The following is a 72089-nucleotide window of genomic DNA, read 5'->3' on the forward strand; positions in this document are numbered from 1 at the left end:
GTTCTGATGAGTGGGTGGGTGGGAAGTGGTGCTTTTTTTCTTTTTAACATTAACATTTGTGCTTTAATAACACACAAAGCCACAGCTCAATCATAAACAAACAAAAAAAGGTGTTAAAAGTTATTTAAAGAGGGAGCATAATGTGTGAACACAGATGCAAGAGCAAGAACATTTTGGAAGTTTTTCCAGCACAAGTCATGAGAAATTCTGGATTCAATTTTGGAACAAATATTTAAATGAGAAATCAGAGATACTGTATACCGAAATATATGGCTACATGACAGATGACACCACTGATCAAGTTGGCCAAAGATATTTATGGACAATAAATACAATAATAAATAAACAAATAAAAAAAAACTATAAAAACAATTATTAGGGACCAAGCATGAAATGTCTTTTGTATGTTCCTTCATATTTTCTCACAATTTTATTTCTCCAGATGGTTTCATTCTGGTGATGTGTGTGTGTGTGTGTTTGTCCGTTCAATAATTTCACATGAATGCAGATTGTAGCCGGACAAGCCCCCTGAAAGCAGATTTTGAGTCCCTGTCTGTCTGCCTGCCTGTCTGTCACCTTGTTCATGACCACACTTCTTAATGCTGGCATGGGGCAGGAAGACACACTGGTCAGAGCGGAGTGTGTGTGTGTGTGTGTGTGTGTGTGTGTGTGTGTGTGTGTGTGTGTGTGTGTGTGTGTGTGTGTGTGTGTGTGTGTGTGTGTGTGTGTGTGTGTGTGTGTGTGTGTGTGTTAGTTTTACAGACAGCCGCACCCCAAAATATTTCATATCCACACCACAGATTTAATTTATTCCCTAAAATATTTCTATTTTGAGTTACCCTGCTGATGGGAGGAGTCATCCTGCAGTGGAAAAGTCGGGGCAACAGACCAGAAACTCTTTTATGCTGACCCATGCAATCAGCCCTGCCATATGTTGCCAGATCAGATACCTGGTCACTATATATATACTCCGTGAAGGCTCATTTTGTTAGGTTAGTGTTTTGTGGTAACACCTGTTTGTTCGATATTTGGATTTGTTTTGTTGACCTCACTTTTTGTCTCAGAAAACTTAAGTTTGTACTTTTTGTTTCTTTAGGTAAATAAAACCCCTTTTCCAGAAAAACCTGTTTGCCTCATCTCCTCACTACTTGGTCCCTGACAATGACATTAAGGTTTGGCTGTTCTATGTTGTGCCTGTTTTGAAATATTGAGCTTTGAACTTTTAATTTGGTGCATATTGTAAGTCCTATAACTGATCTCTGAACCTAAATGAGATACAAGCATGAAGTTAAGTCCTGACCCATTGTATAGCATGGGCTGTGATTTGGCATGCTCACCCATAGGGGGCACCTCAAATCATGATAAAAATTAGATTTCTCCTAATTGTCAATGTCAATTTTATATTCTCACCAAGCAGCTGTATTTCTCACCCAGGGAAACCCCTCAGGGCACCCTAACTTTTATATACCACATCCTCATTTATAAAACTCCACAAAACACATGTGAGCTAGTCCATAAAATGGACATTGCAATGTAGTTCATGAAGCGCATATTAGCTTGCTAGCTACTCCACAAACCCCACATTAGCATATTAGCTTCTTTATGTAGCACACAATAGCATGTGAGCTATAGTCCATTATTGCATATTTGCATGTTCTCTCGTCCACGAGCACATATTAACATGTGAGCTTCTTTCTGTAGCACATGATAGCAGGTCAGCTCATAAACAAGGACTTTCATGGTGTTGTGCAGTCCTGGGTGTGAATGATGAAGCAGTGTTCATCCTCTCTCCCGCTGCTGCAGTGGGAGAGAGGATGGATTCTATCCACATATTTTTGGAAACAACTCCTCTGAGTTCAGTTTTTGGGCAAATATTTGGATAAAATTAACATTTCTTGAGAGGAAAATGTGTCGTCTTTCAGTTTGTGTAGATTTGGAAGCAGTCAGATGTAAACGTTAGACCAGGGGAGCCCAACCCTGGTTCTCAAAAGCCCCTGTCCTGCATGTTTTAGTCTCTCCCTGCTTCAGCAAACCTGAATCTAATGATGTCATCACCAAGGTTGTGATAAAGCCCAATAGTGAGCCTCTTATTGCAATCAGGTAGCCCTGTAGAAATAATTGATTGTGTGAATACTGATTTTATTGGTAGCTTATATCAGTTGTTGGAGCGTGAATGTATAGTGATACTATGGATAATAATATGATCATAATAAATAATCAGCCTGTTGAGATGAAAAAAGGAGAACTTGATGCTGATATCCTGCATGAATTCTACCTTCTACAATTCAATGCTATCGTGCCAATTTATGTTAAAGTCATATCAATAAAACCCTCATGATGATGAATACAAACGTTTTCCCAAATAAGACTGGAAGGCTTCAAACTCAGTTTTAAACGCATCTTTTTTCACTTTCAACACTAGGTGGCAGCAAATGTCATTGTAATAGAGAAAGCTGTGCGTGTGTGTGTGTGTGTGTGCGTGTGCGTGTGCGTGTGTGTGTGTGTGTGTGTGTGTGTGTGTGTGTGTGTGTGTGTGTGTGTGTGTGTGTGTGTGTGTGTGTGTGTGTGTGTGACGAGCACGTCTGACTTTGAGGGGACGTCCCAAAGCCTCTGTATTGAAAATCCTTCAGTAACTCTTGATGCGACTACATGTAGGGGGAAATATTACAGATAGACCTGGTTGTTATCGTTGACGTTTTAGTAGTTGTGTGTGAAACAAATATTAGTCCACAAAGTTTAGTCACATTGAATGAAGTGTCAAATCCAATGTGTTAAAAACATGTCCTCCACCCTACCAGGGACAATATATGAGAAGTAGAAAATGACTGTTGCCAACCGATACCCCCTAAATACTGCCACTACTATATGTACTTTGACTTTAAAAGCTCCCAAACTGTTAAAGCGTCATGAAGTGTAATCTATTAATCACAGAATCAAGCTCATCCTCAAAACAATATTTTTTGTAAAGGATTATTTGAAGCGATAATCATGGCATTATGGCATTTTCAGTCAGAAGGAAATTTATTTCCAAAAAGTTGTTAAACAAGAGTCATTCCTCAATTTTGGGGCAAACACAAGACACTCCTGGTCCCAAGACTCCTGGTTTAGAGGCTCCTGGTCCCAAGGCTCCTGGTACCAAAACTTCTGGTCCCAAGACTCCTGGTCCCAAGACTCCTCGTTTAGAGGCTCCTGGTCCCAATACTCCTGGTTTAGAGGCTCCTGGTCCCAAGGCTCCTGGTACCAAAACTTCTGGTCCCAAGACTCCTGGTACCAAGACTCCTGGTCCCAAGACTCCTCGTTTAGAGGCTCCTGGTCCCAATACTCCTGGTTTAGAGGCTCCTGGTCCCAAGGCTCCTGGTACCAAAACTTCTGGTCCCAAGACTCCTGGTCCCAAGACTCCTGGTTTAGAGGCTCCTGGTCCCAATACTCCTGGTTTAGAGGCTCCTGGTCCCAAGGCTCCTGGTACCAAGACTCCTGGTCCCAAGACTCCTCGTTTAGAGGCTCCTGGTCCCAAGACTCCTGGTCCCAAGGCTCCTGGTCCCAAGACTCCTGGTCCCAAGGCTCCTGATTTAGAGGCTCCTGGTCCCACGGCTCCTGCTGTAGAGGCTCCTGGTCCCAAGGCTCCTGGTTTAGAGGGTCCTTGTCTAGGGGCTCCTGGTCCCAAGGCTCCTGGTCTTGGGGCTCTTGGTGTAGGGGCTCCTGGTCTAGGGGCTCCTGATTGACGGGGTTATGGCTGTGCTGGTCCTCGCTGAGGAAGCACCGGGTGAAGAAGGGGTGGGTCAGCGCTTCCTGGGCGGTCAATCTCTCATCTGGGTCCACATCTAGCAGCCCCTTGAGAAGGTCGACCAGCTCTGATCTTTCCTCCCATTCAGTTTCATCCATGACCGGATAGAGCTGCATTGACAAACAAAGTCCGGTTAGCGGGTCGAATGTTGAAAGGGTCACAAAGCCAAATTGCCTGTTTACACGACGGCGCTGCCCGGAGACACTGGAAATGCAACTTTACGAGAACAAACAACGTCTCTGACTCCACTGTCGTGTTGACGGACGAATAAACAAAGTAGTTATCAAGGAACTACTACAACTTTGAAACAAGAGCATCAATGCTTAGTTTAAACTTTTTTCTTTTAGATATTCATAATAGAGAGGAGATCCACTGTTAAACTGTGTTGCTGCAAAACAAAACAAAAAACATTTGAAAAATGTAATGTACAAACATAAGTAGCCCGGTAAATGAACCACCTTAATATTTGCTGAATTCATAAATTACTGCGATTTCCCAAACTATTGAGCGCACCTGAATATAAGCAGCACCCACCGAATTTAAAAAAAATGAGAAGATCAGTTAAAATGCATAAATCAGCTGCGTCATTTGAACAGCTCAGTATTTCTTCCAGACATCAAGTTACGTGAAGGTTGCATGTGTGACATTTAGTGAGCTTTAACCTGAATGAAAAATGTCCAAGTTTTACGAATGAAAGTGTAAAACTCTCCTGAAGATGGTTGAACGTATTTCCTTGTTTTGTGACGCCTTGTTAAATTGCATGTGAGAAAGTGAAGAAGACAGAGGCAGTGAGAGAGTTGATCAGCCGTCAGAGAGAGTACCGACCTCCATCAGTTCATCCAGGCCGCGGGTCAGTTCAAAGCAAGGGTTTTCCTCTCCTGCTGACTCGCCGTTCACCTGAGAGAATTCTTCTGGTGTCTGCAGGAGCACAAATATCACAACTGTTAGAGAAATGTTCCCAGCAAGATTATTAAACCAAGTCCAACCAGAGAAAGTTACTTTACCATGAGCCGCCATCTTGAGCCGTCCACGTCGTCGTCCTCCTCCTCGGTGAAGAAGCGTCTTGTATAAGCCCCCTGTGACAGCACGTGGTCCGGTGGCTGGCCCACGGTCTGGACAATACACCTCATCTGCAGGCAGAATCACAGACACATTAGCAGAGGTTCTTACACCTTCTACTGGAAACATGTAGGAAACAGGCAGACCTACCGTCTGATATTCAGAGGCGATGGGGAAGAGGTAGCCGCAGAGGTAGAGGAAGGCCAGGACGCAGCCCACCCCCCACACATCCACCTCCTCATTGTACTGGAGGCCGAGACTGACCTCCGGCGCTCTGAGGAGGAAAGCCAGGAGAGTTGAACACCTGACCACCATGGAGCCTGGTAGTGTGGATGAAAACCGTGACCTGAACATACCTGAATCCAACTGTCTGGAGCATCATGCCGGGACGGATTTGGCTGGCTGGAACCCCCAGTCCAAAATCCACGAGCTTGGCTTTCATCGGCCACTCCTCCGCACTCACCAGCATTACATTATCTGGCTTGATGTCACCATGAATGAGGTCCAGGCTCTTGAGAGCATCGAGGGCTACCAGGAGCTGCAGGGCAAAGCGTGAGAGGACGGGTCGGTGAGGACGCACTCACAGTTTCCTCTTACCGATCGGACAAAGAGATTATTGAAGCCAATTAGACAAACCTGCTCCGCGGTGTTGCAAATGTCAATGAGACACATGGAGGAGTTTTGCTGTACCATCAGCTCAAATAGGTCAATGTCCAGCTTTTCAAAAACCAGACATGTATAGCCCATGTGCTCAAAGCCCTCCAGGAACTTGACCAAGTTGTTCTGGTCTGCGTCGACCATGCTGACTGCCTCCAACATGGAGAGCTGGAGGGAACAAAGAGGAAGACGTGGTCAGGATCCTTGAACAAACTCTTGACGGTGAAGAATGAACAAGAATATAGAAATATCAGAGGTGCAAATATTGACCTCACGCTCTGCGTCGTCCTTAATTCTCCTCTTCATGATTTTGATGGCCACCTTTTCTTGGCTGTTGACGCTCCAGCACTCGAGAACTTTGCCATAGCTGCCCTCGCCGAGGACCTTCAGTATAGTATATCTGCTGGAGGCTCCGATGAGGATATCTCCAGCCTCAAGGCCTGGAGAAGAGATATTGTTTAGTGTGGGTGTGCGTTTGCGTGTGTGTGTGTGTGTGTGTGTGTGTGTGTGTGTGTGTGTGTGTGTGTGTGTGTGTGTGTGTGTGTGTGTTTGTGTGTGTGTGTGTGTGTTTGTGTGTGCGCATGAACAGGATGGAAGGAAACTTCTGGGTTGATGAACTCTAACTGGAAAAATACTACATATCATGTATATTTGAAATAAATAGTGATAAAACTATTTAAAAAAATGCTGAAAATCAATTCTTAGTGTGTTGTAGAAACTAAAACAGAACAGGCAAAGTTTGAACATCGAATGAATCAAACTAAAGCTGCTGAGTGAACAGAATTTTCTGAAATTATTTGATTTTACATTAAATTAATCCAGCAGTATTTTCCTTCAAATTATCTGTTCAGTCAGAGCTGCTGTGTTCCCAATTTACATTGATTCATCCAGGCTGTTTTCACAACTTCTCTATTTCGTGTGAGGACGTTACTCACCTGAAGCGACCGAAGGTTTTGCGTGACACAACGAAAACATTTTTCTTTCCTTCGTTATGCTCTCGGTTGTCTCTAAAGTGGAATCCTGTTCTCTCGCTCGTGTGCTGAATGTCGTCGCTCGTTGTCCGCAAAAACTCTCCTGACCTCTAAGACCAGAAGTGTGCAGCTTTGGAGACTGTGAGGACTTTATAGATTCAATTCTGGCTTTGATGTCCTTTGATATCCCTTGATCTCCTTTGATATCCTTTGATCTCCTTTAATCACCTTTGCTCCCCTTTAAGGTGTCTCTCCCATCTATTTTGCATAACAGTCATCTCATCAACAATCTCCATGTTTTGATATACGAAAATAAATAAATAAATAAATATAAACACAATTTTGCAAACGATTTATGTACAGTGGATTTTTTGGCGTTTTGTTCCAAAAGCATGAAGCAAATCAAAACATAGACATATCTTTAACCAAAATGCCACTTTCTTTATATTTCTTCATCCTTTTCTCTCCCACTTACGACTGATGATAAAACATTATGTATGCATACTAACATAGCATGCTATATTATACCCTGTTTACGTAATCATGGCCACACACTCAAATGCACTGTGGGACAGGGTGCACAGTTGCTGTGTGTGTGTGTGTGTGTGTGTGTGTGTGTGTGTGTGTGTGTGTGTGTGTGTGTGTGTGTGTGTGTGTGTGTGTGTGTGTGTGTGTGTGTGTGTGTGTGTGTGTGTGTGTGTGTGTAGTCATAATCAGCAGGGGATTGATGGTTACTGTAGCTCTGCAGGAAGGTAAATGTGATAGCTGATCTCTATTAATTTTAAGGGAGGGGAGATGTAATAGAGAGTGCAGCTCTTTTGGAGCCTCATGCTGGCCAATTTTGGCACAGAGGCCTTATGTTTGACACCCCTGGTTTAGAGGTTAGGATCATATTTATACATGTAAGAATTCTCAGTTGTCTCATATGACTGTCACATACTAGTGCGTCCATTGTGACAAGGATCACAATTATCTGCATTGTATGTCATGACTTCTGACAACTTTCAACATTTGCAAACATGCAAAAATCAATTTCTGTACAAACTGTTGCTAATTTGCATATTGCCTCACAATTTTATTTCTCCAGATGGTTTCATTCTGGTGATGTGTGTGTGTGTATGTCCGTTCAATAATTTCACATGAATGCAGATTGTAGCCGGACAAGCCCCCTTAAAGCAGATTTTGAGTCCCTGTCTGTCTGCCTGCCTGTCTGTCACCTTGTTCATGACCACACTTCTTAATGCTGGCATGGGGCAGGAAGACACACTGGTCAGAGCGGAGTGTGTGTGTGTGTGTGTGTGTGTGTGTGTGTGTGTGTGTGTGTGTGTGTGTGTGTGTGTGTGTGTGTGTGTGTGTGTGTGTGTGTGTGTGTGTGTGTGTGTGTGTGTGCAGTTATAAATACTTAATGGTTCACTGTTGTTGCAGCAGAAGTGAGTGTCTATGAGCGCTATGAGAGTCTATGTCTATGAGTCAGTCTATGAGAATCCAAATACAGCAGCTCAATAAGATCCGACATGACGAGTAGATGGAGATGGACGACATGAAACACATCAGGTCACCTCCGCGTCCTCTACATTCACACCAACCATCTCCTCCTTCACTACATGCTTGAACCATCTCTGAAGTCTTTATTGTCTTCTTCAGCTCCATTTTTTGCTGTATAGCAGTGTTTTTCAACCAGTTTTGAGCCAAGGCACACTTTTTTCTTTGTAAAAATCTCGAGGCTCACCACCACCCGAAAATGGTAATATTGTAAACTCTGTAGCCTAATTTAACACTATAAAGTCATTCTCATCAATGCTTTATCAACAGGAATCAAATAATACAGAAAAAAGTATTTCCCAATTTCTTTTTTTTTATTTTTACTGACTCAGTGTGAAACCTGGCCCTGATGGATGAAGAGCTGAGATCCTGGCAGGAATACAAGACAGACAAACACCAACATGTCAAGTTCGGAGTTCAAATCCTCCCTTTTCAAAAACTTCTCCATCACTGTCACTGACACAGTACTTTGATACAAGATGGGAGCAGCCGCAGGTTGTGGAGATTAACCAGACTGTCGTCTTTCAGTTTCGATTTCAACGGCAAAGTTCTGTGCTGCCATCTATTGGCGAAGAGTATTTATACATGATTACTCTTCAACACACTGCTCTCACAGCTGACAGCGGCTGTGAGAGCAAATGTTTTTTTAGAAAAAAATGTGAAATTAGATTATTTCCCACGGCACACCTGACTATATCTCGCGGAACAACAGTGTGCCGCGGCACAGTGGTTGAAAAACACTGGTATAGAGTATATCCACTGTTCCTCCTCCACACATGACAATAGCATCTCAGTGTCATGACCTCCACCTCTGGCTCTGCCTAGTGGCAGCATTTTTTCCCTTCCCCCTCCCTCCTTTCCTTTTTCCCAGGTGGGCGTGTGCTGCATGCTGTGTGAGGTGTGGAGGAGTGCAGTGCTACTTTCCTGAGTGCTCTCACCTGCAGCAGGGTGTGGCTTCACCCAACAATACACCTTTTCCTCTATAAAGCTGGCATCAGATGAAGACTCAGCGTCGGACCGTAGAACTACCAACATACCGGACCCACCCTGCTGCACCAAGCCCCTGCCTGTGACTCCGTTCTTGGCCCACCCCAACGGCTTCAGCACATCGCCACCTCCCGTGTCCTCCAGCGCCAGCCACGCCACTCCGCATTTGCCGCTTCATTTCGGGCAGTGTGCTCCTTAGTCTCCCGCCGGGTCCTTATAGTTTTGTTTGGGTTAAGTACCTGGGTAGTCATTAGTTCTGTCTTGTTAGAGTTTTGCTTTCCTTGGGATTTCGGTTTTGAGTTCTTTGCCTCGTCACTTATTAATAAAGTGTTATGAGAGTACTTCTGATTGCCGTGTTTCTGTCTGCACCTGAGTCTCTGAGAGTGAACCGCGACAGTACGGTCCGACCATGATGAACTCAGCAGACAATGTGACCGGCACTGATCAGGCCTCTCAGGCACCCCTCCTAGAGCAGGCTATGACTAGTCACGGCGCCATGTTGGGTCGCCACAACGTGCTGCTACGCACGTTAGTTGAGAGCAACAGTGCGTTGTTGAATCAAGTTTCTCAGCTAACCAACATGGTTAATTCATTAGCCACAGTTGCGTCTGCATCCTCAGCTGATCCGGTAGCTACCGTCCCCACTCCTAGTTTGGCGCCTCCCGACATGAATCCGTCACAACTCCCCTTTACTCGTGAGCCCTATGTGCCCGTGCCGGAGCGTTATGCTGGAGATTTAGGTTCCTGTCAAGCATTTCTTACTCAGGTCTCCTTGGTGTTTGAGCTGCAGCCTCTGTCTTATGCCTCTGATAGGTCAAAAATAGCTTATTTGGTAGGGTTGTTGAAGGGCCCGGCGAGGGATTGGGGAGCATCTGTTTGGGAGAAGCACGGTGAAATATGCTCCTCATATTCAGCCTTCACCAATGAGATGAAGAAGATATTCGACCACCCTGTTCGGAGCCGGGATGCCGGAAACCGCCTAACCACCTTGCGGCAGGGGGCCAGGAGTGCAGCGGAGTTTGCCGTGGAGTTTCGTACCCTTGCCGTGGAGAGTGGATTCAATGATCCTGCCTTGCAGAATGCCTTCTATCGAGGCCTCAATGAGGAATTGAAGGACCAACTCGCCACTCGAGAGGAGGCAGCCAACCTGGATACCCTCGTCGCATTGACGATTAATCTGGATAATCGTCTACGGGAACGCAGACGAGAACACAGCCAGCAACTCTACCCTACTGCAACCCGCTTCTCGAACCCAGTTCAGGCAAGTCGAGTGAACTCCCAGTCATCTGAAACTGAACCGGAGCCCATGCAGATTGGGGGGGCGCAACTCACACCTCAAGAGAGGAAACGACGCCAAATCACGAACGCTTGTCTGTACTGTGGCAAGACTGGCCATTACATTGCCACCTGCCCCACCCATCTGGAAAGAGGGGGGGCTCACCAGTAACGGGAGGAATCCAGTTGGACCTGTCCAAGGTTCCTCCAGAGTATCACGACCTGGCACCAGTGTTTTGTAAGGAGAGTGCACTCTCTCTTCCCCCACATCGCCCTTATGACTGTGATATTGAGCTCCTTCCGGGTGCCACCCTTCCCAAAAGCCGCCTATATAACTTGTCCAAGCCCGAACAGACCGCCATGGAGGATTACAGCCGTGATTTGCTGGCTGCTGGGATCATCAGACCATCCTTCTCTCCGGTTGGTGCGGGTTTTTTCTTCGTGGACAAGAAGGATGGCACCCTTCATCCCTGCATAGACTTCCGTGGCCTGAATGATATCACTGTAAAGAATCCATATCCCCTACCTCTGATCAACTCGTCATTTTCCTCATTACATGGTGCAAACATCTTCACCAAACTTGACCTGAGAAATGCCTACCACCTCATCCGGGTCCGCCAGGGGGACGAATGGAAGACGGCTTTCAACACTCCTCTGGGACATTTTGAGTACCTAGTGATGCCCTTTGGGCTCACTAATGCCCCACCAGTCTTCCAAAGCCTCATCAATGATGTCCTTCGGGATATGATAAACCGGTTTGTTTTTGTTTACCTAGATGACATCCTTATCTACTCCCAGACCCCGGAGGAGCACACCCTGCATGTCAGACAAGTCCTAGAACGACTCCTCAAGAACCGGTTGTTTGTGAAGGCAGAGAAATGTGAATTTCACACCTCTACTACATCCTTCCTTGGATACATTCTCTCACGGGGGGAGATAAGTATGGATCCTCAGAAGCTGTCCGCAGTAAAGGATTGGTCAGAACCTGAAACCCGGAAACAACTTCAGCGATTCTTAGGGTTTGCCAACTTTTATCGTAGGTTTATAAGGGACTACAGTAAAGTGGCTGCACCCCTTACCGCTCTGACCTCCACCTCTCGAACCTTCTCCTGGACCACTGAAGCAGCCCAAGCCTTCCAGTCATTGAAGGACCGGTTTACTTCTGCGCCAATCTTAATTCAACCCGATCCAACTCTGCAGTTCATTGTCGAAGTGGATGCATCTGATACTGGTGTGGGAGCGGTCCTATCTCAGCGCAGTCCGAGTGATGGGAAGCTGCATCCATGTGCCTTCTTTTCCCGTCGTCTCTCCCCAGCGGAACGGAACTATGATGTTGGAAACCGGGAGTTGCTTGCGGTGAAGATGGGCCTGGAGGAGTGGCGACATTGGCTGGAGGGGGCGGAACAACCATTTGTGGTGTGGACAGACCACAAGAATCTGGAGTATGTCCGCTCCGCCAGGAGGCTCAATTCGAGACAGGCTCGCTGGGCATTATTTTTGGTCGCTTCCAGTTCACCCTCACGTACTGCCCCGGATCCAGGAATGTGAAGCCTGATGCCCTGTCCCGTCTGCACTCCAGGGAGGAGCACTCTGGAGAACCTGAGACCATCCTGCCCAAGACCTGCCTAGTTGCCTCTCTGACATGAGAGATCGAGAACCTAGTACAGAGTGCGCCGGACCAGTCAGACAATCCAGGTGCTGGTCCACCCAGGACCCTATTTGTCCCTAACTCTGTTCGCTCACAGGTTCTCCAATGGGCCCACTCATCTCGGTTGACCTGCCATCCTGGAGCTGCCCGTACCCTTAGTGTCCTGAAGCAGAGGTTTTGGTGGGACACCATGGAGAAGGACACCAAGGAGTTTGTCGCTGCCTGCTCTGTCTGTGCCCATCAAAAGTCCTCGACCAAGCCCAGTTCTGGTCTATTGCAGCCTTTACCTGTCCCACAACGGCCCTGGTCACACATTGCAGTGGACTTCATTACGGGACTTCCTCCTTCCAATGGTAACACTACAATTTTAACTGTGGTTGATCGGTTCTCTAAGGCGGCACATTTTATTGCGCTACCTAAACTCCCCTCTGCTAAAGAGACTGCTGAGACATTGGTGACACAAGTTTTCAGGATCCATGGAATACCGGCGGATATTGTGTCAGACCGTGGACCTCAGTTTACGTCGGAGGTGTGGAGGCTGTTTTGCAAGGCTCTGGGCGCCACAGTTAATCTAACATCTGGGTTTCATCCACAGTCGAATGGTCAGACGGAGCGGGCGAACCAGTCCCTGGAAACCCTGCTGAGATGTGTCACGGCAGAAAACCCCACTGCCTGGAGTTCTCAGCTTCCTTGGGTAGAGTACGCTCACAACTCGCTGCCTAACTCTTCCTCTGGCTTATCGCCCTTCCAGTGCGCCCTCGGGTACCAGCCACCACTGTTCCCATCTCAAGAGGAGGAGATTGCCGTCCCGTCCGTTCAGGTCTTCATCAAGAGATGCGAGAGAACGTGGAAGAAGGCCAGGGCCTCCCTAACCCAGTCAAACCAGAGGATGGAACAACAGGCGAATCGCAGACGCACTCCTGCGCCAGTGTATATGCCGGGCCAAAAGGTTTGGCTCCGGGCCAAAGATCTTCCCCTGAAGGTGGAATCTCGGAAGCTGGCACCACGGTTTGTTGGACCGTTTGAGGTAGACAAGATTGTTAACCCTAGTTCTGTGCGGCTCAAACTTCCTGCCTCCATGAAGATCCATCCGACTTTTCATGTGTCCCAAGTAAAACCTGTCAGAGAGAGCACTCTGGCCCCCTCTGTCCGTCCCCCTCCACCACCCAGGATGGTGGACGACGCACCAGCATATACAGTTAGACGCCTGTTGGATGTGCGCCGACGGGGTCGCGGACTTCAGTTTCTGGTGGATTGGGAGGGGTATGGCCCTGAAGAACGCAGCTGGGTACCCCGTCGCCAAATTCCGCGACCTGAAAAGACGACGGCCAGACCGCTTCACTTGTGCACCTGGAGGTGCACATAGAGGGGGGGGGGGGGGGTACTGTCATGACCTCCACCTCTGGCTCTGCCTAGTGGCAGCATTTTTTCCCTTCCCCCTCCCTCCTTTCCTTTTTCCCAGGTGGGCGTGTGCTGCATGCTGTGGGAGGTGTGGAGGAGTGCAGTGCTAATTTCCTGAGTGCTCTCACCTGCAGCAGGGTGTGGCTTCACCCAACAATACACCTTTTCCTCTATAAAGCTGGCATCAGATGAAGACTCAGCGTCGGACCGTTGAACTACCAACATACCGGACCCACCCTGCTGCACCAAGCCCCTGCCTGTCACGCCGTTCTTGGCCCACTCCAACGGCTTCAGCGCAACACCACCTCCCGTGTCCTCCAGCTCCAGCCACGCCACTCCGCATTTGCCGCTTCATTCTGGGCAGTGTGCTCCTTAGTCTCCCGCCGGGTCCTTATAGTTTTGTTTGGGTTAAGTACCTGGGTAGTCATTAGTTCTGTCTTGTTAGAGTTTTGCTTTCCTTGGGATTTCGGTTTTGAGTTCTTTGCCTCGTCACTTATTAATAAAGTGTTATGAGAGTACTTCTGATTGCCGTGTTTCTGTCCGCACCTGAGTCTCTGAGAGTGAACCGTGACACTCAGTTCTAATGTGATATGTTAATTAAGTGGTTTGATTATGATATATCTCTTAATACATGGATTTTTGATTATTTCTGTGCTAATATGTTCCAATTGCCTTGTAGAGAGAATGAATGAATCAAATGGACACTTATTATATAACTCTCTCATTCTTCCATATCTGAGTTACGGTGTGGAAACATGGCCAAATAGTATGTTGATAATAGTTAGTGAACCAACGGAGTGCAGCTGACGTCAGCTGTCCGTGGACGAGTTGTCCGTTGTGCTACTATGTGTAAACACATGTTTTTAGTCATGGCGACCCAGCTTTTATTTTTCTTTTTTCTTTTCCTGGCCACAGTGCAGCTTTTTAATGTGTCTTTATAAAACATGTGTTTTTAGTTTGACACGCTTATTTTTTCTTCCCCCACTGTGATTTTAAACTAATGTTGAGCCAGTTTTTCATAGGAACTATGTGTCTTTATGTGTAAAAATGAGTGCTTTCAAAATTAACCCGATAATTTAATTAATTGATTTCACATGTTTAACTCCTTAAAAAAAGTGTAACATAATAAACAGTTGTGTTTACTTCTGTTTTTGTTTATTACTCCCTTACAGGAGCACCATGTGTCGCGTCTGCAGCCCTGTGACTACAGAGCAGCACAATACCAAGAGGAATAATATCAAGGCAGATAGTTTCACTTTTAAAAGTTCCATGTCGGCTGGTTGTGAAAAAGTGAAAGTCATTTGCTTTACTTTGTAAAGCTGAATTTAACAATCACAGAAGTGATTCTGCAGCAAAACAGCAGGCTGTCATGTTGGCTGACCAGTTGCTACCAAACTGCTAAAGCTGGAGGAAACACTGGCAAGTAAAACATTATATTATAATTCTCCACGTTCTCTCTTTCCCTGGTTCACCTGTATGGTGTGTGTGTGTGTGTGTGTGTGTGTGTGTGTGTGTGTGTGTGTGTGTGTGTGTGTGTGTGTGTGTGTGTGTGTGTGTGTTTAGTTTTGCAGACAGCCGCACCCCAAAACATTTCATATCCACACCACAGATTTAATTTATTCCCTTAATTTATCATTTATTTTTTCTAGTCTTACACTGTTTAAATGAAGTGCACACATTTTCACATTGAAAGACTATCCTTGCCACATTTCTGTTGTACGAATTATGTTTTTCTATTTTGAGTTACCCTGCTGATGGGAGGAGTCATCCTGCAGTGGAAAAGTCGGGGCAACAGACCAGAAACTCTTTTATGCTGACCCATGCAATCAGCCCTGCCATATCTTGCCAGATCAGATACCTGGTCACTATATATATACTCCCTGATGGCTCATTTTGTTAGGTTAGTGTTTTGTGGTAACACCTGTTTGTTAGATATTTTGATTTGTTTTGTTGACCTCACTTTTTGTCTCAGAAAACTTAAGTTTGTACTTTTTGTTTCTTTAGGTAAATAAAACCCCTTTTCCAGAAAATCCTGTTTGCCTCATCTCCTCACTACTTGGTCCCTGACAATGACATTAAGGTTTGGCTGTTCTATGTTGTGCCTGTTTTGAAACATTGAGCTTTGAACTTTTAATTTGGTGCATATTGTAAGTCCTATAACTGATCTCTGAACCTAAATGAGATACAAGCATGAAGTTAAGTCCTGACCCATTGTATAGCATGGGCTGTGATTTGGCATGCTCACCCACAGGGGGCACCTCAAATCATGATAAAAATTAGATTTCTCCTAATTGTCAATGTCAATTTTATATTCTCACCAAGCAGCTGTATTTCTTACCCAGGAAAACCCCTCAGGGCACCCTAACTTTTATATACCACATCCTCTATCCGGTCATGGACGAAACTGAGTGGGAGGAAAGATCAGAGCTGGTCGACCTTCTCAAGGGGCTGCTAGATGTGGACCCAGATGAGAGATTGACCGCCCAGGAAGCGCTGACCCACCCCTTCTTCACCCGGTGCTTCCTCAGCGAGGACCAGCACAGCCATGACCCCGTCAACCAGGAGCCCCGTCAACCAGGAGCCCCTAGACCAGGAGCCCCAAGACCAGGAGCCTTGGGACCAGGAGCCCCTAAACCAGGAGTCTTGGGACCAGGAGCCTCTAAACGAGGAGTCTTGGGACCAGGAGTCTTGGGACCAGGAGCCTCTAAACCAGGAGTCTTGGGACCAGGAGCCTCTAAACCAGGAGTCTTGGGACCAGGAGTCTTGGGACCAGGAGCCTCTAAACCAGGAGTCTTGGGACCAGGAGTCTTGGGACCAGAAGCCTCTAAACGAGGAGTCTTGGGACCAGGAGTCTTGGTACCAGGAGCCTTGGGACCAGGAGCCTCTAAACCAGGAGTATTGGGACCAGGAGCCTCTAAACGAGGAGTCTTGGGACCAGGAGTCTTGGGACCAGGAGTCTTGGGACCAGAAGTTTTGGTACCAGGAGCCTTGGGACCAGGAGTCTTGGGACCAGAAGTTTTGGTACCAGGAGCCTTGGGACCAGGAGCCTCTAAACCAGGAGTCTTGGGACCAGGAGCGTCTTGTGTTTGCCCCAAAATTGAGGAATGACTCTTGTTTAACAACTTTTTGGAAATAAATTTCCTTCTGACTGAAAATGCTTCTCATGATTATCGCTTCAAATAATCCTTTACGAAAAATATTGTTTTGAGGATGAGCTTGATTCTGTGATTAATATATTACACTTCATGACGCTTTAACAGTTTGGGAGCTTTTAAAGTCAAAGTACATATAGTAGTGGCAGTATTTAGGGGGTATCGGTTGGCAACAGTCATTTTCTACTGCTCATATATTGTCCCTGGTAGGGTGGAGGACATGTTTTTAACACATTGGATTTGACACTTCATTCAATGTGACTAAACTTTGTGGACTAATATTTGTTTCACACACAACTACTAAAACGTCAACGATAACAACCAGGTCTATCTGTAATATTTCCCCCTACATGTAGTCGCATCAAGAGTTACTGAAGGATTTTCATTACAGAGGCTTTGGGACGTCCCCTCAAAGTCAGACGTGCTCGTCCACACACACACACACACACACACACACACACACACACACACACACACACACACACACACACACACACACACACACACACACACACACACACACACACACACACACACACACACACACACACACACACACACACACACACACACACACACACGCACAGCTTTCTCTATTACAATGACATTTGCTGCCACCTAGTGTAGAAAGTGAAAAAAGATGCGTTTAAAACTGAGTTTGAAGCCTTCCAGTCTTATTTGGGAAAACGTTTGTATTCATCATTATAAGGGTTTTATTGATATGACTTTAACATAAATTGGCACGATAACATTGAATTGTAGAAGGTAGAATTCATGCAGGATATCAGCATCAAGTTCTCCTTTTTTCATCTCAACAGGCTGATTATTTATTATGATCATATTATTATCCATAGTATCACTATACATTCACGCTACAACAACTGACATAAGCTACCAATAAAATCAGTATTCACAAAATCAATTATTTCGACAGGGCTGCTGTGCAACTATTAAAACAAAGCTCAATTACTTGATTGATACTAAATTTAATTCACTTTCTAATCGGAGAACTTGCATTTAAAAAAAAATACAATGTACAAATACAATATACTCTTTTAAAACTCCTCAAAATACTTTTTAACCTCATGCAACTGCAGTCAGTTGCAAACGTTTTAGTTAATTCTACCAGTAAACACATTCAAAGCAGATTTCCCAGACGGGAGAAACTACATTTATAAAAATGACAGTATAGCACTTTGTTTCTGTAAATAAATGATCGTGTTTATGAGTGATGAAAATGTAGAAAATGTAGCGAGATTTATTTTGGAAAATTGATTTTAACCACTATTCCATTTGTATACACTCACACATTATGTCCTATACCCAGGTATTTTTATATTTTAATTTTTTAATTTTTTACTTTTATTTCTATTCTATTGTATTTTATAAAAATTCCTAGGTACTAGATTGCTGCAACAAAACAATTTCCCTTCGGGGATGAATAAAGTAATTATCTTATCTTATCTTATCTTATTAAAATCCATACAGACACGCGCGCACACAGAAACACACAATTATCTATTAAAGCAATAATTATTAAAGTACATAGTATCAAATACATTTGATACTTTACGGTTGATTTCCCCCCCACAACGATGTAAATGTATCTTTTACTAAAGAGGCATGTCGGTGGTCGTTGGAGGTCAATTTTGAAAACCGGAAGTGGAGCTTATGTCTTCTTCCGGCCTGGTCCTTAGTATTTCTGTTCTTCTTCCAGTGGAAAGTGCCGCTGCCGAAATCTAGCTGGGGCTTTGGTCTTCTGCCTTGTCAGTCCACTGAAGCAGTTTGTGCGTCGGAGCCGCAGGACCTCCGCCTGGACCCGCCGAGATGACGGAGCTGAGGCACCGCGGAGCCAAAGACGGCGAGCCGCCGCTCCAGCAGCAGCCGTCAGAGGACAAGGTGAGCCCCCCGCTCGCTCCTCCATGGACCGCCAAGGCTAGGCTAGCTCCCCGCCTCCAGACCTCACATCGACGGCTGTCATTCATGACAGAGTTAATTGCAGTGATTCACACTGCATTCCGGTTTTTCTCGGCACAGTGTCGCGCGGATGACCGCGGAAACACGCCTTACAAATCATCCGCCAAACTGCTCACAATTTCGACTTGATTGGCTGATGCTGCTTCACGTCTTCCTGCGTGCGACTCGCTCTCGAAAACAACCCCGAGTCGAGTGGATAAGTTGACATTCTGGCGAAATGAGCGCCAACATTATCATCTAATGTACGCCGATACGTAGAATAGTCGTCACTGTATATAAAACTGGAGTTGAATGTAAATAAAGCTGCATTGTGTGCAAGAGAAAGCGTCGTATTATTTAATAGCAATATTATTAAACTGACGTTTGGTTGGCGGGTCACATTCACGGCAAACATGGAGAAAAACATCTCAAAACAAAGCTCACCGTGTCATCTGCCATCACACACTAATGCAGACCAATTTCCCAGTTTGCCGTGTGTTATATTAGCTGAAACCAGGTGTTTACTGGAGCTTGTTTGCAGCCACGGCGGCTTAGCAGAGATGGGCTAGCAGCGTTAGCTCCGCCGTGCTACAATCACAACAACAACAACAACACGGAGTCGGCTGCGTAAACAGTTATTACATTTAATCTGGCTTGAGGCGGAGGAGACGTAAGTGCATTCTGCGTGATGCCAGTACGGATGTCAGTGTCAGTCCCAGGGTGCAGCCGGAGCCTGGAGAGGGGCGTGGTGACGGTGTGATGGACGTGTGATCCACGGAGGACGAGGTGATTACCGAGAACCGGAAATCATCTAAAAGCAGCCGGTCGACGCGGCCCACACAGAAACACACCACACAGAGCAGCCAGGGAATCCCAGAGAGAGCTGCCACTTTTAAGTCCAGCTCTAATTGTTTGTCTTTTAGTCGTGGTGCCTGTGAGAGCAGCACAGGAGAAAGGCCCTCTGTGGGCCTCAATTCTGGCTTTATGTCGTCAGTCATCGACGTGTAAAGGGTGTTTTAGGTTTATTACAACAGCACATCGTCAGTAGGGTTAAAACTAACCTGTCTCGTCCCGTGTATGAGACAGCCATGTCATTAGATTACTTTAATAACCATAGTCTGAAGCAAACAGCAGCCTCAAACAAGTACAAAGCAAAACACATACTGTAACAAACTAAGATAGAAACATTATGTGCGGAAGTCACTGAAACCCCAAAGGTTTCTGTGATTGATTGGAAATATTCATCCATCTTCGATACTGCGTTATTCTGTTCAGTGTGGCGGGGTGTTGGAGCTAATCCCAGCCGACTATTACACTCAAATTCATGCCGAGGGTCAATTTACGGCCACCAATTAACTTCACATCAGCCACACACTGGAGAACATACAAGGTCCAAACATTGACGCGTCTAAATCACAATATTTTTCCATCCATTTATTTAAAACTCATGGTGGCAGGCTGATGAAGCAGATCCCAGGAAAAGGCAGGTTGCAGGCCATTTGTCCATCACATTGAAAACTCGGGGCAATTCTTTGAATCACTGTTTAACTTCATACATGTTTTGAGGATGTGGCAGGAAATGAGAGTTCATAACTGGCAGTATATAACAAGGTCACATCTGACAGTGTTGAATGTTTGTAGAAGGAGAAGCGTCTGCTTAAAGTTTGCTCTTTTCACACCCAGGTGCTGTGGTTTGCACAGTTTAAAGTGTGACGAACTGAGAAACGCTTGGTTATTGTTTAAACTCAGAGTGATACTCAAGTGGGACACGAAATGGCAGAAAATGGTCCATATGTTGAGGAATAATGATTAGGGAGAAGATTTAGAAAGCACTTTGTGCTGCATTACTTTTTGTATGAAAGGTTCTTTAATAATAAACATTGATTGAATCAGGTTAAGTCGGTGGTCTTCAACTCCTGGGCCCCCTGCTGGGACTGTCATCTAGTTGTCGGTCCAGGTACGTGTTTGACGAGTCCAACTAAGAACGTCATTTATTTCAAATATTGATTCTGTTCAACAATACAAAACTAAAACACGAGAATCCCAAACCTTTTATTAATTGTTAAATTCCCCATCTGAAGCCTTGCAATCACCTGATAAGTAAAGAAATGGGTGATTTCTCCTGGCAGCATTTATGTGCATAATTTCTCTGAGTAGACACTTTAGTTTAAAATAAAACTCCACAAAATGTACTTTCTGTTCAATGCGTTTTGAATATTTTGCACTTCCTGATTCAAAATAACTATAAAATATGAACCTTTTATTGCGTTGAGCTCACGATCCCTTCATATTATGAAATAGTTTGAAGAAATGAACATTAACCTTCATATAGCAGCATCAGAATGAACATTTAATTTAACCGGTGAATGTTTGTGACTATACAGAATGAAACGTATCAGATGAGGCAAGAGGATTCATCCAGTTTACAGAATGTGAGCTACAAGAGGAGGAGTCGTGATGATGGATGATACTTTAATTCCACAACATGTTTTGTGTTATTGGGGAGGAATATCAAGTACGAGTTTGTCTCGGCCTTTAAAGAGTTGTATACGTTGAATATCGAGGGGGAAGCTAATCCAGTATTTTACATCTCTGTTTTCTGATTTGAATACTTTGCATATGAAAATATTAAGAGTGGACCTCAGTCTCTGCAGCAGCTTTATCATGCAAGCACTCATTCAATCTGTGAGTTTGGTCTGTGTGTGATTTTACACACTCAGTGAAATTGAACATGAGATTGACCGACAGTCACACATTAAATACACTTTCCGCTGAAGTCAAAAGAAGTGTGATTGCTCCAATGTGGCATTTCTCAGAATTGGTTAACTTTATAATCACTGTGAAATGAGATTGGAGTGAAGTGACCCATTTTCAATAAGCCACTGTTTGATCAAACTACATGACAAGTAAAAATGCCTTACAGTGGCGTTGTCCTGTAGCTGTGTCACATGACTCACTCGAAATTCTGTGGGTGTGTTTGTTTGTGTGGTCTTTGGCTATTAACGGCATTTAAAGACAGTTGCTCAGAAACAATTGTGTTTGATGAGCTCGCAGCTTAAGATGTGAGTCACAAGCCTCTGGTTTCAGTCTGCGTTCCATTTGTGCTGAAAAAGCCTTGAAATCCTCCTCGGAATGCTCCACATCTCTCATGTAGCCGTTTCTCATGACTCGGACATGAAAAGAAATGAAAATACAGCCACTGGAGCTTCAAGTGTACAAGACAACACGCTAGGGGAGGACTGTTTATGTGGAAGGAGCACCTATTTTTAACTGGAGCATCCTGAATGACGGATATTGTCTCCATGGAAACCAGCAGGCGGAGAATGTGTGTGTGTATGTGTGTGTGTGTGTGTGTGTGTGTGTGTCCGTCCCCTTCAGCACTCAGCTAGTGGGCCTTTCACATCAATATGCCAGACATCATTATTTCATACAAGTATTTTAATTTGTTCAAAAGGAAATGGAATGGAATTCTGCCTAGTTTGAAAGCAGTGGAGTTCAGTTTCTTTGAATCGCTCCTCACAGATGAGAGATCTAAAAACATGGTTTTTGCTTCGAGACAGTTTGGAGGAACGGTGAAATGTTGTTGTTAAACATTGATGCCCAGTATTGAACCGAGCTGAAGACGAGGCGTGTGCACAGTCGATCTACTACACATACTGATGTTGCTAATCAGCACCAGAAACATTAAACACTAACTCAGGAGTGTTTTATTCATGTCCAGTTGACTTCAGCATCATGAGCTTCTTCCTTTATCAGACTCGTCGACTCGTCTTAATCAACTTTTCTCCGTTAACTGAATGGAAACCACTTGAGTTTTTACTAATATTACCACTTATGTCACCATCTGATGGGCCTTACATTTAAATAAACTCTGGAGAAGAACTCTGCAAGCCCACATCAGCGGGAGTAAGTGGCGGTGGGGTGAAAAAAGTCCCTTTTTACCAGGAATGTCTAAAAACAAGCATGCACAAAGTAAGCTCAATCTCAAATACAAACAACAACACAGAGTGTAATTGAATGTCGTTATGCTCTAATGCAGGGGCGTCAAACACATTTCAGTTCACATGCAATTAACCTGAGTGGGCCGCACGGGTACAATGGTGTTGTAATAACCTTCATGTTCAAAGTTTAAAGTTTTTCTCTGCTGGGAGCAGAGTATACATTCTAAAAAAAATACCTGTTGCATTCTGCATGTTTTATAGTCTCACCATGACAACATGGCTGTGAGGCTAGTTTGATAACCGCAAGGGAGTTAACTTTCATGAAAGCATCACCAATATCTGAGCTTTGTCCTCGGTGGTGTGTTGTGTCCGCTACTCTTAAGAATTCTGCTTTAAAAAAAGATAAAGCGATGTTGTTGGTTTGGTGGGCCACACTGGAGCCTCTTGCTGGTCACTCAGTCAACAGTTCGGTGGATGAATCAACCAACCAGGTATTCTATCATTGATGAAGGAAAACCAACAGAACAGCTCTGATGACCTGACCACAAATAACCTTTAAATAGTTTTTATGTATTAGTATTATGTTGAATTCATGTACTACTATAAGATCATACTACTTCCTCGTCATGACACCCAAACAAATAGGAAAAAAAGAACTGAGCAGCTTGCACTTTGAGCTTTTTAAGGAAGGAACATCATGTCCTACAAAACAAGTGATTTTGAGTTTGCTATGGAAAAATAAGCACCAAAAAGAAGACAATATTTTCTAGTTGTGTGACACGCCTGATTAAATGGCTTTCAAGGTGAAAATGAAGGGAGGCGAATCCTTAATACGGTGCAGCTGCAGGACCGTCTTTGTCTGAATGTGTGAGAGGCTGCAGCACGGGGAACCATCTGCTGGCTGAACGCCAGCAAACGGCTCCCGGCCTAATTTGGTCAGCTGCGGGAGAGAGGTCAGCGGGGGGGGGGGGGGGGGGTCGGGATGACAAGGAGAGAAGGATGACGTGACCCGAAAAGAAAACCCCAACCTCTCAGATTTGAGCAGAGAGCCTAAAACTGTCTCTTGTCACCGTATAACGAATCCTTCCGTCTGAGCGTCGTCTCCATGGAGACGGGGGGGGGGGGGGGGGGGCGGTGAGCTTTAAGCGGGCCGCCGTCAGGCAAACACACGCTTCTGATAAATCGACAGTATGGAGATTTGTGCGGATGGCGTTTCCAGCCTCCCACACGGAGAGCCCAGTACTCTAGTCCTGCCGTTTTCACTTAATACGATAGAAAACAGCAATGAACTTGTCGTTTTTACAAGGCAATTTCTCGTTTTCTGACTATTTAAAAAAAAAAAAAAGAACGTCGACGCACGTTCATTGTCCTTTTTGTTTTGGTGACATGTGACCTGAGTGCAACTTGTGAGTGGGTGGGCAAGCAGGAGGAAATCTGACAGTGAAGTCTCCTCGTGTTCTGCTTCAATGTCGACTGAGCTGGTGATGAGAACCTGTTTCCTGCCTGAAGGCAAACTGGCAAGGTTTTGCCTGTCGACCTTGTGCACACTATAGAGGTTCACAGGAAACGTCTTGGTTTGTGATCTTTCTGACGTACATTTCTGGTGTCGGCCTCGTCAGCGGTGCCGATTGAATCAAGGACGTCTTGATGGAATTACTGCCTGTGTTTGAGTTGAAAAGTCCAGTAGAGGTCAAGTGATGCTAAGCTGTGAGGGGCTGATACGTGCGAGTAAAAAGTGGTTATCGGGTAAATACTGTTTGCTGATGGTTTGTGTGTTTGCTTTGCGGCATGTCGTTTCTTCCACGGGCTCCTTGTAAAAGCGTAATGTGCCGCCTGGCGGCACATTACGCTTTTACAAGGAGCCCGTGGAAGAAACGACATGCCGCAAAGCAAACACACAAACCATATTCTAATCTGCCATCGTCTAATATTTAAACTGAGACACACTTGCGTTTTCTATTGCCTCCCTCGTCTTGTCTGCAGGGCTCGGACAGCGAGCCGAAGGTGGAAAAAGACGGGGCGTCGGACAGTGAAGCCAAGGCGGACTCGGGGGTCCCAGAGGTGCCGGTCGCCCCCGACGACACGCCCGTGGTTCTGAACAAGGCCTTGTCTGGACTCTCGTCAAGGTACGCTCATCCTGCGGGGGAAGTAACGCGAGGTGTGCAGCAATAAACGTACTGCGTTTGACTCCCGCTCATTCAGGGAACCTGCGTTCTGTACGTCGCCTCTGGTTCTGTTTAGAGCAACTCGCATGAACGATGGGCTGGTTTTTGCTTCCATCTTCAAACGCGTGGAAGTGGCGTCGTCGTAGAAAAGACTCTCTTCAAAGTTTGGTGGGACTAATTCACGTGAAGCGCTTGAACTCTGAAGGCCATGATGATGTTTGTAGCAGTGTGTGGAAGCAACGCAGACCTACATCCTTTTAGGAACTCCGCCTTTCTGGTTTGTTCAGGAAACACAAGAACTAAAACTCGGTTTGTGTGGAAAGTTTCGGATGTTTCACGTTAAAATCAACTTGCGCTGTCACTGTCCTCCACACCATCTCGTACCAGGAAGTGAACATTCCCGATCAGTCACATGTGATTTCACCACACATCCTTCAGAAACTCAACACCTTATTATATTATAAGTTTGTCTTCCTTCCTAGTGGTGCTACACTTTGCAGTCATATACACTTTTGACCCGACGTGTTTTGCTGCAGGCGGTTTGATGCTGTGGAGCAACGTCTCCCTCTGGAAAAACACAACTCCCCTTTAGAGGCAAACTGAATGCAGAGAGAGTTCAATATGTGATGCAACCACTGGTAATCTCACCTCTTCAGTCATCCAAGGTGAATTTATCCACTGACTGCAGAGCTGGGGGCGTGCGAAGGATGACGCGTCCTGCCAGCAGTCCCGCCCTCCGCCCCGGTGGAGTCCAGTGAGATCAGCCTGGACGTGACGTTCGTGCCAAATTGGGCAAAACGGCCACAATGGCTCACTTGTGACAAATACTGGTCGAACCATTAGACGCTTTCCCGCGGCGATGTACGAGCAGGCTGGTGAATTAACTGTTCGATGGCTGATTTATTTACTTTCTCCAGACTTTCGATCGTCTGATGCACCAAATAAGAGTTGAGAGCAGAGTTAGCGGTTTGGAGTTGCCCAGGGTTTCTGCTGCTCAACAAACACATTGTCCTCACAAACGTAGCAACATTTAAAAGGTAAATGAAAGAGGCGTTCCAGAATGGTAATATTCACTGCCAGTAAGGAAGTACTGTACTACTACTCTATTAAACACTTGTTGTGTCTGTTACAGTGTAGATTGTTACATCGATACCTCAACTCTCCCAATCAATCATTATTTGTGATGCTGCATCGTACGAAAGCCTTTCACCTTAATAACGACTTTTATTGGGTTGAGCTCAACTTTTAGGTTTGATCCAGTATTAATCTCGTGGTCAATTTCAGAAAGCAGTCTTTACGTTATGCTTGTTACCAGGAATTACAAAACATGTCAGAGTATTATTGCCTTCAGACTTTTGCTCTGCCTCTCCAGTAGCTTCCTGCATGAACCTGTGGGTTTGCATGTTATCTTGGCTAAAGGTTTCACAGTCCAGCATCTGTTTGCTCACACTGAACCTAAACACACTCGTCTCTACATTGAACTGAGAGGAAGTGCTTTCCATTGTGAGGTGATCTGGGGAACCTGACGACTGGGATGTTCTGAGCTGCTTTGTTAGAACGTCCAGCCTCATCCAGAGGTGACATTGTGTCTACATGACCACTTTTACTGTGTCTGCCTTTATTTGTGTCTGTTGAGCAAAACTCATGGAGGTCAATGAGTCAAGATTATGTTTGTGTGTTTGTGTTAAATGTTTATTTATACAGAGAGAGAATAGAGGGATCATCATGAACCTGAAGGCCTGAGAAAGATAGGAATTACCTGCACAAAGTGTTTTCATTAAGCATTTGACGTTGAGATGCCTTGTAGTCATCTGCAGCTGCATGAAAGACATTGTTACTCAACAAATGATTGAATGGAATCTTTCCAGCTCTTCAGAAACAAATAAAAAACAGTGTTGTGTCTCGGGGATCACACCGTTAACGTTTCAGTAAAGCCGTCTTGTGAACCAGAGCGGATACATTTGGTTTCTTACTGTTGTGTCTGACTGTTTTCCACAGATGGAAGAACTGGTGGGTACGAGGAATCCTCACCCTCGCCATGATCTCCTTCTTCTTCTTCATCATCTACCTGGGCCCAATGGTGCTTATGATGATTGTGAGTAGAAGCAGGGAGGCTGATGGTTTTTCTTCATTAAGAACCTTCCTTTGAATCAGAGGTGGGCAACGACTTAGTTTAAAGTAAGACTAATCAGGGTCCCAGTCTTTGTATGGAAATCCTGATTACATGTCTACTTTTTGAGTGGAGTACAAGAAAATAAAAAAAAATTTCATTAATTTTGTTGATAGTCTTTTTTTCCTCATTATAAAATACCATTTTTGTGAGGTATCAATTGCTAACTAAAGTGCAAGACACAACCGATTATTAAATTATGGCCAATAATGTAAGAATGTGACCCTTGTAGAAGTGATCAACCGAAAAATAAGAATTTGTAGTTGATTTCCCAGTGACACCATGAAGGCCAGTCCAACAGCTGAAGGGCCACCATAGGGCCTCACCATGCCCAAGTCTGCTCTAAAAACTGCTAACATGCTATGTCAAGCACTTGTAATTTGACACCAGCTTCGTGGTCTTGAGCCCCTTGACCTACAGGACAGGACTGTTTACACAAAAAATCATAAAGCTGTTGCCTGCATGTGTAAACTCAAAATGTATATCAATCTGGTGATTTAACTCTGTGACTTTTCATCGTTCATCACTTCATACAAACAATAAACACTCCAGGTCTTGATGACACATTCAGCTTTCCTCACTTTCATTTGAACTCCGTCACAAATGCTCAGCCTCACGGATTAGCGGGGATCCTGGCTCTCTATTATGCAGGATTTCTCCTCCTGTCTTCTGGGAATCGCCTGGAAATAGTCCAGGCTGCCATTTTGTGTCAGTAGGACACAACAGTTGTCACGGCCGAGTTTTTTTGTTGTTGTTTTTTTCCCCCTCCGGGTAATGTGGTGTTTCTCCTCGTAGGTCCTCTGTGTTCAGATCAAGTGCTTCCAAGAGATCATCACAATCGGGTACAGTGTGTACCACTCCTACCACCTGCCCTGGTTCAGGACCTTGAGCTGGTGAGGACAGACCCACAACACCAGACCGCACACTTTTTCTCGCAAAGATTCACATTCACGCCTTTCTCACTGTGTTATCCAATGTTTTATTTTGTTGCAGACGTCCTGAGGTTTGTTCTCCAGTCTTTACTGTTTATTAGCATTGCAATCAAATCAGCAGAAATCCCCAATCAGTGCTGTCTGATTGTAGCCGTAGTTTTCTATCCTGTAGTGTGATGCATAGCGGCGTCCTGACATTCCTTATGCCACAAGCGTGGACAAACCTGATAACTGATCAAAGTGAGTCGGTGGTGTGAAGTTTACAGCGGTTGTCCCGTCCCGGCGAGTTCCTCTGCAGGCATATTGAATTCAGAGTCTGTCACGGTGCCGTGAGAACTGTACTTATTGTTTGAACTCTCTTTCCCCACCAGGTACTTCCTCCTGTGCGTCAACTACTTCTTCTACGGCGAGACGGTGACGGATTACTTCTTCACTCTGGTGCAAAGGGAAGAGCCGCTTCGCATCCTCAGCAAATACCATCGCTTCATTTCCTTTGCCCTCTACCTCACAGGTACAAAACGAGTATGGAAAATAAAGCCTGGGCCTCTTATTTTGTTTCTTTTTACTTTCTTCTTCACTTCACTTTGTGGTTTTCTTTCTCTATCTTACTTCTTTTAAATAGTTGTGTTTCTTAGGTTTTTGCTAGTTTGAGCTCTGGGTATAAGGTGTGTAGTATTTGTTGTAATACAATGTTAAATTCAGATTACTGAATTTGTATTTAAGCACATTTTGGCCCCACAGAGTGTCTTGTAATGTCTGTCCATTCATTCATCGGTCAAACCCAGGATGTCCTCTGTGTGGCAGTAGTGCCAACTGCTTCAATCAGTGAGGGAAATAATCACATTAAATGACATTCCTTCTTAGTTGGTGTCTGATGAGGAACCTGCAGCTGATTTTAAGCTTTTAATCCAACACATAATGCACCTTTTCATTGTGTAAAAGGCTCAAAGCCTCTATAAAACACAGATTCTCCGTTGTAGTCAGAGGCATCCTGTGTGAACACAAACCCGATACTCGGGGAGCTGCTGGCTGAATTTGCTGCTCATCACATGCTCAATGAAATGGAAAGTGAGAGGCTGAACAGGTGACTGATGAAGAGGAAACCCTAATCTGTACTCAAAATTGGACTAATTCTGTGTTTTACAACAAATATAGTCATTTCATGTGTTTTCACTATAGTGAATACAGGTTGAGGCTTGCTGTCTTTTTTGACTCCTTACACTTTTAGTTATAAATATCACCTTTTATAGCATCATCCATTCCCTGACAAACCAAACTAGACTCTTTACAAAGGTTCAGCAGAACATCTCATTGCTGGTGAACAAGTGAAGTGGCTCATTGATCCACTGCAGGAAGTTGGAAATCACTTTGAATGAGCAGAACGCTCCGCCCCACCTGCAGCACGGCTGACCCACATCCTGTCACTGAGAGAAGCCGTGCACACACACACACACACACACACACACACACACACACACACACACACACACACACACACACACACACACCGAGGAGCAGACAGAGCAGCCACATCAGCATTCACACAACTCGTAACGGGTCATAACACAGTGTCCCTTTCAGCCTGGTGACCTGCCAGCCCTGTAGTGGGGGGAGGGGGGGGGGGCGAAGTCTGACTCTGCAGTTTGTACTCATCTATCAACTGCATTGACCTCTTGATGGTTCAAGTTATGTCAAATATGTTTTAGGCGAAATGACTCATTAATGTCATGCTTGTGTGTATTGTTAGATTAGAGTATTGTTAGATTAGAGTATTGTTAGATTAGTGTATTGTTAGATTAGTGTATTGTTAGATTAGAGTATTGTTCGATTAGAGTATTGTTCGATTAGTGTATTGTTCGATTAGTGTATTGTTAGATTAGAGTATTGTTCGATTAGAGTATTGTTCGATTAGAGTATTGTTCGATTAGTGTATTGTTCGATTAGTGTATTGTTCGATTAGTGTATTGTTAGATTAGAGTATTGTTTGATTAGAGTATTGTTCGATTAGAGTATTGTTAGATTAGAGTATTGTTCGATTAGAGTATTGTTCGATTAGAGTATTGTTCGATTAGTGTATTGTTCGATTAGTGTATTGTTCGATTAGTGTATTGTTCGATTAGTGTATTGTTAGATTAGAGTATTGTTTGATTAGAGTATTGTTCGATTAGAGTATTGTTCGATTAGTGTATTGTTCGATTAGAGTATTGTTCGATTAGAGTATTGTTCGATTAGCGTATTGTTAGATTAGAGTATTGTTAGATTAGAGTATTGTTAGATTAGAGTATTGTTTGATTAGAGTATTGTTTGATTAGAGTATTGTTTGATTAGAGTATTGTTTGATTAGAGTATTGTTTGATTAGAGTATTGTTTGATTAGTGTATTGTTTGATTAGTGTATTGTTTGATTAGTGTATTGTTCGATTAGTGTATTGTTCGATTAGTGTATTGTTAGATTAGTGTATTGTTAGATTAGTGTATTGTTAGATTAGTGTATTGTTAGATTAGTGTATTGTTCGATTAGAGTATTGTTCGATTAGAGTATTGTTCGATTAGAGTATTGTTCGATTAGAGTATTGTTTGATTAGAGTATTAGTATTACAGCCGGGAGACTTCCTGTGCTGCAGTTTGTTACTCAGCGGGGCTGCAGCCTTGCTTTAGCTTCTTGCTGATGCCAAACAGGATGTGAGGAGGAAGGAAGCAGCCTGAACTGTTTTCTGTGAGACTCCAGGTGAAACTTGAGGCCCAGATTCATCTCAAGTCGTTGAAAAGAGTTGGTTTTCATCACTTCTGGACTTTCTTTCATTTAGTATGTCTAACAAGCAGAACCTGGTCAGTTTTATCTTTGTTTCCAATCAGCGTTCAGAATTAGAAAATGCCATCTATGCATTAGTGAAAATGGCTGATAAAGGCTTTTTCCCCCCAAAGTAAACTCACATCCTGTAGCTGAAGATATGACGCACGTCTCTTCGTTCATGTACTTGCACTCGTTTAGTGAGATTTGGAAATGTTGCGTCAAAAAATCTCTGAATCAAACAAATACGTCTTTTCTACCGTCAACTTAATAAAGATTATATTTGAATTTACTTAACACTACTGAAATACATGTGCTCATCTGGATGGTCAGAAAATATCAGAAAAAGGCTCCAGTATTGTTTAATTCTGCCTTTGTAAGTACATCATGCCTTGATTGTTTTCTCTGCATCCATGCCGCTGAAGTCTTCTCTTTTCTACCAACACTAAGAATCTGAAACGTGTCAGAACATCAGGTGGTTTTTATTCAACTGCGACACTTTCTGCTGTAAAATTCCCCCCCCCCCCCCCCCCCCCCCCCCCCCCCTCCCATCAGTCATGTGTAAAATGGCTCCAGTGGTCCTGAGCTCCTCTCTCCATCTAACCGGTCTTTGTTTGAAATAGGTCGAGCTAAATTTAGCCCGACTTTGACCAAAGATGACCTGGATTCTGTCGTAGGACTCGTCCTCCGTCCCCGAGGCTCCACGCTTCTGCCTCTCACCGGGACTCCATCTGTCTTTGCAGGTTTCTGCATGTTCGTGTTGAGTCTGGTGAAGAAACATTACCGCCTCCAGTTCTACATGGTAAGCCCAGACACCCCCCCCACCCCCCCCCCCTTGGCATCCTGCCACTGCTGGGTTGTTGATGAGGTTTGTTAAAGTCCCGGCACTCAAGTGAATGGAGAAGAGTGGCAAACATCGCTGTGATAGAAATGTCTGTCGCTGCGTTTCCTCTGGTGTTTTGTCCTGCAAACGTCACATCAAGGCTGAAGTACACAGTTTTTACCAGAGAAAATCTGTTCACTCGTCAAACAATGGACCGACTATTCTCCTGGATCAATAGGATTCATGGCAACATTAAAGTTCAATCACACTATTCCAGCATTTTCTCAAGATGCATGGGCCAAAGCCGGTCTGCCAAACCACCAAGACAATTGAAAAAGTACCAGAGAAAACCTGAGCGGAGACACCAGGGACGCTGCCATGAAAGCCAGATACCTCGTTATCAAACTCGCCTCAAAGCTCCACTGACACCCTGAGTTTGTAAAAACACCCAGAATGCAAGTTTTTTTTGGACATTTCATTGTATTTTGCCTCAAAATGTTTCATTAAAATTTGCTTCATGCTGAGATTGTAGTAATTTTTCAAAATAACTTTTGAGTTTTGTGAAGTAGTCAACATTTTGATCACGTGTACTTTTCACCACAAGAAAAAAGTAAAAGTTCAAAGGTTATTATGGCTCTATTTGACCAGTTAGGCCACTCAGAATGACATTGGGCTCTATTTGGGCCCTGAACTGCTGCTTCTTACAGCTTTTTTTTCTCAGAAAAATATATAAATGCCAAAACGACAGTGCACTGCAGACTGCTCATTTCTACACACACCTGCACATGCATGATCCAGAGGTGATGGCATACCTCTCGTAACCGCAACTCCAAGAGTGTTTATAATGGCTACTGAACTCCAAACACTACCGGAAACCACAACTAGAGCTTTGGATCCATACGCTGATCATTACAGGACTTCCTCAGTACGTCCAGCATGTCACACCATTCACCCTCTGAGCTTCTCAGGAGATTGAGGTTGATCTTTTTTTCTTCCCTCCAGATCTTTAACAAACTCATCCCAGCACTTCGTTCTCACTGTCGGATATAATCAAGAGGAGAAAGTCTCTCAGTGCATATTTTTTTAACAAATGTACAGACGTGACTCTGCAATTAATGATGGAGAGAGTGAGGACTATTACATACAATAATATAATTGTTTAGCACTTTTTGTCTTGTCTTTCCATTTAATTGCAGATTAATTTCCTCTTGCAACTTTGTTCATTGTTAATAATGAACATTTTCAACAGTTTTCTAATCAAATCAAATGTTTTTGGGAGTGACTGCTGTAGTCTTTAAGTTCCAAATAGAATTTCAATCTGGGCTTCAACAAATCTGTAGCACCCGTCCTGGTGGACAGCGTGAAGCTCTTCTGCTGTTGACGCTCGTCTTGTCTTGTGTGGACAGTTTGGTTGGACCCATGTGACCCTCCTGATCGTGGTGACGCAGTCTCACCTCATCATTCACAACCTGTTTGAGGGGATGATCTGGTAAGTATTTATCTCTTCTCTCGCTGCGCAGGGGAGCTACTGTGTGTGTAAGACATGGAATCTGATGGCTTTAAAAGGACATCATCATTTTGCTCCCATGAGCCACCGGAGTGACTTCAGCAGACAGATGATCGCGGTTCCACCTCCTCTTTGTCTCAACAGGTTCATTGTTCCCATTTCCTGTGTGATCTGCAACGACATCATGGCCTACATGTTCGGCTTCTTCTTTGGCCGAACGCCACTCATTAAGGTCGGTTGCCTCTTTTCAGTTGTTTCCAGATCAGTTTTCTGATATTCTGTCAACTCTTTGGTTTTTGCCGTTGCAGCTCTCCCCTAAGAAGACATGGGAAGGATTCATCGGTGGATTATTTTCAACCATTGTGTTTGGCATCATAGTAAGAAAGATCATTTATATCAGTTGTAGATGTGAGCACATATTAGCTATTTTCAAATGAGTAAAACAGAAGAAAAAAAAAAAAGAGTTCCTCTATTATTCAAGCTGAGTTTAATCAGCAATGCCTCCATCTCCTTGCAGCTGTCCTACTTCATGGCTGGTTACCGCTACTTTGTGTGTCCAGTGGAGTTCAACAACGACTCCAACAGCTTCCAGGTGGACTGTGAGCCGTCGGACCTCTTTCAGCTGCAGGACTACGCTCTGCCCAGCGTCCTGGAGTCCTTCACCGGCTGGGTAAGACCAGCCCGTCGTTCTCTGTCATACCAGCTGAGGCTGGCCAGGAACAACATTCTGGTCCACTTTTCTATTCATGGTCGTGACCCTGACTTACTGGAAGGAGGGAACACGTCACAGGATAAATACAGAGACAGTCATGCGCACAAATTCACATCTTTGGATAATTTGGACTCACCAAATAACCTCAAACGGGACGACACGATGTGACCCCAATACTTTGATAATGCAGTGTATTTGTAGGACTGTGTTCAGCTGTCTTGACAAATCTCTATCAATTGTGGACTGTCTTAAAAAAACCCAAAACAATGCCCAGTTTTATGCGTAGCCTTGTGGGCGTTTGAGTTCACATTATGATATATAATAACTACAAAATGAACGCTCATTAATTTCTATGACGACATTAGACACGAGGCAATTCACAGAACTTTACAAAGAAATTCATTAAAACAAGGTGATTAAGAAACATATTCTTAAGCAGGGAAGACAACAAAGCGAATAAACACAGTATTAAAAGAATAAATCAGTGAAAACTTTAAGATAACGGTGATAACGTCAGTAAAGTGTGTTGTTTATTGAACAGCTCAATCGAATAGTGTTTTCAGTTCTGACCTACAGGAAGTGAGTGTGTCAGCAGGAAGTTTGTTCTGCAGGTGAGGAACTCAAAGCTGCTTCACCTTGTTTCTTCCGGGACGCTCACACGTCGATCACACTGGATATTTGGCTTTGCTTGTGACCATTTTCTGATTTTCAAAGATTTTAAATGAGGAATTCTGGAAATGACCACAACAGCATTTTGCTTTGAAGTTGTTGTTGCCATCACTCTTTTGTTTGTGTCTCCACAGAACACGGTGCGTCTCTACCCGTTCCAGATCCACAGCATCGCTCTCTCCTCCTTCGCCTCCATCGTGGGACCCTTCGGGGGCTTCTTCGCCAGCGGCTTCAAGAGGGCCTTCAAGATCAAGGTATCACGGATCAGGAACAAGTCGGCGTGAATGCAAATCAACCTTACGCTCACCTCCTCCTCCTCCTCCTCTTTTCATTCCACTCGGTTTCTCATGATGTTTTGTTGCAGCAAGTATTTAACGTTCCTTATTGATGCATCTTCTGATATTCCATCATGGTGTAAGTTTACATAGTGTTTCCTCTCGTCAGGACTTTGCCAACACGATCCCGGGTCACGGAGGCATTATGGATCGATTCGACTGTCAGTACCTCATGGCGACCTTCGTTAACGTCTACATCGCGAGCTTCATCAGGTAAACACCCGCTGCTGGAGGTTTCTGTCTTTTCTTCCTGAGTGCAGCTGCTCTGCTTCCCTCCAAGACATGTAATCAAGGTTGACTGGTGACTAATGCTCCAGTTGCATAACGTTTTCTAGTGAAAAGAAAAACTTGTGTTTCAATGGGGGATGCAACTTTTCTGAAATGCCGCTGCTATACGTGTGCAAAACAGCTGTGACAAATAGATTTTTCTGCACATGTGTATTTAGATCAGGGGTCTCCAACCCCGGTCCTGGAGGGCCCCTGGCCTCCCTGTTTCAGCACACCTGAATGTAATGATGACGTCATCACCAAGGGTGTTAAAAATCCTAATAACAGCCGCTCATTGCATTCAGGCGTGTTGCACCTGGGAGGAGCTCGACCCTGCAGGACCGGGGCTGGAGACTCGGGATTTAGATGGACAACAACGGTGGCCTCCAGAGTGTCGTGACTCCCAGTCCCAAGTTTTCAGTTTTCACTTGAAAACGTAGTGTAACGTTGTGCAATGTTGTGTAACGTTGTGCCACAGTCCTTAACAAAATGCATGAAAGAGTCAAATCAACGCGACTGCCGTCTTTGATCAATTTGATAAAAAAAAACAAAAAAAAAACATCAACAAAGCATTGCATGTGGGCGGGGGTAAATCGGCGGCTTGTTGAATGGAGGACGTGTGTTTTTGATTCCCCCCAGGGGTCCCAACCCCACCAAGGTGATCCAGCAGCTCCTGGCCCTGCGCGCCGACCAGCAGCTCTACATCTTCAACTCCCTGAAGGCCCACCTGACGGAGAAGGGCCTGCTGCCGGCGCTGGAGGAGGCCGCTGCCTAGAGCCCGCAGAAGCTCGCCCTGAGGGGTGGAGGAGGGGGGGGGGGTGAGGAGAGGAGGGAGGCCCACTAGAACTTCTGGGAGTCGCTTTCGTGGGAACACATCCATGATAGGAAGAAGAAGAGCAGGAACGTCGGCAGCGTTCCGTCATTCCGTTTCATCCGGACGTGAGAGTCGATTGTGTGTTCACGTGTCTGAATCACTGTACCGTCACAAGTTCCCCTCATCTACCTGTCAACACTGTTCGCCTGTTGCTCCGCTGTACATTTCTACCTGCATCCAGGATCCCTTCCGTGTACCTCGTGATGTGTTTCTGGGCTTCTCAGCCCTGTTACTGTACTGTTCCGTCAGCTTTACCCGCCCCTCCAACCCTCGCCTTTTATTTACTCTGTTGTGGTTGTTCCTATTTATATGTGAAAGGTTTTTACATTTGAATATTTTGAAATATATCTTAATGTTGTCTCTTTTATTCAAGGCTGAATTGATCTTTTTGCTGTCTGCCACATGCATTTTGTCTTATTTGAAGTCCCGTCACGTCATATCATCCACTTCTGAGCTCTCGTTTATAGTCGAAGACTAAATTGCTCTGATTTATTTGAGTTTGATGCCAAATCCTGTCCAGAAAACTAGGAAATGTTCAGAGTGGTTTGACAGAAGGTCGTCCAGCAGTGTTGCTCCACAAATTAAAGGGAGTCCCAGAAGGTCGGACATGAGCACATTATTGAACAAAAATGGCAACAAATCTGCCGTTTTATTGTTGAAAGAAACTAAGATTTTACTTTTCACTCAATCACCTGAGCTTCTTTTTTTTTTTCTTCTTTAAATCTCCTTTACTTGTGTTCATGAGGTTGTTCATTAACGGCACAACCGATGTTTTCTACACTGCCACTGCTTCTGACCACAAACATTACGGACCATTACTGAGTGAAAACTTTCCATTTCTAAGCTTCTGTTTACGTCGCCAATGCACAACTCGCTCTTAAGATTTCTGTTATTAAAGCTGCTGCAACGTGCATGTTGAACTCTGATATATGTTCTGCTTTGGACGCATTTCCTGAGTGCAGGAAAATGTTTTCTACAGAAACATGCGTTTACCTGCCACATGTCGAACTAATCCAGTATTTTCTTTCTCATCCTGATGAGTCGTGTCGGTTTAATTGAATGGACACTGAAAATGTCAAGATGGCAGCTTTTTTGAGAATTAAATGAAAAGACGTTACTGAAATGCATCATGGGAAGTGTAGTATACTAAAAGCATGGCCGTCTCAGCTTTTTCTGGCATAAATTATAATAATCTCCAGCTCCTTCGATGTCCTGATGCAGTATTAAAACTTCTCTTTTAAACTGCCAAAACTTCACTTTAGCATTTTCAGCCACTCGTTTTCAAATTCCTCCATCCTCACCCATTTCATCACCAGAGAGCATCGTGTCTGTGCAGATTTGTTGTTTTGTTTTGGTCCATTTACAGGAAAAATGTACGTTTGTCCTCTGGGGCGAAGCCAGTGAAGGTCGAGTGAAGTAATGAAGGTGTTAACGGTATCCAGGCAGCATTACATCGGTACAAAACAGCAATACGAACATTTCTAATGTAGATTGTGTAGCAGGGATGTGGAGGTCAGTACTGAGTGTTTACCATACATATTCACTATTGATCGCTCTATGGAAACGAAACAACTTCACCAAGAATTCTTTCTTGAATTTCTTCTCGTCTGATAATTTGAATGGGGGGGGGGGTAAATGTTGCATGTGTGTGAGGACAGGAGCATGTGCACACACTGCCACTCGTCCCACAAATGCAACTTCCACTAAAAATGAATAATATAAAAATCAGGCTTTCCAGCACAGAAATAATCTGCCAAACAGTTATTTATTTGTTCTACTGTACTTGTATTTTTGAGGGGAAGGACAGATTTTTCTTAAATTTTTGTACGTTAGTCTTTTTTCTTCTTCATCAGAGCGATCAAAAGATGACTTGAATATTCTTTCTTCACTGTACAAACCTTTTCCACTACATCTGAATGTCATTTTTATTCCCATTTCCCCCCCGTTGACACGTTCATGGCTTCTCGTGCCGCATCCGGCTCGTCTTTAGTTTACCGTTCTGAAAGCAAACCTTTGAAAGTTACTATATTGTACATTTATCCAGAAGAAAATTCTTCAGAAACACATTGATGTTCTTTATTAGTATTTTTGGTTAGCAGAATATTTAAAGTGTCATTATTGCCATATAGGGAAGAGTATTGCGCTAGAAGTATTTTCTCCTCGTCTTTTCCTGCTGTGACTTCCTCTGTGCAGTTGGGTGTTTTATTCTCTACTGGTAGCTGCAGGTTTAATCCCATGCGGATTAGTTGAAAGTAGTGCAGGGGGGGCTGGTGTTTTGACTTCTCACAGCCCCCCCCCCCCCCCCCCCTGTGGTGGCTTGGTGTCTGAGGTTGAACTTATTTCATCCCTCCCAGCTTGTTACTGCCATCCCTCTGCCTGGCGCTGCAGAGTGGCCACTAGATAGAGCTGGAGCGCTCCAGTCCGGCCACCTTGAAGCCGAGCCGAGGCGTTTGAGCTCATAACATTCCAGCAAACGAACACGAGTGTCGGATAATAAAATCACAGAACCGTGACTATATTTTTTATTCCAAGGCACCAAGGATGAACTGCGCCCACTTTAGTGCCGTTTTCTGCCCTCTGGTAGGAATGTATGGGAGTTGTGTGACTGTCCCACATGCTGTGTAGGCTCCTTCCTCTGTGGACTTTAAATCTTTAATTTTGTGCTTTTAGAGTTCTCTGTTCAAAGATGGTTAAGTTCACTATATTATTCTTAAACCGTGCAATGGTTTGTGTTCAGTTGTACATCGTCTAGAGAAACAGTGTTGTACTGTTTGATGCTGAAATGTGCTTTGCCTTGGTTTCAAATAAAAATAAAGGTTATATATATATATATATATATATAAAAAAAAGTCATGTGGTTTGCTGTGTCACCAGTTTCTTCCCTCTTGAATTGTCTTCCCTATTTTTTTAAAAAATACATTCAGTTGATTTCCCTGCAGCTGTCATCTTTGTAAGCTGCTGTATCTGTGCAGTCTGAAGCAACACGCTCAAGCCAATAGGTGAAAAGCATTTCCTCTCAGAAGACACTGGTGGTTTTTCTTGTGACACCGGTGAGAATTAGTCACTTAAACCTTCTCTCTCTCTCTCTCTCTCTCTCTCTCTCTCTCTACACTGAAGCTCCTCGAAATGAATCAGGCTTGCAACCATCCATGCACCGACTGTTTATCAGAACAAGTATGAACATGGAAGTAAAGGACGCACTGTGAAGAGCAGAAAAAAAGAAGAAGAAAGCTTAACACAGGAAGTAGGAAGTCTGATCTGCACTCTGTTTTTGTGCATCAGTGAGTGTGTGAGTGTGTGTGTGTGTGTGTGTGTGTGTGTGTATTTATCTCTTGAGGGTGTATGTATTATGTGTGTGTGAGGTTATCCACTGACCTGTCGGTTAACAGTCATGTCTCTGAAACTACCTCGCAACTGGGACTTCAGCACCTTCAAGGCAGAGACGGCTCGGATAGGTGAGTTTACAGTTCTGCTGATGCTCTGATATGAACGGAATTTATTGTTGGTACAGTATAAGAGGATGCTGGTGAATACAAAAGAAACTAATAGTGAGTCCAAATCTAGTTTCCCTGGTGTGGCTTCATGAGCACATTGGTGGTTGTGTTGTATGAAGAAGTTGACCAAAGTTGTGTTGAGACCCTTTTTCAACGCAAAACATGGTGTATCTGTTTAATCGTGGTTCCACAGAGCAAAGGTCAACCTCATGATGCTGCCTGCTAATAAATCAGTGCAACACTGTGGCTTGTTACAACATTCCCATAACGGGACGAGTTCAACATGCACACAATGTGCATTTATTCATTTTATCATCTCGTCTCGTCTGCATGGGTACAAAGCTGCCACGTCCTCGGAGCTGAGGACTTGTTTCACCTTCAGATACTTGGTCCAGCGTTGGTGGATCACTGCAGGAGTGATGAAGGTTTTTAGCAGGAAGCTGATGCAAGAGTTTCTTCAGAACCCTGACTGTGACTGCTGGCAAGTGAAGCTGCCAACATACCGTGTGTGTGTGTGTGTGTGTGTGTGTGTGTGTGTGTGTGTATGTGTATGTGTATGTGTGTGTGCAGTCACCCTACATCCTTCCTGAAAGACATGCGGTTAACCTTTCAGGAGAGCATCTGACACCAACTTTTTCAGTACGAGCGTCTCGCTCGTCACTTCATTTGGACTGAAGGATCCTAAAAGCTTCTCTCGGCGAGGATCAGAATGACGCTCGTCTGTCCCTCGCTGAACTGAAGGTTTGAGGAATCCAGAGGTGGCACATATAACAAAGTATTTGTAATTTGGTTCTGCACATGAGCTGTCTGTACTTTACTTTAAGACTTTCATGTCCTACATTTTAGAGTAACTATCACTCCTTTTTCCATTCATCAACAGTGACTTAGTTCCTTGTTCTACATTAATGATGGTCGCATGCCAAAACTTCAAGACCAGAAATCATCAAGTCCAGCTGTTTTATTTCAGTGTCTGGCTTAAAACTTGAAATATGGTCTGTGAATCTGCTAAGAATTAGGATAAAGTCAAAAGTAGAACTACAATAAAGTCTCGATGTGTGTGTATGAACATGTACTGTAGAATCCACCTGTTGTTGTTGTTGTTGTTGTTGTTGCTGTTGCAGATCAGAAACCAATACTATCACTTCTATCACCTTTACCTTGACTCCAATCAGCTACTTTTTATGGTCATTCTCTAAAATGTTTAGTTACTGGCTGTGATCATTTCAACGTTGGAATTGTTCTGGTTTGACAACGTTGCCTTTACAATGAAAAGAACATAGATTTTTGCTTCCTGACACGTCAAACATGGTAGAAGGATGTGAGCAGAGCTGTCGATGTGTTTTATCTGTAATATAATTCCTTTATATCCTCCAAGCACGACCGCTGACGTCCCCTCCCAAAAGATAAAACTCGTTTTCCTGCATATTAAATTGATCCTCCCTGCATGCCTGACTGTGCAAAACAGCTTCCCGCTACCTTATTTATGTAAGTTCCCCTCAATAAGGTTATTTCGGGTTAAAGAGATTTAACTGATTTCATTACAGGTTGTCTGAAGGAGCCATTTTCTTTAGCTTGATCAGACAACGAGAAGCAATTTTCCACGGTACGCTTGTTTGTCATAACATGCAGATTAGCGAGTAATAAAGGTTTGTCATCACGTTTAACGATTGAATATGTGGAAGGACTGACAGTGAGCTGGATTAGTTCTGTACTGAAAGTAAAAGCAAGGAGCCAGAATGGTTTTATAGTTTAGTACAAGAACATCTTGTGAATCAGATGAGTGCTGATGCTGCAGCTTGGTGGATTTTGGACAGACGTCGCTTCAGTCCTTCGCTGGTGTTTGTTTCACGACGACGGCAGAAGGGCGGCAGCAAATCCTTCGATAATGCATTTAAGTTTGAAGACACCAAACTTCTGATGCTTATTGCTTCTGATGGTGGATCGGTGGCGTCCTGGTGAGGGGTTCCTTCTGTGGGCAGTTTGCATGTTTTCCATGCATGTGGGATTCCTGCAGGTAGATTCCTGCGGTTTCCTCCAGAAAGACGCATTTAATGATGACGAGTGGGTCTGAACTGAATATGTGGATAGACTCCGCCCTCACCCATCGTCACCTCCGACGCCCCCCGACCCTAACTTTATCAAGTTGTATAGAAGGATGGATTGTGCATCAGCATGTACATCCATCATTGGAATATGATACTACAGGCCCTTGGAAAACATGGTGTATGATGTCCTCCATTCTTATTTATTTTATATTTTCTGTTGGCTAGTGTCTATTTAGCCCTTTAAGGCCTTTTCTAGGTTTTTGAATAAGGGTGAGGTCTCTTCTTCTCATTTTATATCACTTTTGGTGACGTTGTTGGATTGCTCTGATCTTTTGATTTATTTAGGAGTTATTTTAATTCCAAATTTCTGTGATTATTTGCCTGTTTTTCTTTGTGGTCATCTTGTGACTGTCTGTTGTGGTTTATTTTATTTTAGGGACTCTGTCTCTTGTGACTTATACATTTGCAGTCATTTTGTACATTTTCAGGGTCGCTTTAACCCTTCAGAATCCTTGTAGGGGTCAATTGTATTCATTTTTATTCATGCAAACATTTCTCCAGGTAGACATGTAACGGTGAAGCTGTGCTGTTTCTAGAAGGTCTCCACACAGTCGGTCTTGTTCTGATGTGATGGCGGTCATTGGAGCTCCTCACAGTTTGAAGTAACAGCTCAGGGTGAGGTGTGACATCAGCGTCTGTGTGTGGCCTCGCGGTTCCTCCACAGTGCTTTGGCTCTCCACGAATCACAAGAGGGTGGCTGCTGTCGCACATTCGACCAAAGGGCTCTGGAACTTGTAGGTGGAGACCTTCAAAGTTCACCGGGCCTCCGGCGATGATGCAGCAGCTTCCTGTTTACCCCATCGTGGCCCTTCTTCTTTTCTCCTCTGTCATCTTGCCTAACAAGACACGGAGAATTTAAGAAGAACTGAGAAAAGTGGGCTCAATCTCAATCCAGCCATCTCTGCAGGCCACCACCCTGCGTGCTGCTCCGACCGTCTGCGTCCTACCGCATCGTCTCTGAGCCACGTACACCTCGGCCTCCGTTCTTTCATCCCCGCCATTAAACACAATCACTAAAAGACCCCAAATCAACGTTCGGCCATGGATGAGTTTTAGAATCTAGAAATTAGACTTACCTTCAGTTCAAATGGGGGTCATGTGATATTAAACCTTTGACCTTTTTCCATCCTATTGTGGGCAGAGTGCCATGATTTGGAGAAAAGCAGTCACAGCTGCATTTATGTTCCTTCCGCCGGAAACCGGCCGGCTCAGACCAGCGGTTTCCTTTCAGTATGAAACTGTATAGGTCAGAAGCAAAAATAGGCAGCGGGTCGAGTTCTCCGCCCTGATAGGTGGATGTACTGCCGTGTTAAAAAGAGGAAGTGCACTGCTGCTGCTGCTGAGTATGTCACTGGTCTATTGATATTACTTTGCAGCTCCGGCCGTGACAGTGCAAGTTTTTGCTTCACACTTTTACCAACCTGTTTTCTGCGGTATCTGCCAGCCCGATCCAAGAGCGTGTTCCCTGGAGAGGGAGGCTCCGGGCCGGGCTCGCCGCGCTCCTCCAGGTCCATGGAGAGGCCGCTGAAGGCTGGCTGGCTGAAGAAACAACAGAGGTCCCTGGTGAAGAACTGGCAGCAGCGCTACTTTGTGCTGAGGGGAAGCACCTTGACCTATCACAAAGATGACAAGGAGAGCACTGTGCAGGTGAGACGCTGCTGAGTTGGTGTATTTTACCCCTTCATACTCCTGTAAATCATTTCTATAATGATTCCTAGAAATTACTCTGAAGTAATTAAAATGAGGGATGATTTCCATGTCTTTGTTATGCTCTATGCAGATGATCTACTGCTTTATAATCCTGTCATAAAACTCAATATACAATATTCTGTATCTACATTGCATGGCCATGAAATGTTAGTAATTTAATGTTAGAAGTAACAGGTTACTGAGTGATGTGATACTGATCTTTATACTCAGCAGTACTGACGCTCTGCGGCCGATATGGATAATGCTGCACGCTTCCTGAACATAATCAGTTAAACATCACAACAGATTTCATCTGCTTTTTAAAGTTGATCATTTCTTACGACACAGTAGGTTTACCCAGTCCACATACTAGATGTATAATTCTGCTTCTGAGGTGCTCTGCACTGATCGTCCTTTCTGCTGAGAGGAAACGGATCTTTCCTTAACAGAGTGATTCAAGCCACTATGCAGGGAGACCAGACCTTAGAATCAAGGAGAACAGGGGTCACACTCATGCAGAACATTATTAAACTCATAACAAGAAGTGCATTTTGGTTGACTTATAGCAAACATCCTAGTCAGTGATAGATCCGTAGGTAATGCTATTTAAAGGAGTTTTTCTTACCTTTACCTTGATCGCTGAATCATCCAGCTGTCTGCCGTCATTCTGGGACATTCTGCATTTAAGACTTTCCCAAAACTATTGGCAGGTGTATTTCCAACATGGTGTTGCTCAGGGGACAGGAAGAGGAAAAGCAAAATATCCTAAATAAAATTATCATTAAAAAATGTTTTAAATTAATTTTGTTGTGCTGTTGTGTTGTGTAGGTTAGGTTAGGTTAGGCTAGGCTAGGCTAGGTTTGGCTAGGTTAGGTAAGGTTAGGCTATGCTATAAAAACAAAAACGAAGGATCACAGACCATTGCAAATTACTTTTGTAAAGCTACCATTTCACCTGTGAAATTTCAATAAACAAAATAGGGTAAAAAAAAAACATTTTTTATGTTTATTTATGCAACACCTTCAGGAAAGCAACATTGTGAAGCCTCCTACATGGAACTGTGTTGGTTGTTTGTTTAGATAGATTCCATTTTGGATATATACATTAAAAAAAATAAACTTCTGCTAACTACATTTTTAGAATTGCATACTTCACATGACTAACAAAGCCTTTACATCAGGGGCGTCAAACATAAGGGCTGTGGTTCAAAACAAATCTGACCAAACCACCAAGAAAATTGTAAAATATTCAAAGAAAACATAGATTTCTTTTGTTGTTGTTGTTTTTGAAAAAAAATCTTTAAAGTAGTAGAAACAACACAACACTGATGGGGACGTGGTGGTTTTTATTTACATTTAATAGTAGCTTGCACTAGGACATGTCATTAAAATTGGCTTAATGTTGAAATTCCACAAGTTTTCTGTTATAATTGTTTTTGTTTTGTCAAAATATCAACATTTTAATCACCTGTGGTCTGCAACACAACAAATAAACACTTTAAAGTTTTATTTCAAAGACAATAATGACAATATTTTACCCCCTCAAGATGAAATTGGGCCGTTTGTGGCCCCTGAACTAAAATGCATTTGATACCCCTGATTTACAGTGTACAAGTTCACTGATGTTGATGTAAAATCTTCTCTAAATATAATGGGAGGGTTTGTATACCAGTGGCTAGTTCATGGTTGTAGTTAAAGTTCCTCTCTGTGTCTGTTTGAACTCGTATTTCTTTCTGCAGGGTGTCATCCAGCTACGCTTCAGTAAAGTTAATGAAGTCCCCCAGAGCTCCGATGACCCTGGGAAGTTCCTCTTCGAGATCATACCACGTAAGCATTGAGCAGATTTGTTAAGTCGGTGAGATACGAGAACTTTAGTGGTGCCCTGGGCAACACTGCGACTATTGCTCATAAAGAATGTACAGGGGTCACCACATCAAGTTGCATGATCGCTTTAGTTAGTCTGCATTCCCGACACTTTATGGATCCTTTGGGGACATTATTCCTCTGAACTGAACCCCTCCTGCTGGCAGGTAGCCTCGAATAACTTGGAGCAGCTGCATTGTGATTGGGGGTCCAAAGCCTTGCTCAGCGGCCCAAACATTAGTATTCATGTGAAAACACAACACATAGTGATCAGAGCCACTGAAAACGTTTTGCAAATGTCACCCAAGGTGAAACTTTTTGAAAAGGCTCCTTCTGGAAATGGAAGAAAACCCAACTTTCTGAAAACGTTAATGGTTCTTCTGTGAAGGAGCACACGAAGCTGGACAATAAGAACAATGTTCCCCCAGGGGTTTACAGCTGGCTGAATAATCCCACTTGGTCGTTCGTCCTTAGCAATGTCTGTGTATTCGCTTTGGAATGTTTAGAACGTATTGTTGTCTGTGTGCATGTGTGGGGTTTCATTGCAGAAACAAGCAACAGCACCAGCTAGTGGTCCAACAAGCTAACTACACCTTTTTCAAAACTGCCGGGAAAAAGCGCTACTTTTCTGAAACAGAAACAAAAAAAATGATGTGTTTTCAGTGTAAACAGGTTCTTAAACTCAAAAACGAAATATGGTTTTGACAAGACTTCTAAAGGCACACCAAAAACACTGGGCAACAAAAAAAAGTTTTAATTAACTGATTTAGGACAATTTTTCACAGCTGAATCTGAAAATGATGTCCGTTTCTCTCGATCAGGTCTGGTTTTTACGCAAAGTGGTTTTGAAGAAAGTCTGCTCTTCTGATTGTATAGATGATATTTTTATGTCATTATTGGTTAATTTTTGCTAATATCTCTTACCAGAAATAGGTTTTTGACAAAAAAGTATTTTCCAACCAAAGTGACCAGGTATTTTTCCTTCAATCTGGATGCCAACAACTCGGCAGAGGACTTTGACAAGCTGAGATCACAAACTCGATCATTTAGCTCTTTTTGGGAGAAAGGATGTGGAGCATCATCATTGAGAATCACCTCTTCTTCCTCAGCTACTTGTTCACTGGAGGAATCTTCCTCACGAATGTCGGGAAGTTCTCCAAAGACAGGAACTGGAGTTTCATCGCAGTGAGCCACAGGACAACATGCTGATTCAAGATCAGGATACTTGAAGCTCCTCCCGTTCTTTCTGTTGATCCCAGTCACATCAATAGTACAGATGAAGCAGTCAGTGACATGATTTGTCGGCTCCCTCCAAACCAGACGAATCCCAAACTTCAGACTGATTGAGCAACACAAATGTTATTTTTGGATTCAGCACATCAAAATTGCTCTAAATCAGTTGAAAAAAAAACCCCATACAAATGTTTCAATGGCTGTTGACTGATGTAATTATAGATTTGACAGTGATTCAAAGGCAGTTGAGGAGTTTAATGTCTTCAGTGATTAATCCAAAGGGAGACGATCTAAAAGCTGTTGTCGTTCTTCACTGGTAGTGAAGAGGCCTTTTAATGAGCAGGAGAACAGGATCACTTCTGTGAGTTCAAAGTTTAAAGCGCTTCCCTTCAAAACTCCCTCTGGCAGTCGTCTTGCACGGGGGACAATAGTGAATCTTCCTCCCAAATGGTTCATGTTCTAGGTACAACTGGAGACAGAGAGCGATGCCCGTATGTGTTCATGGCAAACTCCCAGAGCGACCTGGAGGAGTGGGTCCGCACGCTGCGCAGAGTCGTCGGAGTACCAACCAGTGGAGGTTCGTTCAAACCTCACACTTGAAAATCTATTTTTCTATCTGACTGATTAAATTCACAATTTTTCCAACAATGAGGGGAGATTCTGGCCCCGATGTCCATGATCAGCAAGTGAATGAAACCAAAACTGTCGCCAGAAGAACCACACAGTGTTTGTGCTTCTGTTGTGGCTCGGCAGTGTTTGGAAAGAGTCTCGTGGACACGGTGATGTACGAGCAGCGCTCTGGACGCCACATGGTCCCGATCCTGGTGCAGAAGTGTGTGGAGTTCATCAAAGACCACGGGCTGGACGAGGAGGGGATCTTCCGTCTGCCCGGTCAGGACAACGCTGTCAAACAGTTCAGAGACGCCTTCGATGCCGGAGAGAGACCGTCCTTCCCCAGGTGATCCAGTCCCCGGACATTCACACCCTACAGAGGAAACCGTGACAGGAAAGTGTTTTTCGAAGCGTTTCTACAGTGACTCTCAAAAACAACCACTAACAGATGTAAAAGGAGAGAAACACCTAAACCTCAGTTAATCGACAGCATCAGCTTTCATTTTTTTCCCCGAGACAGAGAAGAGTGCGACATTTAAAAGAAAAGTTTCTGTCTGCTGTGAGCTGACGGCGACACCACATCCTGTTCTGACAAGAGGACATCCTTTTTACACAACATCTCAAGTCACCGCTGATTTGAAAACCATCAAACTGTGAACACAGTTCACACAGTTTTCTGTCCCGTCTTTCAGTCGTATTGATCCTGAGGCCAATAACCTCACAACATAAATCCTGCTACACTTCGTCTTCAAGGCCATTATTACACATTTTTCCAGCGTCTGAATACATTTGAGGGTTTAGTGAAGCACTGAAACAATAACAGAGTAAATTAAATGATTACACATGGTGGGGAATGACTGATCCATCCATGCATCGTCTGCATAGAAGAGATCAGCTCAAACATGCAGAGAAACTGAAAATTGCACATTGGCACATTCAGGCGATTTTAGAATCACCCAATAGCTTCAGGCCTCATTTACACGACAGCATTTCAAGTGAAAATGCATTGTTTTTGCATTTTTGTTTCAGTAAAGTTGTGTTTCATTTACACAGTAAAATTTTGTAAACGATGTCCGTTTAAACGGAAATGGCAGAAACACTAAAAACTATGTAGTTTCCATGTCTGGCCACAAGTGGGTGGTCTTCTGCACATGAGAGAACAATACGCTATAATCGGGATACACAGACATTTGGACAGACGATGGAGTCGGATTGCTCTCATGGTTGACTCAACTATACCAGAAACCAGAGAGTGGCGTTTCCTCCTGGTCACACACAGTAGAGCATTTATGAAAAGTTCCACCTCAGGAGCCATTTTCATCAAGTTCCAATTTGGCTCAGAACACCGTTGTCATGTAAACAGACTAACAAAGCGCAGCGGAAGCTTTGCCTATTCACTTGAATCCGTGTGGTATGAACGGGTCCTCAAGCTGTTTTTGGATCACGGAAATATAAAAAACCAAACAAAAAACCTGGAGAATCTGGATAAAAGCCACACATGTACAGGGAGAACAAAGTCAGAAAGGCTTCCAGATGCTAACCACGACACCACAGTGCGAAATACACAATGTACATGAACACAAACACAGAATATCCGTAAAAATCACATCTTGTGTTAGAGTCATTATATTTTACATTCAAATCTTGTGAGGAATAAAACTTTGATCGGGTTGCAGCATTTCTAAAAAACAAAATCTGGCATCACTCCAAGTATTCCAGATTCAATTTTAACACACACGTCTGTACATTTTTTGAAGGACTTAATTTAAAGACCAGAAGTGCGGTTTTTCTTTTTGTGAGAACGGAGCTTCTGCTGAGTCATGAGTCCCTGCCTGCCGTCCACAGCGACACAGACGTCCACACGGTGGCGTCGCTGCTCAAACTGTACCTGAGGGAGCTGCCTGAGCCGGTGGTGCCCTGGACGCAGTACCAAGACTTCCTGGACTGCACCACCCTGCTGGACACCAGTAAGGAGGAGGTGAGCTCACTTCAAGAAAAAAAAACAAAAAAAAGGCATTATGTCCGAGTCGAAAAACGCCCGTCAGTGGAAATGAACCATCGACACGACAGGGACCAATTAGAGTTAATGAGAGTCAAGTTGTCTTTCAACACAGTCACGGCACAGACGTTGCTACATTTCTTTCTTGGACCCCCTGCGGACCCCCTCAGTCAGAGGTCAGAGGTCAGAGGTCAGAGGTCAGAGGTCGTCTTCCTTTATGACCCACAGAGCAATTTGACCACTTTCACCCATTTAAAATGTGTCTGCAGCCACACGACATGTTCAAGCTTTCATATGAGTATTATATAGTTATAAATATATACAGTACATAAACTATAGCTATTGTTGCATTATTTGATGACAATTTAAAAATGTTTATTTAATAATTTTTCATTTATTTCAGCATTTGTAGCTTTTTTTTCTAAATACAGTAAATGCATTTATTTTAAAATATATTTGGTGGATTCAGCAGTTTTGGACATTTAGGTTATTTTAGCAATTTTAGCTTTTTTTTATTTATTTTTATTTTTTTGTCATTTGAGTTATTTGAGGACGAGTTTACACGACAGTGTGCTTGGGGCCACTGGAAACTCAACTTAAAAAAAAAAGGTTCCCAAGGTGGAACTATTAGAAAACAGTCCTGGAACACTGTGGAGACGGGAGGAAGTTCAACCTCTCTGAAATGCTCATGCTAAATGTGCATTCTGCTTTTTAATCCCCCCAAAAATATGTAACTGGGGAAGCATTAGTGTGCTCCCTCTGCTCGGGTATTTCCAGTAAACATTCTAGTCAATTTTGTCTTTTCAGGGCTGGCAAAAGTTGGAGAAACAAATCGCTCTTCTTCCGAGGGTCAACTACAACCTTCTTAGTTATGTGTGCCGGTGAGTCCAGACTGCATCTCATCTTCTTCTGGGATTATTGACGATTTTTCATCCTTCTAGGGTCATTTTGTTCCTCCTTGTTGTTGATTCTATTTGTACTTTTCTGTCGGAACATATTGAATATTTGTGATAGCTTTCTGACTGTGCTGGAATCTCAAACACATTTCCAGGAGTGTTGAACTGATCTCAGCTTCCCGTTGTCAGCTTCTTGTTCGAGGTGCAGCAGCAGGCCAGCGTGAACAAAATGAATGTGGAGAACCTGGCGACTGTGATGGGGATCAACCTGCTGAAACCTCAGATAGAAGACCCCATCACTGTCATGAAAGGTGCGTCCAAACACTTCTCACTAGACTAACATGCACCATCATGGAAGCTTCTTTGTTTCAATCAAGCAGCTGCAGGAAGGTTCCTCTTATTGAAGCTGTTCGAAGAGAAAACAGATTTAGGGGAAAACATCTACAAGCCACATTTTCATCTGTATATATTTAGAATGTTTGTGTCTTCACAGCGACGCCTCAGATCCAGAAGCTGATGACGGTGATGATCCGGCAGCACGAGGCTCTGTTCCCTCTCTCCAAAGACGTGTTTCCTGCCTCTCCCTCGACCAAAGCGGAGAGCCAGAAGAACGCCCCGCGGAGATTCGTGGGCTGGGAGTCTGCCGAGGTAACCATGGCGGGAAACATGTTCTCCTCCTGCAGGCGGCGGCCACCAGATGTTTTATCACCGACTCAGGCCTCAGCCACACAATGTTTTTCAGTGAAAACGAAAAACTCCAGTTGTGTTTTGGGTGTTTGTTTGCACAACGGTGCTCGTAGCCACTGAAAACACAACTTTTTGAAAAGGTTTCGACTCGATCTCCGTGGAAACGGGGAAAGTGAAACTTTTAGAAAATGCTTGTGCTCTGCTGTCTCCTTGAAGACGATGGAAACGCTGCTACTGCACACACACACACACACACACACACACACACACACACACACACACACACACACACACACACACACACACACACACACACACACACACACACACACACACACACACACACACACACTACTGATGGAGCACATAGTTGTTGTACACGCCCAAGTAGATAAACAATAATACCAACGTTTTCCTCCAGTGTCCAGACTCCCAGTCCATCTTCTCCTGGACCTGGTAGTTTTATTTTGACAGTCACCATAAAAACAATCCAACTTGGTCGTTTCTCTGTTGCGTGCGTGTGTGTGTGTGTGTGTGTGTGCGTGCGTGCTTGCTTGCGTGCGTGCGTGCGTGCGTGCGTGCGTGCGTGCGTGCGTGCGTGCGTGCGTGTGTGTGGTTTTATTACAAAAACAACCAACAGCACCTACTAGTGGACCAACATAAAAACTCGATCGTTATCAGCATTTCTGTGTAAACGGGCATAATTTTCACAACATTGCTGTGGAAATGCAAAACCTTTTCTGAAACAAAAGTGTGATGTTATTTCACTTGAAACGTCGTGTAAACAAGGTCTTAAAAAGACATAAACCTTCCAGGCAGCCTGTATGTATTTGTTGATAAAATCTCAACTTCCTCCACTTTGTTGATATCTGCCTTTTAGAGATAACATTTCTATATTCATCACTCAATATCGAGGAAACCTTTACTTTTGTATGGTGGGTTGGACAAGGCGATGGTTGCAGAGGGTGATTGGATGTTATTAGCACAGAAATACTAACTGAATCAATCAAGATGCATCATGTCTCAAGAGGTGTTGGTAGAAACATTTTCATTTTTTTTTTTAAAGGACTCAGACAAACTGTTTCCCATTTTCTGTTCACACGTTGAGCTCTATTTATATACTTACCGGTACGGATTTTCTCAAATAATGAGACAGACGCTAAACTTACTGTTGGTATTCTATTTTTACTCGCGGCTCTGAAAGCGTTGATACAGCGAGCAACAACACAACCTGAGACCTGAGCTGCGGTATCGCGATGCAGCCATGATAGTTACCGACTTGCAGAGAGAACGAGCCTCAAAACCACCGTCAGGGTGAGTTTGTAAAAACACCCATAATGCAGCAGGAGAAGTTTTGTCACTTCACTGTATTTTGCAACAGAAAGTTTCATGAAAAGTGCATTTATGTTGAGATTTAGTCGTTTCCTGGAGTTACCAGAGGCGTCACAACGGGGTAGGCAACACAGGCAATTGCCTAGGGCCCCGAGCTAAAGGGGCCCCCGAGGAACGGCTGACAGTCAATTTCAATGACAAAATAATGTAACTGCTTTAGAAGCTGCAACGACAGCGCATCAGAAATCCCCCACATGGGGCCCTTTCAGAGTAGTCACTGGCTAGTTTCCAGTAGGGGGCCCCTGACAGACGGCAGATATCAGCGACAATTGAAACCTCTGGACACATGTCGATGACACATCGGGAACCCCCCTAATGGGCCCCACCACTACCCTGCATCAACACATTGAATAAATGAAGTGCACAAACCTCTCAGGGAACATAAAACGAAAAGAAAAGAAACACAAAAAACGTGATGTTGGTAAGTGAGAGTGTGTCAGCTGTGTGTTACATCATAAAAAAGTTAGTCCCTGTAATCCCAGACACTTTGTCCCAAACTCCCAGTCATCCACCAAACACCAGAAAAGTTAACTGCACATTTAAGTCTGTGTAAAGTGAATTCATAAAATGTGTATATATGTATATATATTATATTGTATATGTATATGTATATATGAATCACTCAAATTTGACAGTAGCAACACACTTCTGTGGTTTGACAAACTTAGAGCACATATTTATTCTTACTTTACACCAGTTTTAACAGCTTTATTTTAAGAAGTAGTCCAGTATGTCATAGGTCTTGTTGTTGTTCCAGGAGAGGCTCACAGGACCAGCACTGGTTTCCATAGAGACAGATGTTCAGAGGTCCTGAGAAATGGAATTTAACGTGGCTGCATTTGCAGAAGCCAAGGCCTGCAAGCAGCAGTTTTAAGGAAAAAACACTGCACTGCAAGTGGACTATAGATATAAGACCAAGGTGTCACAATTCTTACTTTCCGCTTCAATTCCTTGTTTTTATGTTGTTGTTTTTTTTGTTGCTTGGTTGCATTTTTATCATACTTAAAATGTTGCACTTTTCAGTTGTTTGTTTTTCTGACATTTAGATATTGTGTGTAAAGTTTGAAATATTTATCTTCTATGTTAAGTATTTAACCAAGTATTTCTTTACTGACATGTCATCCTGGACTTCATTCATCATTATTCCGGGGTCCGGGAGAACACATAGTCCTTCTTGCCCCGGACCCCAGGGGGTCTAGAAATGCCCCAGGTAGTAATTGTTTGGTTTTTGAGAAATATCGCTGTTTTGCACTACAACAAAGAAAAGTTTAAATTGAAGGTTAATATGGAATGACTTTATAGATAAAATGGGGCTGTATGCATGTGGCCCCTGAACTAAAGTGATTTTGACACCCTGATTTAATACGAATCCTGCTAGTTTACTAAAAATAATAATTTTTGTGTTTATGCTTTTCATTACTGCCCATTGAGTAATGAAGGTATCAATCAGTAAGGTTATGGTTGTATTGAAAATATTTTCAGTTATTATTGATTAAAATGAAACATTGAAATCTCAGTTTATTTCAGTTTATAATTTCTTCTCTGGGAAACTGGTGAGACAAGATGAAGACTGAGAAAGAAAATGTCTCCTCGTGAGTTGTGTGTTAGACAGAATATATTTTCAGATTTATCTTGTCGTCTTTCCGTAATATTTTATCTTGGGTTTATTTTTACACTTCAAACCGTTTATCTGATTCAAACATTGCTCAGAAATCCATGTTATCTATTTAAAACAGATCTTTTTTTTTGTTTTATTTTCTACTCTTTAAAACCAGAGAGCTTTCCCTGAATAGACTACGTTTTATTTCTTTAATTAATGGATTCAATTTAATTTACTTTCTACATATCAAATTAACAAATAATGATGACAAAATTGAAACAACACTGAGAAATTAGAATGTTTTTCCCCAAAAAGTCTGTGTCTTTTTATTATTATTACAAAGTATATATATATATATATATATATATATATATATATATATATATATATATACACACACACACACACACACACTGCGGCTGCATCGTAATATTCTGTACTGATCTTTCCTCTTCATCAGACTCACAGTTTTGATGAATGTTTGACAAGTGTCAAACAGAAAAAAAAGGTTATTTCAATGATGGGGAAGATGAAACAAACAAGGAACCAAATTGCAATCCTGTTTTTCGCATCAAGTCCCGGACCTCCTGCAGGAGGAGTGAGGGATGTTTAGGAGTGAGGTTTTGGTTGATGAACTGTGCTTTTCTTTCCATCCTTGACTTGACGGGTTTCATTTTCAAAAGGTGAAGCAGCACAACTCCGACTGTGCCTCAGCCTCTCTGTGCTTTTCATTCCATGTGTTAGTTTAAGTGGATGAGACCGTACATGTTAATAAACAAGCTGGATATGCTGGATTTAGCGCAGGCCTAATATCCATCCATTGTCCCACATGAAACCATACAAGGTTACGAACATATAAAAACAATATGGTAAAACAAAGACAAGGATGATAAAATAATTCTTCCTAAAAACCTGCTATGAAGTGTAAATATTAAAGTGCCCACTCAGCAGTCTGACCTCGGTTTTTGTTTTTGATGTCTTTTCTTTCAGATGGGTGACACTTCTCTGTCGGAGTCCCCTGAAGAGGAGGAGGACACTGACAGTCCAGGCCCAGACAGAGGGAAGTTCATTCCTCAAACCCCCCCATCCCCTTCGTCAGTCGACTGGTCGGCCAGCCCCCGCAAGCGCACCCAGACCCTCCCCACCTTCAACTGCCCCCTCACCGGGATGGCGGCCAAGGCCGAGGCCATCAACAGGTGGAGCCGCATCCAGGAGAGCGTGGAGGAGAAGGGCGGGACTTTCTCAGAGGACATTTTCAAAATCCTGGACCTGAGGAGCCCGGGCTCGTTTTTCAGGGGGTCTCAAGGAACCAAGAGCCTGAAAGAGGAGGAGGATGGATTCGTGACGCAAAGAGGAAGTGACAGTACGTGTTGCTCTTCCAGCGCCGGCTCGCAGAGAGCCCACAGTGACTCGCAGCCTGCCCAGGCAGCGTCGCTTCACAGGACGGCGAGCGGCTCAGGTCGGCCGGTCAACAGCCAATCAGACGGGAAGAAAGACGAGCTGGTAGAAAGGTGAGACCAACACCCTCATCGACACCACACACACTCAATGAGACAGTTCTTTTCTCTGAGGTCAAATGACCCCACAGGGTTTTTTTCACTGTTGACTGATGTAAAAGGTCGAGGAGTGACCTCACTAGTTACTAGTGACTAGTTACTATGGTCTGTAACCCTTGTTGTATTGGTGCGATGAGGCTGAGCAGTCAGGACGGAGTCACTCCGTCACCTCACCTCACGTTACTAATCACGTTAGTTGGTGGAAACTAGAATGAGTTCAGGCAGGTCTTCCTGTTTTTAAAAACGTTTTTTTCCTGTTTGTCTTTTGACCCAGTTTGAGATGTTGACTCACTTGTTTTAAATCAGTTTGAATCTCTATTTAAACTCCATGTAATTCTTTGGTGTCTTTTATTTGTTCTGGTGTGTGCTGGAGATGTTTTCAGGTGCTTTTTATCCTCAAAAGTATTAGTTTTTGAAAGAAAAATTAATCTCAAGAAGAGAAAGAGGCAGTAACAAAAAAGGGATGAGCTGAATGGTAAATAGAATTCATTTATAAATGGCCGTTCCACCACTTTACAGTTTGAATCACTACTGCCGCCCAGATACATAGACCCATAGTCGTATGAGTAAATGAATGCATCACAGTTGTTTATACAGATGAATGCTGGAGTGACAGTCAGACATGCTGCTGTCAGAGTGGTGAATTACTTTGGGATGAAGAAGGTGCTCCTCCTCGAGTCAACAGGAGTTTGGTGAAATAGTAGCATGAGGTAGTTATAGAGCTCCTCCTTATAGATGAAAAAGGCTTTGGATGATGCTGATGCAAGAGGCAGCAGCTCTGAGACCGTCCAACATGTTCAGAAGGAGCAACAAGCACATTGCGACTTCAATAATTGATCAACTTTGAAGTCTTCCGATAAAAATAGAAGTTGCTACATTATAACAGTGGTGTTAAAGTGACATCCTCCTTTAGAACCGTCAAACTTAGATCATAACCAGGTTTTGAAAATACATTATGAATAAATATTTGTAACTCGAGCTGCTCAAAGTCTGCCAGCATCGAGTTACAGCCAAACCTTCCCTCCAGAAACTAAAACAATTTGATTTGCACGTTGAACAAATGCAACGTGCTCCGACAAAGTGTTAACATGTTTCTATAGTGAGAACCACCTGGAGATAATTGATTCCAGAGAAGCCAAAGGAGAAAGGTCAAGACCTGCTTGTTCCCTCCAGCGACCCCCCCCATGACCAGTCGGTCCTTCTGTTTTTCATTCTACATCTGAAGCCTGTGTGTGTTTCACAGCCTGCGGAAGGACAACAAGGAGCTGAAGGCCACCGTGGTGGAGCTGCAGTCTGCGCTGGAGGCAGAGCGCCGCCGCGCCGCCGCCCTGGAGATCTGCCTGAAGAACGCCGAGCGCAGCAGGGACGAGGCCCAGAGACGGAACCAGGAGCCACAAAGAGACGTTCAGCAGTTTGTCACCAGAGAAAAACCAGCGCCCAACTAAAGGTGCTTCTCTGACTCACTGATACGGGAACCTTTTACTGTCACATCAGCACCCGATGGAAGGTTGTTTAGTCCTGGACATAAATTATTGGCTCAGTTGTACGTGTGTCTTAAAAATGGTCTGTAAGGAAGAAATATCACACACCATGATTGGCTTGAGAGACTTTAAAAACAAGGGTGGAATCATTTCACTGTGGATGAGCTGCTTGGTTCGGCTTTGCGATCGTTCAGGATGGAGAGAAAATCACACCTGAAGTGACTAAATTACATACATTGACCACCAGATGGATACCAGCAGTGTTCAAGACCTTTGATCAGAATAAATAGGAGACTTCCAGAGAAGGTCACTGCAACCTGCACTGGCTTGGCTGGTCTGGAACACTTTGCCGTGCAAATTCTGGTTTCCAACACTCAAGGTCCAGAATCGACCCGACGCAGCTCCAGGCAGGACAAAACCTGGAAAGACAAGAGTATTTTAATAACAGTGGACAATAGTCTGCAAATACTGTGTGTCAGTGATGAATCAATAAATCTGCAGACATTTGCAAGTGTGTTTTCCTTTTCCTCCACACATTTCCTGGATCAAGTTGTGCAATTTCTGTCTTTATCGGGAGACAATCAGCAGATTACATAACAAAGCAACAAGCTGTCTTGATGTGCGACACGAAGCAACGCTGGTCGACGTTCTCTCTCGGAACCAACACCAGAGGTTGTGGTGGAGGTTCCACCAACCATCCTCCTTCCATCTCATTAACAGGGGCTTTGCACAGGTGCAGCCGGATCGGAGGTGTACCAGACACAAACCACACTGAGGAATCCAGTAACGGTTCTGTTTTAGGAAGTGATTGTGGCGTCGAGACGTTCAAGCTCTTGCTCTTTATGTTTTCAATATGTCCAGAGTTGTACTGCAGGTGGGTTTGGTTTTCTTGTCTTGAAGTGTTTCACGTATAGATTTGTGGGAAATATTGAAGCACCAGATCCTGTGTCGACATGTCTGTGGTCAAGCTTTGAGAAGATGAAGTGGCCACAGTGAAGTTTCCCATCAGTTTACCTTCAGCTGACTCCCTGCCAACACACACGACAGTCACCTCAGGTAATTCCACTGCATTCATGGATTTCGAAGCTGATCTGCACACCAGAGAGAAATGTCCCCACACGTTCTGCATTGACCATTCTTTGCAGGGAAAAACTGGTCTTTGGCCAGGTGACCTGAAGGACTACGTCTGTAGCGTTGTTGATTGGCATGAATACGTTGGTCTTCTCTTTGCCGTTTCAGCTTCTGGTATGCGTGCATCTTATTTCCCCGTCTGTATAGTGCATTAACATGCTTTGCTTCACCATTCGTGAAGGTTTTTCCATTGATTGCAGTTTCAATGTTTCTAGCTATGGTAAGCATGTTGTCAAGAGTGAATTCTGGCTCCAGCAGCCGTCTTTCACGGTTGCGGGGTATGCATGTGTTCTCAACAATTTGATCACATTGTATTTCTTTTTCCTTGGTACCTAAGTAGCATGTCTTAACGAGCTCATCTTTGGATCTCCCGGATCATCTTAAAAAGCCGGAGGAGGTTGCAATGTAAGGAGAGTCATCTTCTTTTCCTATCTTAACCTTGTCGCTACTTGTTAGATTATATTTTATAATAACCAGCAAACAGATTGATAGATGCACATGGCTTCCATCTTTACTTTCTTTCTTCTCCTCCTCTTCTTTTGCCCCCGACCAGGCTTGTTAGCGAACAGCGCTCACCAGTGGACGAACACCATAATGAGTTCACGTGATCATACATAATCTGAACACAAGCACCCACTAGTGGCTCAACATGAAACCGACATAGTTTCCAGCATTTCTGCCATGGGCATGCCAATGTAGCACGTTTTATGTACCACAAAACTTTTGTGAAACAAAGATGCATAAACAATGTGTTTTCACTTCAGACATTGTCGTAAAAAATGTTCCTCCATTTCCCATAGGAGGGATTTCGTTATGTATGACTTGTCTGCATGCCTATGATTCCACTTTGATGGAGTGCTGATCTGTTCTGGGTTCGTCCTGCATTCACTCGGAGCTCAGATCAGCTGCAGTCTGTGTGACCCTCAGGAGGATGCATCCATAGAAAAGACGTATGGACCGGTTCATTCCTACGAGGGTTTTTTATGTGCAGATGTGATCCGCGTTCCTCTCATGCTGACTGTGTTGTTTGAAGAATCTGTTTCTGTCTCTGGAGGCCAACTAAATATATTTGAAAAGAAAACCCTTCACGAGTTTAACACTCCAACTCCCCTCACTGCCATATAAATCAAAAGACACACAACCACTTTAGCATGTAATATGATAGAAGTTCAGACTAAAACACAAGCTGAGATATACAACAATGCCCAGACACAGTGAAGGGTCAGGTTGTCCACCTCTCTGCCTGATTCTCTGGCGCAAACTAAGATCATTTACAGCAGAGTGGGTCAAACACACGAAACCTTCCCACCAGCAGGTTTGATCACTTGAAGAGAACAAACAGGCTGCATGAAGGCTTTTGTCATCATTAACCTGAGGAGAAACCCTGCGACAGACAGGATTTCATTTCAAGCTGATTTGTCAAATAAAGACAATAAAGACAAAATTCAAAGAGAAATTGCAAGCTACAAACAGAAGGCATGTTTTGGGGCGTTATACTGTATTTTGACCAAGAATGCATTTTTCAATCAACATAGTTACAATAGTTTCCTTGAAGAAGTCCAACTTGTTCAACTTAGTTGTTTCTTCAGCTAAAATGCATTGATCACTATGTAGACATGTTCCTAACGTAATTGTTGCTGTTTTTAGGTTATAATGAGTTCGTTTTATAGGCTTGAGCCGCTTGAAATCCCAGCATGGTCCCTGAACACGACTGATTGAAAGTGTTTTGTGATGTCTGATGCGTAAGAAAAGCTTTTTCCACTCCAGAATAAAAGATACGATTGAAAAAATCAGAAACATGAATTCTAGTAAATCCAGATGTTTATGCTCTATGTGCTAGACATATTTGGGTTTTTCTGTGTCGTCTCAAATGAAACCAAAACATCTCTGCTGACCCCCTGGAGCTAAAAATAAAAACCCCTCCTGCTGTGGTTTTGATAATATTTCTGGGGGAGGGGGATTGGTTTTCCTTTATACTTTTTTATTCTGAAGACAATAGTGTGAAGCAAATAAATGAAAATCAATACAGTTTGAAGTTGGATGTCAGCTCTGTCTATTGTCCATTCAGTCCAAAAATAGAAACTTCATAAATCTACATTTGCTGCACCATGAGCCTGGTAATGAATTCCATATGGAGAGGCCCTGGCTCTGTGCGTGTGTGTGTGTGTGTGTGTGTGTGTGTGTGTGTGTGTGTGTGTGTGTGTGTGTGTGTGTGTGTGTGTGTGTGTGTGTGTGTGTGTGTGTGTGTGTGTGTGTGTGTGTGTGTGTGTGTGTGTGTGTGTGTGAGTGTGTGTGTGTGTGTGTGGGAGAAAAGGGTTGTATGCGAGTGCAAAAAGGACACGGCTGCTATCAAGCCTTCTTGAGACCATCAGGAAGATGTGGTAGTCTGTTGCAGCAGCAGTTCAACAAAGCGACAGATAACGCGAACGTCTGTCAAATGTCAGCCTGGCAGATGAGTGGCAGAGGCAGGAAGACCTCATTCCTTCCCATCTCTGTGACGCACCACAATCAGGAGTGTATCTGCAGGTCACGTAAAGAAGCTCAGGAATGAGGGTTGGTTGTGTGGTAGGACGAGGGTTCAGGTGACGAACAGAGAATTTTCCGGTATTTACTCGGTGGGAGACTGCGTCATCGTGGCCCCGGGGGGGCCGCTGGCTGTGCCCGTGTTCTTCACTCTGAGGTCTCATGCATCCAGCCCTGACTTGTTTGATGATGGGAATCTTCTTCATGACTCATCCAGCCTCGTTCACTGTATCCTTGTAACTTTTCTTTTCTGATGAAACTGTGCGCCTCATTTCTTTTCGCCTTCGCTGTCATTGTGGCCTTTATCGGGGTTTTCACTGCTATTTTGCAAGATTGGACAGGAATGATTATTTGGTGTGATGCAGTTGTTTGACTCCAAGTGAGCAGACGGAGTGCTTTTCACGGTCCGCCATTAGGCCCTCACACCTCATTGCATTTCAATTTCATTTGGACTTGTCTTGTCTCATAAATGTATCCTGTTGCCCTCGACGATATCAACAGTATTTTCTCAAAAAGAAATGGTCAATGAAGCCTACACAGCGTCTCGCAGAACTCCACCATTTACAAAGCAAATAAACAAATGAAGAATATCAACTCTGGAGCACCCACCCAAACAAAATAGCTCTTGCACTAGGAAAAGGCTACAGGACAGTGTTTACAAAGTCCTCATTAAGGAAGTTGTGAGATAACACTCATGTGCATCACACAAAGTTGAAGGGAACACACACACACACACACACACACACACACACACACACACACACACACACACACACACACACACACACACACACACACACACACACACACACACACACACACACACACACACACACACACACAGAGCAAAGAGACCATAAGCACTGAGCAATGCAGAGCCCACCATATCATAGATAAGGGACAGAAAGCAGGAGCTGGGAAGAGAGCGCAGAGCACAGAGAGAGACGGACACCGGAGAGGACACAACAGAGATGAGTCGGACAGACCAGGACGAGCCTCGGCCACCCTGCCACTGGAACCGCAGCCACGCCGCAGAGGACATCGAAAGTCGTGCATGAGAATAAATGCTGTGAGATCTGGAGGAGAGCATTCATGCCTGCAGAGAGGCTCACGTTGGTCAATGCCAGGGTCAACAACAATCCTCAGCTACAGGAAACCTGATCTGTCTTCGGCCACAGATGAACCGACCACATATTTGATTAGCCGTTGGATTAAACGTCCAGACACAGTCATTTTCTCTCCTTGTTGCATGCAATCATCTTTTAATCGACCTCAGTGGGCATAACATTTACACACTGAAGATTGTTTCTCCCATGGCGAGCATTTGGATCTCTCAACTGGGAACCATTTGCAGCTCCAAGACTTTGTTCTTGCTGTTTTCTATCGTCCTGCTGCTGCTGCAGGCGCCTCGCCGTGCAGTAAGCAGCCCCATCTCCAGCACCCATCAGAGGCACCGTCCGGCTCCAGGGCTGGGAGACGGGCATGGGGGAGTGGTGGATCTATCGCTGCTGGAACAGGACAGCAACGTGGACGCACAGAGCGTGCTGCACAGTCTGAAGGAACAGTTTTTGCGGACTTTCAACCTGTCTGGATTGGGTCCTCCTACCTTGCCGTCTGGAAGTACACGAGAGGAGCCACCCGAGTACATGATGGAGCTTTATAACCGCTTTGCTAATGACCGCACGTCCATGCCCACCGCCAACATCATCCGCAGCTTCAAAAATGAAGGTACAGCTTTTTGTTGGCTTTGTACAGAGAATATATTATTTCAGAAATGTAAGTGTGAAAGTTACGACTGTATCTTGTTCTGCTCTTTGAGGCCTGGAAGGAGTGAAAGTGAGAACAATCACACCTTTTGTTTATATTTACAGTCTGAAAATAAAGCGTTGCTCCATTGCTTGAATGAACCACAGAATAGTTTATTCAAATACAAGCTGTGACAACACTAACAACACCAAGACACTCCTTGTTGAGTTTGTTCCTGTCAAAAAGCCTCACTGTAGTAAACATCTGTCATCGTCTGTACCTCGAGTAGATCAGATGACTGGATGAAGGCAGGCACACCCTCGACAAGTCTACAGTAGAGACACACTCACATTTACAACTATGGACAATTTAAGTTACTAATTAACTTCGAACAACCGTAGGAGAAAACCGGAATACCCAGAAAGAAAAACAAATCCATCCACATTTGTCTCATTGCACAACTGAGAAAAACGATACTTAAAATCATGCAGAAATCTCTTTCTAACGCCTCAGTGTTCACTTCTTTTGCTCAGATTCGTCTCCCAGTGTTGTGGGTGTTGGGGGAGTGCGGCGCCACCCCCTCCTCTTCAACATGTCCGTCCCCCATCATGAACGCATCACCGCCGCTGAGCTTCGCCTCTACACTCTGGTCCAGACTGACCGCCACCTCTACGCCGGCGTTGACCGAAAGGTCACCATCTACGAACTGGAGTCACACGGTGGGGACGAAAACGTGACCGATGTGAGAGGAGACGCATTCAGGGCGGGGGGAGAGCGAGTGGCGCTGGTGGAACTGGCTTCACGGCAGGTTTACGGCACAGATAACGGCTGGGAGGCTTTCGACCTCACCGCCGCCGTCCAGCGCTGGCGGAAGTCTGACCGTGGGACCACGCATCGACTGGAGGTGCACATTGCCAGTATTGTTAATGACGGTGATGCTGAGGTTATGAAAGGAGGCAGCGAACATGAGAGTCCCCCTGAAGGGGACATGAAGATTGACACCAGCCCAGAGGATAAACACAAACCCCTGCTGATTGTTTTCTCGGATGATCAGAGCAGCGATCACCGTGAAGACAAGCGCGAGCTGAAGGAGATGATCGACCACGAAACGTCGAATGTTCTGCAGAATGATTTGGGGGCAGGTCTGAATGGGCTGTGGGGGGAGCTGGGGACAGAGCGGGAGGAAGGGGAAGAAGAAGGCGAGCCTGATGAAGAGGACCTCATCCAAATGCGCTCCAACCTGATCTATGACACAGCTTCACGAATCCGCCGCAACGCCAAGGGAAACCACTGCAAGAAACAGTCCCTGTACGTCGAGTTCAAAGACATCGGGTGGGACAGCTGGGTTCTGGCGCCTACCGGGTATGATGCTTTTGAGTGCAGCGGCGTTTGCTCTTTCCCCCTGACAAAGCACGTGACGCCCACGAAGCACGCCATCGTGCAAACGCTGGTCAACATCAACAGTCCCCAGAAAGCAGCGCGAGCGTGTTGCGTGCCGACCCAGCTCGACCCCATCTCCTTGCTGTACCTGGATGACACGGGCGTGGTCACCTACAAGTACAAGTTCGAAGGCATGGTGGTGGCTGAGTGCGGCTGCAGATAGTCTGAACTGTCCGAGAGGAAACCTCTTGGTCAAAGTCTTACAGTCAGAGGAAGGACAGAACACTAAGCTGGAGAGTGAGATGAGCCAAGGAAAGAGACGGAGACACTTGTTGGCCTCTTCGCAAAAGTCACTCACTATGACTGGAATGTGTTTCCTTTATTCATACAACAACGGGCGCTCCAAGTGAAGGAGTGCAGACAAAAAGTACATCTTTTCCCATCATAAGACAGAAATGAGTATTTCATCTTTTACAGCCGAGGCACATGTGCGAGTTACACCAGGCGGTAGAATGAAGTGATGCATTGCAGCAGACCTTCTGTCATTGCCTTTCGCAGAACTGAAGCTGACTTCTGTTCTGATCTTCCTCACAAAAAGGTGGAAGTTTTCAGTCCACTCAACAGTCTGGTGGGAACTAGTGGGCCGGCTGCCCCCCTCCCTCTCCTTTCCCTTGACATCTGTCTTCCTCTCCACTTATCTCTGGCCTCCCCGCAAACACTAATCAGCACTTCATGTGGCTTGGCTCAGTGGAATGGCCTCCCTGAGGCAACCTGACGAGACATGAACTCTCCGGGCCCACCTCCTGCCTCCTGCAGCCCCCTGATAGGTCGGCACTGCGCAGGGGTCCCACTGTCCGGGTTATCTGTCTCGGCCCTGTTTCCCCACTTCACATGCCGCTCTTCCACTCCCCCGGGACACAGCGATAGCAAGGTGTTATGGTTGAGAAACATGTCTGCCACTACTAAGACCACTGAGACTCATGGAACCCGAAGCCATTCTGGTCGGACAAGGGGGCGCGAGGCGGCGGGGGTGGGGGGGGACACACCACATTCCAAGGCAACAAACAATCTTAACCTTGCACCATGTGCACCACAACAGGTCTCCAACTCCCCTGCGGAGTCATTCATCATTTCTTACGGTAAAAATGGCCTTTCTGGAACATTCCTGTTGCTTCAGATCCACAAAGGAAAAGCTGTTGTTTTCTTTTGTTCTAAGCCTTTTGATACCTCTGCTGCTTGTGTCACAGAAAATACTATTTATTGTTCTAATTTATTGATTTTTACAACTGAGTAGAAAACTATATATGTAAATGTGCCAGTCAGTGTAGTGCAGATTGTATAACCCACGCCATTTGTTGGGATTACTGGTCCTCCTTTCAGAAAGTTTGCACATTATGATTGAATATGGCATCTGGATTAAATCAATGTTATTTGGGTTGAAAATGCCTCGCTGACATTGCTTTTCACTGTTCAATTTCCACGAGCTCTTATCCACATGACAATTATCAGTCAAAGCATTTTGGTCCGTCAGCTCTTCGCTCCTTTATTGTCGGAGGAAGCTGCGAGACCCCTGACACAACACGATGCATTGCTGACATTCAGATCATTTGGTCCAGCAGTATCAGCTCCCAGGTCATAGGTCATGCACCACACACAAACAAAGAGTCATGGGAAAATAAGTGGAAGGTCTGCTAATGAAGAAAATGGATGGCCGGCTGTTTGCTCTGAGGCGGTGATCCACTGTGATGGAAAACCTGTTGAACACAAAAAAAAAGAAAAAAAAGAAAAGCAAACAAAAGACTCGACTCCACTGCATCTGTTCTCAGCATTGTGTTGTTCTGTTCATGTAAAAACGCACACTGAAGATGTAAATAAAGGAAGCAGATCAGATTTCTGCTCTGAAATGTGTCACTTTGTTGTTTCTTAGATTGGAAAAAACAAAACATTTATCATCTTTTCATTGAAATTCCACATTTGGGGGTTGATTGATCCCACTAGTGATACGGTCGGTGTCTTTGGTGCTCATTGTATTTGAGACAAACAGAATACGTAACATCGTTTGATCTGCCCTGTTTGCAATTTGGTTTGAAGTGTTTGTATGCACAAAACCACACATCTCCATTTAGAAGACAGCTGTTTGTATTCCCACAAAAGCACATCTCAGCGATCCAACAAGTTATGTAACCTTCAGTAGAGACTCATCCGACCTATTTCAACCCGCTGTGTGGGCTTCTCCGAAATCTAACCAAGCAGCTTTGATTCCTTTTACGCTGACGTCTCTATCTTCATAATGAAAGGCCACAAGACAAGACAAATAAAGCGGAGATGGAAGTTTTTCCATTTGTAACTATAGTTTCTTTGTTTTAACGTCAGTGAAGACGATTCCAAGTTACAGCGAAAGAATAAAAGCAGCTGACGGGAAGTTTGGCCGTTTGACATTGCAGAAGGTGATCAAGTTAAAGAGAGATAAATTAACTACTCTTCTTTTAAAGGCCAGTGAAATCTGTTTTTTAATTAAAAAGAAAATAAATTGTGAAATAAACTGGAATTTCCTCAATGAAAATGATCATCTTAATACTCTGTGTTGTAAATGCGTGTGAAACAGGTCTGAGCTGCCTCAACAAAGAAAGTGTGTATCAATCAGTCATGGAGAATTATTTTTAGTTGTTCAACCCTTGTGCTTGATGACAATCAGAACCTGTACTGGTTTCACCAAAGTCTCACACAGGGATCTTAAATGTGAGTACTTCTAACAACGTAAATATCTTTGTTTAGATATGTTAAAAACATGTGCATGCAGAATTTCAACTTTAGAAGTCTTTGTTGCACTGCAGCAACAGAATAAGATGATTCAAAGATGAAAAAGCACGTCTGCAGACATGAAACTCTACAGACATGCATGAACATTACAGCCTGCACAGAGGCAGGAGAGTTTCAAGTTTGCTGTTTGTAAACTCAGCATGCTGTAAATAGGATCCCTTCTCATATTTAACGGTATGAAGATGCTAGAATTCTTCTTTCTGAGCTTTATTCAGCCTTTTCCAACTCTTCCAATGTGTGAAAACAGTTGTCATTAGTCACTGAAATCATGGTGTCAATGGATGTTATGCAATCATAGTGATCTCCAGAGTGTTACAAAACACCGATTACACAATGTCTCTCCTGCGTATGGAAGCTAAAACAATGTTACGTACACTTCTGCAAAGCCTCCTGGAAAAAAACCTGGAGTTTGGCAGCAGCCCACTAATGACAATTGATGTTTGAGAAAGCAAACAAGTGGGACAACGACTGAACTCTCGTGTGAGATGAGGGCAGAGGTCGTCTAAAAATGGTTGCAGGCCAGAGAGCAAGAACCTCAGTGAGTGGAGCAGCAGGCGGCCTCGGCGAGGAAAAGCTCACTAATTGGGTATTTACAGAACGATAGAGGAAATATGAATCTGGCCCTTGTCACTGAATGGAGAGATTTCAGGGACTCTGGTGAAATAGGAAGTTTCTAGTATTTTCCGTGACGATAAGACAGCAGGAAAGTGCTCTGTGTGTTTTCTCTCCCGTTGCTATTGGGCAACATCTGCCAGCAGAGGCTTGTAGGGCGGCTTGTTGTTGCCCTGCAGTCCTCCAAGCCAGAGAGATCTGTGCGAGGCGTAAACAAGCCCAGCGTACAGAAAGTCCCGGGCGCTTCACCATCCTGTCGCCCTCCTCCGCCTTGACATCACGGCTCAACACACGCCTCGATGTGAACGTGTGTTTTGGTGTGTGTCATCCAGAAGTGCAAGACTCGCCCAGGACTCTGACGTGGGGTCTGTAATAGCGCCTGATTGTTTCCGTTTTGGGTCAAATGTTTATCAGGTTGATCTCTGAGCTCCTCCACCACCCACCGCTCGGCTATCGCTCTGCTCTCAAGTCTCCTCATTTCCCAGGGAACACAGTTTGCTCAAGTGTTGCTCAATATGCAAACTGTTAGAGCACATTCTCACACTTTAAAGTCAAAACAGGTTGAACTGGGGGGAAAAGAGAATTGGCCCTGGTATTTTTGGCCCAGACCAGCCTCCATAATCACGCTCCACCCACCAGCATTTTCATGGTGCTCTTCAGGATAATAACACGAATTACATGAATCCAGAGAAAGGAGAATTATATGGCTCTATGAAAAGGTTTCATTAGTTCAGCCACTTATACACGTTTTAGGAATGTGCTTGGGAACAACAACGATTTACCTTTACCTTCCTATTTCTTCTCTTTTAGTCCAAATCCTTTATTTATTCAACCCGGAACAAACCAGTGAGATCAAGATCTGGTTTACGACGATGGCCTGGCCAAGACGTCGCATCCTCATTTTTATATTTGACAAAAAACAACAGTTAAAATGATCACATGCAGATTACTACGGACACATTTAAAAAGATACCACACAGATAATGTAACAACAGATTGGAGTAAAGTGCAAGTGGCTCCCGGATCAGCTGAGCTCAGATGACTGAGATGAACCATAACAACGGGAGACAGCTTGTGTTAAACCACTCTCATCTGATTTCTATTTTACACAAGCCAATGTGAAGTTCAGCACACTGACGTCCACAGTAAATAATCAAGAGGAATAAATAGAGTGTGGTGAACAACGCCGTTATCTCTGGCAGTCATGTCAACGCTTCAGTGAAAAGACATCTCCAGATCATCTTTCTATATATTTCTTGTGAGACTCATTTCTACTGTTTTGCTTTTCATTCGTCTTCTCTACAGTTTCATCTGGTTCAAGTTCGTGGAGTCGATCCCAGATAACTAAGAGGAAAAGCAGAGTAAGTACTGAGATACACACAATCACACACACCGAAGGAGCATTTAGAATTAATTCCACAGCGCCTCTGCTCTCTTGCCAGTTAGTAGATAACATCAATATTTCAGAAAAAAAGTATTTCTTTTTCTTGCTCTTCATGCAATCCAGAGGGAGATTCTTTAAATGTAACACGCTGGTGGAGAAGGAGAAGGAGGAGAAAATACTGAACAACCTCACATAAACCTGGACCTTCTGAGCCATTAACTACTAAACCACTGCTGAGGCCGTTTATTGTGGAAAACTAATCAGCATCCGCTGTATTTCCTGCACGAAGTGTTCAATCTGATCATCTGGACTTTCCCTGCAGACATAATGTGACTGGCGTCGTTCAATCAAAGTGACTGCTGTTCCTAGCATGTCCACTGGAGGCCGCACTAATTCTATGAAACCAGAGGTCATAGGGCAACACTGACACCCAGACCTGAACAGCAGATGGCCTCAGTGTTTAACACAGTCCAGTTACAGCGGTGTGGAATTTATCTTATAGCACCAGCAGCAAAAATGTGATTTTTAAAAGATGAATGCAAAAAGCTGCATAAGTTGTGTTTTGAGAAAAACCTCTGCAGGCAAGATTTCATCTCCCCCCAGAAAACATCACTTTATGCTACATGAATATTGCACAAGTGCAGGAACCAGGAGATTATTTTGAAGCGTTGCATTGGAAGAACCTTTTCTGAAAACACAAGAGAGAGGACAGCGGCTGTCACTTCCTCTGGTCTGGAACATTTTGCCAAAAACAAACAGAAAAAAAACCTTCAACAATCAGTGTTGTGTTTGTTTTTCTGTTTCTGCTCTGAGAGTTGAGACACTTGATGAGTTTTCAAGTGAGCGCACATTTTGTGAAGTAGTGTGAAAAAAAAGTCTGCTTGTTACTGGTTCACATTGGGTTTTTTTTAGGTTTTTAACTTTAGTGATTGCAGAATTGTTTCAGTGCCTCAAGCAAGACGTGAACAGTTTAAAGATTAATGACGATGATATAAGATGATGATTTTAACACATTAGACAACCTGTTGGAAACCACTGATGTAAAATACTCCCTGTATTTCTCATACAGTAACATAATGCACAGTCCTGCTGTAACAACACTGTTACTGGAGATGTGCTTTTTCTTTTTCTTTTATTAAACTGACACTGGGACAAAACCTTGCAGTTATTGGTATTTATAGGTTATTGTGTTCAAATTTGTCAGTCCAGTTGAAATCACATTGGTCTGTATGTGTTGGGAGAATTTCAATGTACCGTGTAAAGAAGCTATGAACTATGATGTAACTTCTGAACTTAAATGAGTCTGAGGTTTCTGCTTTGAACGATCCTCGTCTGGTTTCTGTTAAAGACTGGATGCACTCTTTTCAATAGTACTTAACAAGTTGACCCTAAATATGATTTAGTCCTTGCATCGGGGCCACGCCGTGGCTGTATTTGTTATTCGCACTCGCAACTGAAGCAGAAAGGTCACGAGTCTGAGTTCAGTGTTTCCATGTTTTTCTCAGGATGTTGCTTTTCCTTGGGTCCTCTGGTTTCCTCTCACAGTCCAAAAACACGAATTGAAGTAGTCTCTAAAGTCTGTCGTCTGTTTTTCTGGTCCTGCGATGGACTGGTGACTTGGAGCGACTTCAGCACCTTGTGACCCTGACTTGGATAAAGTTCTACAGAAGATGGATGAACCAGTGTATTGGGTTTATATTTCTCAATAGTTTTGTGTGCACAGTCCATATACTAAACCGTTTTGCTAAAAACAGTCCCCATCTGCTCAGTCTATATTAACATTTACCACATGATGGACAATTTACCGTCAGTTCAGAAGAAATTAAATAAATGTGGAATTTACCAAACACATCCACTGGCCTATTAAAGGGTTAAGCATTTGCATTGTGAGTTGCGAAATGTCAGAAAGCCCAGTGATGTAGTTAGTAATGAGAAGCAGACATGCAGTAGTTCAAGCCAAGTAATCGTACACTCGCCACGATTTCTCAGCAAAATGAGCTCAGTGAAAGTCTGGATCAAGGAAAGCATGCGCCTGTCATTCTTCATTAAAAGTAATGGCTTTGGCCCCCCCCCCCCCGAGACCCTCAAGATATAAATAAAGAGCTGGTTCTTCAGGGGATTGTTCCCTGTGAGAACAGCCTCACTGAAGAGTCCAGCATTAGGTCAACTGTTTTCTCTCTGGTACCAGGCACAGGCACAAGACATTTCTCTCATGAGTTCCTCTCTCCTTGTTCCCCCTCTTTATTGATGCTGCTCACTGCGTGAGCCTCATTCCAGATGTTTCACATCTGAACACTTGTTCTTCTCCAGGACATTCACCGCCTTCGCTTCTCTATTCCTTCTGTCCTCGTCTGGTTTGTTTGTTTATGTTCTCGGAAAGCTTCTCGGCACTGGTGAAGTGATGGTGAGGCTTCAATGCCGTCTGCTCATCAACATCTGGAAGCTGCTGGACTGGGTTTTTTTTTTCCTGAATCACACTCTTCATGTGCGTTTGCAGGCATTTTCATCGTCCGTATTGTAAATCTGCTGAGTTGGTTTCTGCTCACATAACATCTGGTGCACATTTCTGCATGTGTGTGTGTGTGTGTGTGTGTGTGTTCCCTTGAGGCATGTTAGAGATTTGTGATATTGGGCCATATAAATTACCTTTTCTTGACTTGACGCTGCAGTAAAATGCAGGAAGCTCAAGCAATTTCAAGCCCCTCTTCCAAACAAGCGCAGCCTGGGAGCCTAAAGTCGCGCTCCCCACAGAGCACTGCAGAAATTAAAGTTCACTTTGAAGCAGGATTGTATTGGAGCTGATTAGAACGTTGTATTAAATGTGGAAAAAGAAAACTGAAAACAGAGATGAAAAGTTTCTCCTCTGCAGCAACATGTGGTTTAGATCATGATCCAGTCAAACTCCAGTGGATCCAGTTTGCAGGCCACGCTGAGAAGCTCGGGGCATGAAAAGAAAAAAACTAATCCGTCACCACAAGTTGAACCTGAGGAAAACATTGTCCGTGTCCACGTTCTACATGTTTCCTCATGACACGACATTCAAACAACAAACTCTGTTTAAATTATTTATTTTGCAGTTTAACGTGACATTCACTATGTACAAAAATAAAACATAAGTTAAGCAACATGTCGCAATAAAAAAAAAACACAAAACTGTTATGTGAAAGGATATTTACAATATCAAAGGCATAGTTAACATTCTGGGTTTCAATGAGCAGCCTGTGCTCATACATATCAATACTGTCAGTGTTTCACTGGCACAAAGGCAAATGACAAAATGCCAAAAGTCCAATAAAAAGATCTGTTAAGTAAAGTAGAAGCTGCCTGATTCTGTGTAAAAGCATACAAATCCCTCCACACCCAAATCTTAAGTGCACATCAGTTCCAACTGGGATCATTGTTATAGCGTCAGAAACTCTGGTCCCGCTGCTTCACTTGAGGTGTGACGACTTTGCTTCCACTTCCAAACTCTTCCTTCACAGAGCAAACATGAAATCCGGCTCTTCCTCGGACTTCACTTGATGCAAAAGCGATCACAGCTTTCATTTGTTATGGACGTCTGCTTGAAATCATACAATCATACAAGTCTGAGTGTGAATGAACTCCTGGAGCTGGTGACGGAGCAGCCCGCCGCCACGGAGGAGACTGGATTCCTCCCCGTCACAGGAAATGTGGCTGAGATCAAAAAACACTGGGCGCGGCGGAGGATCGCTGAGAAAACGTCTCTCATCACCGATGCCTCTTCACCTGAGGGGGCCGGCCGTCAGTCCGCCGCCCGGTACGTCCCGAACAGACGGTCCCAGTGGGTGAAGTAGGGCGCGTAGTTGATATTCTGCCGCCTGTGGTGGGACTGGTGGTGGGGGGCGCCGCCCATCCCGGGCAGCAGCTTGTGCATGGCGAAGGGCAGGTCGTAGCCGCAGTGGTCCTCCACGGCCAGCCAGCTGTTGAGCAGGTGGAAGACCACCTCGCTGAGCGGGTGGCAGCGCAGCAGCCGGGCGCTCAGCAGCGCCAGCAGCAGCAGCGACAGCAGCTCGCCAGAGCTGGCGTCCTGCGCCGCCAGGGCGAAGGGGATGTGGTGCTGGTGGTGCATCCGGTGGATCCTGCGGTACAACCAGGGAACCCTGGCGAGAGACACGCACAGACGTGAGCACTTATCTTGCGACCGCGATGGAAAATCCACATTCCACGTATGCAATTACTGCCGAACGGCAGGTTGCTGCAGAGCACCGCCTCACAGGTTAGCTAAGATGTAATTATTATTAACGGGACG

General features: G+C 44.1%; 4 protein-coding genes across 4 annotated transcripts in view; 3 read left to right on the plus strand and 1 right to left on the minus strand.

Moving 5' to 3' along the window:
• Nucleotides 1–18208: 18208 nt before the first annotated feature.
• On the plus strand, nucleotides 18209–38466 carry cds2 (CDP-diacylglycerol synthase (phosphatidate cytidylyltransferase) 2). Its single transcript, XM_080499372.1, has 13 exons — nucleotides 18209–18375; nucleotides 24357–24499; nucleotides 26537–26633; nucleotides 27504–27601; nucleotides 28012–28151; nucleotides 31174–31232; nucleotides 32660–32742; nucleotides 32905–32992; nucleotides 33069–33137; nucleotides 33278–33430; nucleotides 34276–34395; nucleotides 34586–34689; nucleotides 35383–38466. The coding sequence occupies exons 1-13, from the start codon at nucleotides 18304–18306 to the stop codon at nucleotides 35516–35518; spliced, it is 1362 nt and encodes a 453-aa protein (XP_080355498.1). The 5' UTR covers nucleotides 18209–18303; the 3' UTR covers nucleotides 35519–38466.
• A 542-nt stretch (nucleotides 38467–39008) lies between these two features.
• On the plus strand, nucleotides 39009–56659 carry arhgap25 (Rho GTPase activating protein 25; the record flags this gene model as incomplete). Its single annotated transcript, XM_080498975.1, has 11 exons — nucleotides 39009–39072; nucleotides 42661–42863; nucleotides 44644–44731; nucleotides 46464–46577; nucleotides 46754–46958; nucleotides 48458–48590; nucleotides 49419–49492; nucleotides 49697–49818; nucleotides 50001–50155; nucleotides 54177–54697; nucleotides 55986–56659. 11 exons carry the CDS (start codon nucleotides 39009–39011, stop codon nucleotides 56185–56187), a joined length of 1881 nt encoding a protein of 626 aa, XP_080355101.1. The 3' UTR covers nucleotides 56188–56659.
• Nucleotides 56660–61190: 4531 nt separating this feature from the next.
• On the plus strand, nucleotides 61191–63226 carry bmp10 (bone morphogenetic protein 10; the record flags this gene model as incomplete). Its single annotated transcript, XM_080498833.1, has 2 exons — nucleotides 61191–61605; nucleotides 62157–63226. 2 exons carry the CDS (start codon nucleotides 61191–61193, stop codon nucleotides 63224–63226), a joined length of 1485 nt encoding a protein of 494 aa, XP_080354959.1.
• Nucleotides 63227–70873: 7647 nt separating this feature from the next.
• The window catches only part of ch25hl3 (cholesterol 25-hydroxylase like 3), a 2962-nt gene continuing 1746 nt past the window's right edge, over nucleotides 70874–72089 (minus strand). The window contains exon 2 of the mRNA XM_080499410.1: nucleotides 70874–71940. Within this exon, the coding sequence (XP_080355536.1) occupies nucleotides 71583–71940 (358 nt within the window). The 3' untranslated portion in view covers nucleotides 70874–71582. The remainder of the gene's footprint in view (nucleotides 71941–72089) is intronic.

The sequence above is a fragment of the Blennius ocellaris genome (genome assembly GCF_963422515.1).
Source record: "Blennius ocellaris genome assembly, chromosome: 7".
Lineage (NCBI taxonomy): Eukaryota > Metazoa > Chordata > Actinopteri > Blenniiformes > Blenniidae > Blennius > Blennius ocellaris.

Excerpts from the sequence above, each read along its gene's own strand:
- cds2 (XM_080499372.1), top strand. The coding sequence starts at position 18,304 with ATGACGGAGCTGAGGCACCGCGGAGCCAAAGACGGCGAGCCGCCGCTC. Across the intron at positions 24,500-26,536 it reads TTGTCTGGACTCTCGTCAAG|ATGGAAGAACTGGTGGGTAC; the intron begins GTACGCTCATCC and ends TGTTTTCCACAG. Across the intron at positions 31,233-32,659 it reads ACCGCCTCCAGTTCTACATG|TTTGGTTGGACCCATGTGAC; the intron begins GTAAGCCCAGAC and ends TTGTGTGGACAG.